Below are 71,795 nucleotides of genomic sequence, written 5' to 3' on the forward strand. Positions count from 1 at the left end.
TGAGAGAAATAAGCTTTTTGTGCATATGGAATTTTCTGGGATATTTTATTTCAGCTCATGAAACATGGGACCAACACTTTACATGGTGCGTTTTATATATTTTTGCTCAGTACAGATAGAAAGCATGCAAAAATTATAATGGACCTATATTTTAAAATAACTGCAATTTTTCTGGCCCGTAATGCTTTTGACGAAACAAATTGGCCCCCAAAAAATATCTGAGGGCATCCACTGAATTTTGAAATCGCGATGTGGCCCTCAAGACAAAATGATTGCCCACCCCTGGGCTAGAGAGACAGAGAAAGAGAGGACTCACCATGAATGAGAGAGTGAGGTCAGGCATGCCTGTCAGTTTCACACAGGCATCAATCACCCCTTGGATCTCTGCTGTGATAGTGGAGCCTAACAGTGTGTGAGAAAAACAGAGAGAGATGGAGAAAGAGAACGAGTCAATCAGAAAGTCAAATTCTGTGTTTGTTACATTTATTGGGTCAGGATAGATTTACAGGAGAGCATGATGGGGCAGTATGCCTACCATACCTGATTTATCAATTATGGCATCAATCTCCTCCACTACATCAAAGTAGGCCTCGTTGTTGGTGTACTTCACTCCAGTGCGTCGCCATGGCACCACAGACAACTGGCCAGTAGGGAGCTGCTCCCCTACATTGGTGCTGCCTACAAACAGAACAGTCAAATATAAATGACACACAAACAGGATGTACACATTCAGATAGTTGTGTACAGTGACATGCTTCTAGATGCAAAGTTCAAAAAACATATCATAGCCAACACCCACTGCCAATAATCTGTAAATAAATATAACTATTGATGAACACATATGTCATGACTAGGGGCCTGAGTTTTTCCTGGTTGTTTTTCCAAGTTGCGTTGTGTAATACTAGGGTGTTGAGGTTGTTATGGTCAGGATAAAAGTGATGACATAGTGACTGTGCAGAGGCAAACTTGGTCATATTCAGGTACCTGTGATGGTGTTGACCACTGTACGCAGGATGGTGGGCGGCTTGATGAGCTCTTTGAGGATGTTGGACTCTGTGGCCAGGGGGAAGCCATTGTCCAGCATCTCCTCTAGTAGCTCATATACTACCACCACATTGTCCTTGATCGCTGCCTCCGTGCACACCCCAAAGTAGTCCTGACAACAGGGAGGGAGGGGCCAGGGGAGGGAGGGATCAGGGGAGGGAGGGATCAGGGGAGGGAGGGATCAGTTGAGGGAATGGAGAGTGAGAAGAGATTTTTAACAAAATGACTTACAACATTTAAAAAAGTAACACTTGGTAACTTAACAATAAGACAATCAGTAACTCAAAGAAACAGAGATTACATTGCAAGGTAGACTTAGGGTGCATTTGTAAATTCCCTCTGACCATCTACTCCAATTTCAAAAGCACTCGTTTGAGTGTGCCAGAGCGCAGAATAACTGATGCATTTACGAACGCTCAACACCCGTTGAATATATGGCCGGTGTCAGTAAACGTTGGCAAAAAGCGTAATTAAATTGTTGCCAGCAGCACAGTTTGTCACCAAAGCTCTGGATAACATGAAAACAGCCTAACCAGCTCTGCTAGGGTGAGAGAATTGGTCAGAGTGAGGTGTTCTCTCATTTATGTCTGGAAGTAGCTAGCTAACTTTAGTCAGTAAACCTCTACAGGATTGGTGTCCCTAACCCGGGACAGTTGTTGCTCAATTTGCGATAATGTACTTACATTCCTGCTCTGATTTGTCATCCTGAGGGTCCCAGAGATAAAATAAAACAGTTTTGCTTGATAAAATTGATTTTTATATTTAAATGTAGGAACTGGGTTCTACAGTTTGACCCCACTGCTTGGTTCTACAGTTTGACCCCCCCCCCCCCAAAAAAAAAAAAACTTTCCGCACACACTGCTGCCATCTTGTGGACAACATCGAAATTACACCTAGAATCCTATCCCAATGTATGGCCTTTCTCTTGCATTTCAAAGATGATTAACAAAAACAAAAAAAAATTTGTTTGTATTATCTTTTACCAGATCTAATGTGTTATATTCTACTACATTAATTTCACATTTCCACAAGTGTTTCCTTTCAAATGGTATCAAGAATATGCATATCCTTGCTTCAGGTCCTGAGCTACAGGCAGATTTGGGAATGTCATTTTAGGCGAAAATTGAAAAAAAGTGTCAAGAGCAAAAGGCTCTGAATTTACAAACAGACAATCTGACAACTCTCTGAATTTATAAACGCCCAGAGCACATAGAGCGCTCTTGGCACTCCAGAGTGAATTTAGGAACGCACCACGGTGATTAACAACCTGAACATGTGAAAGTGAATGGACGAAAAGTAAGTATGTCAAGTACAAACCTGGAATGTATCAACCACCCTGTGTAAGAACTCAATGACAAAGAGCGGTGGCACCTCGCTCTGGATAACTGCCACAAAGTAAATGCGGTGCCTTAGCACACTGATTAGGTAGTGGTGGGGGGTCGGGATGACTGGGGGCACGTTCTCCGGCTCGCTGGCGCGCTCTTGCGCCTCGAAAAAGTAGTCGCACACAGAGCGGCTCACAACGCTCTTCCAGTGCTTCTCCAGGAAAATGTCCCCCGAGGAGTTCACGAGGAACAGGCTGTGGATCATTCTGGCTGGAGGGTGAGAAAGAAAAATAACAAATATTTAGCTAGCGACTCTAAAACGATTTTAGCTAAACCATCCATGCAGTTGGAATACAATATAAATCCGAGTTACACAGCGCTTGTGGTACTCTCAATATATGATGAGTGACAATGTAACTTGTGGAGAAAGGGATAGGACAGGCGACACCATTTCATTAAATATTCGGCTGGGCTATCAGGTTCCGCTGTGGGCGGCCGTAATATCAGTAGGCATGCACACGAACCCGTGAAATAATATGACTACAGATTATGGTAATATATGGTATTTTACTGGAAGATAGGCCTGCCTCTGTATTCTTACAACATCCCCTTCTCACCGTTGTCTTGTGACAGCAGGCGAGCGCCGGCATACAGCGATGATGAAAACGGAATTATTCATGGCTTGCGCTCAATATTTTAGTGCTATTCATTATATTTATAACGTGTAATTACTTACCGGTGTCAATCTATTGGTGTTTTCGTCTCGCCTTCGCGTTTTTTCAACGAAAGATTAGAGAAGGCCGTCGCTTGTTCTCACTTAGCTGGCTTGAATCACGAGAAATCTGACACCAGACAGGACCAATCGGAGACGAAAAAAAGCAAGAATGCCCTCCTCTCCCAAATAGTGATTGGTCCATAGTGCGGAGGTTCGTGCCTGTCAGTACTACTCGGAACTCAATTGTAATTGGACAACACCCAATAAACACAGGCTGAACATGCACCTTGATTGGCTAAACGGCACAGTCGTGTCTGACATTTTGTGTCAAGACATCGTCCACGGATCATATCAGATTTCATTTTGTGGATACATTTTGTGGATACAAAATAGATATATTTCCAATGAATAGAATGTAATGGAAAATCATTTACCTGGTTACATTGAAACCACCATGTATCAAATCTATCAACACCATAGACCCTGGGAGGGGTAAAATATATATATTTTTAAAGTGTAGGCTATCTGAATATACACGTATATATAATTTCCATAATTGGCACTTACATACTGTATGTGAAATGGAGATAAATAGGCCTACTGTTAAATCAGAATATAATTGGTCCCTTTGATAGTGTTTCCATATGTGAGTCTGTAAATATGATTAATTGGATAATGGACTCACTCATATTGAAGATGTCTTATCAAGTAGATAGCTGTTTATGGGGGTGATTGGCAATTTTCTTCAAATGGATCCCTTAAATGTAAGCCAAATATGTATTTGCAATCAGTCTGACCTTTTGCAGTCACGGACTAGCTTATGATCCACTCTTATACTGAACAAAAATATAAACGCAACTTTTTTTATTTAACTAGGCAAGTCAGTTAAGAACAAATTCTTATTTACAATGACGGCCTACCCCCGCCAAACTCGGATGACGCTGGGCCAATTGTGTGCCGCCCTATGGGACTCCCAATCACGGCCGCCCGGATGTGATGCAGCCTGGATTCAAACCTGGTACTGCAGTGATGCCTCTTGCACTGAGATGCAGTGTCTTAGATCACTGCACCACTCGGGAGCCTAACATGTAAAGTGTTGGTCCCATGTTACATGAGCTGAAATAAAAGATCCCAGAAATGTTTCATATACACAAAAAAAGCTTCTTTCTCAAATGTTGTGCATAAATTCATTTACATCCCTGTTAGTGAGCATTTCTCCTTTGCCAAGATAATCCATCCACCTGACAGGTGTGGCTTCTTCTTCGGTGGTGTTTATCGCCTATGGGACTCCCAACCACGGCCAGTTATGATACAGCCTGGATATGAACCGGGGTGTCTGTAGTGACGCCTCTAGCACTGAGATGCAGTGCCTTACACCACTGTGCCACTAAATCCTACCTGCCAGCCCTGTTGCTCTTAAAAAAGATAACAAAATATTTGAGACTATGTCTAATGATGTTCTACTCAATATACTCTTTATACTAATTTCCTGTATCTCCTTCTCCCTCATACTAGATCTCAGCCTCTCTCTTTCCCTCTGATACTGCCCACACTGTAGCAATACATGCTCCAAGGTCTTATTCCTGGCAATAATCAAACTTTCCTATTGGATGATTTCCTATCACATTTAAGGACTTATTCAACTGGCTGTGTCCCACCCTTAATCTTATAAAATAACCTCCCCAACTTCCCTCTGTACTTGAAATAAATGCATGCTCTTAGTATCTCTATTCCACTGCTCCTGCCATCTCTGCAACATCACTGTCCATATCAGGCTTTTTGCCTCTGCATTGCTCATTGAAACTACAACATCAACATCGCCGCTTCTAAGTGCTTGTTTAGCCAGTACATCAACTGCCTCGTTCCCCTCCACCCCCACATGGGCTGGGACCCAAGTAAATCTGATCTGTATAGCCATCTGTCTAATCCTGCCATGTGCTTGTAGCACCTCACGAAGCAGGTCTTGTCTGCCACGTGACCTAAAGGACTGGAGACTCATTAACACTGCACATGAATCAGAGCAAATAACTACTGGCTGGACTTCCTCCACCCACTGCAAAGCCAACAGTGTGGCCATCAGCTCCACTGTATATACAGCCAGATGATCTATACTACATGTCCTGACTTCCACCCCACATTCCTGCACTACAAATGCTGACCCAGTACTTCCTGTCCTTGGATCTTTTGAACCATCTGTGTAAATGGCCACAAAATCCTGATACACAGTATCCAGATGTCTCTTAAACAAACCAGATGGATCAACACGGTCGCTATCTTTCTGTAGTCTCTCCAAGACAGGTGTGGCATATCAGGAAGCTGATTAAACAGCATGATCATTACACAGCTGCACGTTGTGCTGGGGACAATTAAAGACCACTCTAAAATGTGCAGTTTTTTCACACAACCCAATACCACAGATGTCAAGTTTTGAAGGAGAGTGCAATTGGCAAGCTGACTGCAGCAATGTCCACCAGAGCTGTTGCTAGAGAATTGAACGATAATTTCTCTACCATAAACAGGGTTGGGTAGGTTACTTTCTAAATGTAATCCGTTAGTTACTAGTTAGCTGTCCAAAATTGTAATCAGTAACTCAACTTTTTGATTACCCAAACTCAGTAACGTAATCTGATTACATTCAGTTACTTTTAGATTACTTTCCCCTTAAGAGGCATTAGAAGAAGACAAAAATGTATGTTACCAATTGAACGTCATGTATTGCAGGATAAATCAGTGTTAAAGTTTACATAGCTGGACATATATTGATGTTAAATGTTACTTTATGGTTTGGTTATGTAGGCTTCTTCTAACCCATCACTTTGCATTTCACTGAATGTCCACTGGTTTCAAAAACAATGATTGATAGGCAGCTTAAACTTCTTGAATTCAACCATTATTGGGTTCAAATACACATTTAGATTTGTGAACAGCCATCCACAACCACAATCCGTAAGGCGCAAATAGCTAAATGAGAGCAGCAGTGTGATTCACATCAATGCGCTATGTAGATATCAATAATAAGTGATATCCGTATCGTCGTAGACTAGTTGGGGCCAAAAGTTTTGAATGACACATTAATTTCCACAAAGTTTGCTGTTTCAGTGTCTTTAGATATTTTTGTTAGATGTTACTATGGAATACTGAAGTATAATTACAAGCATTTCATAAGTGTCAAAGGCTTTTATTGACAATTACATGAAGTTGATGCAAAGAGTCAATATTTGCAGTGTTGACCCTTCTTTTTCAAGACCTCTTGCAATCTGCCCTGGCATGCTGTCAATTAACTTCTGGGCCACATCCTGACTGATGGCAGCCCATTCTTGCACAATCAATGCTTGGAGTTTGTCAGAATTTGTGGGTTTTTGTTTGTCCACCCGCCTCTTGAGGATTGACCACAAGTTCTCAATGGGATTAAGGTCTGGGGAGTTTCCTGGCCATGGATCCAAAATATTGATGTTTTGTTCCCCGAGCCACTCATCACTTTTGCCTTATGGCAAGGTGCTCCATTATGCTGGAAAAGGCATTGTTCGTCACCAAACTGTTCTTGGATGGTTGGGAGAAGTTGCTCTCGGAGGATGTGTTGGTACCATTCTTTATTCATGGCTGTGTTCTTTGGCAAAATTGTGAGTGAGCCCACTACCTTGGCTGAGAAGCAACCCCACACATGAATGGTCTCAGGATGCTTTACTGTTGGCATGACACAGGACTGATGGTAGCGCTCACCTTGTCTTCTCCGGACAAGCTTATTTCCGGATGCCCCAAACAATCGGAAAGGGGATTTATCAGAGAAAATGACTTTACCCCAGTCCTCAGCAGTCCAATCCTTGTACCTTCTGCAGAATATCAATCTGTCCCTGATGTTTTTCCTGGAGAGAAGTGGCTTCTTTGCTGCCCTTCTTGACACCAGGCCATCCTCCAAGTCTTCGCCTCACTGTGCATGCAGATGCACTCACATCTGCCTGCTGCCATTCCTGAGCAAGCTCTGTACTGGTGGTGCCCCGATCCCGCAGCTGAATCAACTTTAGGAGACGGTCCTGGCGCTTGCTGGACTTTCTTGGGCGCCCTGATCAAATAAATGTTTTTTTTTTAGGAGCAATCTTACTGGCAGCAATATCCTTGCCTGTGAAGCCCTTTTTGTGCAAAGCAATGATGACAGCACGTGTTTCCTTGCTGGTAATCATGGTCGACAGAGGAAGAACAATGATTCCAAGCACCACCCTCCTTTTGAAGCTTCCAGTCTGTTATTCGAACTCAATCAGAATGACAGAGTGATTTCCAGCCTTGTCCTCGTCAACACTCACACCTGTGTTAACGAGAGAATCACTGACATGATGTCAGCTGGTCCTTTTGTGGCAGGGCTGAAATGCAGTGGAAATGTTTTTGGGGGATTCAGTTCATTTGCATGGCAAAGAGGGACTTTGCAATTAATTGCAATTCATCTGATCACTCTTCATAACATTCTTGAGTATATGCAAATTGCCATCATACAAACTGAGGCAGCAGACTTTGAAAATTAATATTTGTGTCATTCTCAAAACATTTGGCCACGACTGTACACCACTGCTATCATCCTTACCTCCAAGCGTTTATTCAAATTGGATAATCTTTGGATGCTGACAGCAGTCGCACCATTGGAAGACATAGCTTGGATTGTAGTCTTCAAATCAAATTTATTGGTCACATACACATGGTTAGCAGGTGTTAATGCAAGTGGAGCGAAATGCTTGTGCTTCTAGTTCCGACCATGCAGTAATATCTAACAAGTAATATAACCTAACAATTCAACAACAACTACCTTATACACACAAGTGTAAAGGAATGAATAAGAATATGTACATAAAAATATATGAGTGATGGCCGAACGACATAGGCAAGATGCAGTAGATGGTATAGAGTACAGTATATACATATGAGATGAGCAATGCAGGGTATGAAAACATATGAAGCGACATTGTTTAGTGGCTAGTGATACATTACATCAAGATGGCAAGATGCAGTAGATGGTATAGCATACAGTATATACATATGAGATGAGCAATGTAGGTTATGAGAACATTATATAAAGTGTCTAGTGATACATTTAATTACATCAGATGGCAAGATGCAGTAGATGGTATAGCGCACAGTATATACATAAGAGATGAGTAATGTAGGGTAAGTAAACAGTATATAAAGTCTATTCCTGCTCTTTTCCCACGATCCATCAAACACATTTGGTGTGTCATCATAGTGGTCAGGCTTGCTCAGGTGGAACTTCAACTTTTTTTTTTGCTGGTAAAGTAACGGATCAGTTACCGTTTATTTGTAATCCGTTACTTCCCAACCCTGACAATAAACCAACTCCAACGTCATTTTAGAGAATTTGGAAGTACGTCCGACCGGCCTCACAACTGCAGACCACACGTAACCACGCCAGCCCAGGACTTCCACATCCGGCTTCTTCACCTGCAGGATTGTCTGAGACCAGCCAACTGGACATTTGGAGTATTTCCGTCTGTAATAAATCCCTTTTGTGGGGAAAAACTCATTCTGATTGGCCCAGTCATGTGAAATTCATAGATTAGGGCCTAATTGACTTATTTCCTTATATGAACTGTAACTCATTGAAATTGTTGTATGTTGCATTTATGTTTTTGTTCAGTATGAGCCAGCTTCACATAGCAATGTTTACAGGCTTTCTATTAGCAAAGAAGCACAAATAAGAATTTCTGGTTAAAGTGAGAAAATATCACTGCCAAGGAGCAGCAATTATTAAAAGTCCAAACAATAGATCAAGAAATAACATGACAACATACATGGCTCAACATAATTTATTTTTGTTTTATGTTAAAATGTACAGAGTTCTTTGAAAGTACTTGCTAAGAAAGAAAAACAAACAAAGAAATGGAAATACATACAGGGACAAAGTAGAGAGAGACCCAGCCAGCCCCACCTCTCTCTATCTTGTACTCTCTTAGCTCACAATGCACCATGTACAATTACAAAGGATACAAAAAGGGAAGCGATATAAACAGACAAAGATACTGAGCTCATTTTTACATGCCTCTTAAAACGCAAGGAAGTCGTCCTATACACACATACAAAAAAAAAAAATCGAAACTAAAGAACGGCTAAGTGGCCTTCAGATATGTTTTTTCCTTTTGTTTTAAAATAGCATTAATATACTACACAAAGATAGAAAACTCTAGAGATGAGATGGAATGGAGAGGTTAAAAGGCATCTTAAATTCACTAAAAGTGAGTGTTAATTTTTTTTGTTTTGAATTTCTTAATAATATTACCTCAAGAGTCGAGCTAAAAAATGTATAGTTTTTTTTCCTGAAACAGAATTGAAAAAAATGACAGTACCAATATCAATGTCAGAATTGTTCTTTTTTATATTATAGAAAAAACATTCTCTACAATAGGTTTTCTAAAGTCAAAAAGAGTCAGCTTGTGTCATAAAAGAAAGCTGCCCAGTCTGATAAAATTCAGAGAAAATAAAAAAGAGAAAAAAAACAACAAAAAAAACAAACACAAATAATATATGAAAACGTCAGGTCTGTAAGAAAAGTATCCTCATTTTGACTTTGAATACTGGAACATTGAGACAACTGGGTCAATTCCTCCACCACCCTTCCCATCCTAACACAGTGACCATCCAGATGTCTGTGTGGGGGGGGGGGGGGGGCAAGGCGTACACAATGCACAGTATTTGGCATTGGCCACCTCTCCGTATGCCGATGGTCCATAGAGCCCAGACATCTCTACTAGTCAATGGAAGTGCACTGCAGACTTGCACAGATGAACTCGTTTTAACAGAAAACAGTGTTTAGAGAGGATGCCTTGACCTCTGTTTGTGGGTTACTAACACTTAATGAAGTGGCTCAGCCAGCTGGTTTTCCTTAAAGCAGTGAGTTACTCCACCTGGCAGACCTCATCTCTCGTTCCCTGGAAGGTAAACTGCATGGGGATGACAGACATACACCATCAACTGGGTAAAAAGGCCTAATAATAGCCTTCTGTAGAGTGTGACCCCCAAAAATATGTAAGTGCTGCAATTTCTTCTGTCTGCCACTGAGGGGAGACTAGCTGGCTCACTGACTGACAATGCTGGACTGTGAATCGACAGGAAGTAGCAGAATATTTACAATCTAAACATTCCAGAACAAACAGCTACAGCATCCTGGGTGGTGCCGAGAACACTACTGGTTTACTGATTTCCCTCTCCTGATACACACCCTCCTACCAGGAAGACAGACTCCTGACACTACGCTGTGACACTGAGGACCCGTGTATCTCAACTCTGAGACTGAAGTGCCCCGGCTCACCAAGTGGCAATGGAGAGGTTTGCGCGCGTGTGTGTGTGTGTGTGCGTCGGAGCTAGAGGGTGTACCACCATTTCAGTATGCCATACTTCAAGACCAAAGCATAGAGAGGTTGGACTGCACACGAGTTGTTTTCAACGGTTGTCAAAATAAAAACAACGAAAGTATTCAAATATATTGAAAGAAAAGTTCATCTACAATTATAATCAGTCTCTTCTTTCCAAGTTAAGGCTTCCTATGTCAATTACAATATTGTGTGCATGGTTTAATATATTTAGTTTCTCAGTTTTGACAATGTAAGGTCCTCCAAAGTCCATGTTTCAGCCCATCTTCTTCCTTCTCCCCCTCCACTTTCCTCCCAGTAAACAGTGGAGGGGAGCCTTCCGTTAGCGTAGAAACTGTGCCAGAGAGGAGCGTGTCGTGTAGGTCTGACTAGACTAGCGCAGTCTGCCATACAGTACCAGAGGTTTAGTTACACGTTATGTATCGCGCCAGCGTACTCCCTACACAGCCAGCTTGGGGGATGAATCCAACTGAATGGAACAAAATTACACATACAAAACATTGAAAATAGTCTCCCCTCACTCTCCCTTTATGCTCGCTCTGGCTTTGGGGAGGGTGGATTCAACACCAAGTAATACAGTAGAGAGGCAACAGCAGAGTCCCTCCCTACATCAGAGTGCCAGGTCTGGGGAGCGGCGGCGTTGCTGTGGGGTTCTCTACTCATCTGCTCATGTAAGGCGACTGTTTGGGGACACCGGCGTAGCTGTGGTGGGTGGGGCCCGTGTACATCATGTTGCCGTGGTGATTGGGCTGCATAGGCTGCTGCGGGTACCCCTGCCCCCCCATCATGCCCATCTGCATCTGCATGGGGTACTGGGCTGGCTGGTTCATGTAAGGGGGGTTCCCGTGGTAACCGCTGTTCATCATAGGCTGTGGCATGCGGTAGCCGGCCGACATGGCGTTCAGCTGGTTCATGTTCATGGTGTTGTAACCGGCCGGCGTGGGCATGAGGTTGGGCATCATGCTGCGCTGCACGGCCAAAGTACGGGGCGAGCCCTGCATGGCCACGGACCCAGAGCTGCGGCCGTACAGCTGCTGCTGGTGCGGGGAGGGAGCAGGGGCCAGCTGGGCCTTGGAGCGGATGGCGATGTGGCCCTTCACTGTGGCCATCTGGCCCTGCAGCCTCTGGGTGTGGGGCGGGGGAGGCAGGCCGATGTTGCCGGTGGGCATGTTGCACTGCAGCTGCAGGGAGCCCAGGTTCATGGAGCCAGAGCTCATTTGGGGAGGGGGGCTCATGGTGGCCTGGCCCTGGGTTAAGGGAGGGTGTGGGGAGGGGGAGAGCTGGGCCAGACCGGGGTTAGACAGAGAAACACTGGTGGCGTATGACGTGACAGAGGCCGAGTGCGAGTAGGGCATGGCGTGGGGGTCCATGATGGTGTTGGTGAGCTGCTGCAGCTTAGCCAGGCTGAATGTGGCCGAGGGCTGGGGGTAACCCCCTGCACCAAAGTCCTGGCCCATCCGTTCGTACAGGCTGCGGCCCCCACCCTGGGAGGCACTCTCAGGGATCTCCATGATCATTGGTGTGGAGCCAAAGCCGTTCCCCATACTGCACTGGGACAGGGGCTGCTGCTGCTGGGGCGGGTGGGGGTTTGGAGGGGCCGAGGGCTGGGGGTTGGGAGCCTGCTGCTGCTGAGGGGGCTGCTGCACCTTTTTCTGGGACTGCTGGCTGGCGCTGGGCGGCCTCTCGTTCACAAAGCTCTGAGGGGACTTGATGCCTTGGTGGGTGTTGGCAGACGGCGGACGGGGTGGCAGCGGAGGCTGGGACACACTGTTGTTGCCACCCATGTTGGCTCCCGGACCATTATTAGGCCCTGGCCCGGTCTGTTGGATGAGGCTGCAGCTGCCCATGGCGAGCTGTGACGTCACGGCGCCGCTGGGAGACGTGAGGCCGGGCGCCGGGACAAAGGAGCAGCTGTTGCCCTGTGAGGAGGGCGTGGCCGAGTTAGAGGAAGAGCCCGCCGACGACGAGGAAGAGGCCGAGGTGACCGCATGGTTACCGCTGTTGTTTCCTCCCCCGCTGCCCATGGTGGAATCGTAGCTGCTGGGATTGTCATAGTTCTCCGTGGTGCTCTCGATGCTACCCAGGTCACTGAATCCACTGTCCACCACCTGCTGGGAGTGGTCCGACACCGACGGCACGTCCATCATGGGACTGGTCTCCATGTTCTGCTGGGACGGGGCTGACAGGGAGCTGGGGTGCTCAGGGGTGATCTGGGTGTACACCCCTCCCCCTGTTCCCCCAGTAGGGCCTGGCGTGCCCTCTCTCTGCTGCCCCAGCCCAGACTCCATCACCCCTCCTGGGGTCACGCCTGCTGGGCTGTTGACGGAGCGGACCGACTGGCTGGGTAAGGGGGTTATGGGGGGGTTGGTATGGGGCAGGGGGCTGCTGTGTTGGGAGGATCCACACTCCTCCACCAGGGCCAGGTGGGTAGCCTCCTCCTCGGCCTCCCCGGCGTGGCTGTAGCTCTGCAGGGTGCGGCAGGCTGCCAGCGTCTCTTCACAGTCCTGGTAGGCTCCGTGGGAGACCCCGTGGCTCTCTGGCTCCTCGTCCTGGGCCTCTCCCTGGGTCAGAGACTGGACCGCCTGCACCGTCTCCAGGTCCAGCTCGTTGTTGTGGTGGTGCTGGCCGTGATGGGACCCATGGTGGTGGCGCAGCTCCTCCTTGAAGGAGTCGGGGTGCTGGTGGGGGTGTGGGTGCTGGTGGGGGTGTGGGGGCTCCATCAGCACCGTGACAGCCTTGTCCTCGGGGTGCAGCGGCTGCAGCTCTAGGGGCTCGGAGGGGACTGAGATGGTTGTCACGGTCTCCACCGCCGCAGCTGCCGCTGCTGACTCCTCCGCCTCTCGCTGCCGCCTCCTCTCGTCCTGTGCTGCGTCCAGTGGCCGACACTTCACCTCCTGCAGCTCCTCCTCCGCCTCTTCGTCGTCCTCCTCCTCTTGCTTGCTGACATAGGAGTCTCTGGCCTGCACGCTTCCCTGCATGTCTAAAAAACCTTCCCCGCCCTGGGGTTCCTCTTTGACGGGCGGAGAGCAGGCGGGGGAGGCAGGCTCTTCCTCCGCCTCAGAGTCCTGGCTCTTCCTCTTCTTGCTGTTGCTCTTGTCCTCCAGGTGTCCGTCTCCTTCGTCGTCTGCATCATGGTCGTCGCTGCGTCTGCTCCCCGAGCCTGGCATTGCCACTGTCGTCCTGCTGCCCAGGCTCGCACACTCCTCATCCTCCCTCTCCTCGTCTTCCTCATCCTCCCTGTCAGCCATGTCTCTGTTTTTGTCTGGCCTGCTGGGCTGGGGGGCACTGGGGCCTCCGGTAGAAGACGGGGAGAGCAGGGAGCAGGTCGGTGGATGGCTGGGTTTGTCCTCTACCCAGCCCCTCTCTGTCTCCTCCTCCTCCTCCTCCTCCTCCGAGACAGGGAGCGGCTTAAGGACGGGTTGTTGTAGCAGAGATGGGTTTTTGGGTGGTCGCCCCCGCCTCTTGGGGATCTTCTGCTCCACGGGCTTGGGAGGGTAGTCGTCCTCTTCATCAGAGTCTTTGCGTTTGTCGTTGTCGGTAGCTGCGGCTCTGGAGGACCTCTTGCAGGCTCGGTCCTCTAGCTGCTGGGGGGGCTTGTCTAGCTGCTGCCCCCCTCCCAGACCCAGCCTCGGTCTCTCTGCCTCCTGCCTCTTGGCCTCCTCCTGGGCCCGCTGTAGGTACCAGCTCCGGGGCTTGCGGCCCGGCTTCATCTTGATCTTGGGGGGAGGAGGGTCCCCCGAGGTGGTCAGACTGGTGTCCCCCGCGTTCTGGTTGGCCCAGCTGCCAGGTGGTCTGCCCGGCCATTTCCTCAAGTGCAGGGGCTTGCGGGGCTTGCCCTTGGGCCAGCCTTTTTTCTTCTTGACGGGGGACTCTGGGTTGGCCGCCGGGGTGTCTGCGGAGGCCGTGGGCTCTGGGTTCCGTAGGGAGGCAACTGACTTCAGAACAGGAGTGGGTTCTATACGAGAACAGAGGGGGAGAGATATCCATTGTTACACATACAGATCTACTCAAGCAAGTACTGTATATCAATGCCTAGCTACCGTACACATATATCTTGCTACATAAATAACTGCTCTGTTAGCCCTGTGGACTCACCGTCGTCCTCAGACTCTGTGAGGTTGGCTCGTCGGCCCCGCTTGGCCGTAGGGTCCGTGTGTCGGAGGGCGGAGCGGCCCGGGGGGTAGCGCCTCAGGGGGGTCTCCTCCTCCAGCCGGGGCATTGGCCTCTCAGAGTCAGAGTCCACGAAGGGCTCATCTAGCACCTCGGTGGTCTCGGAGATGGTCTCGGTCACCACGCTGCTGTGGGCGTGGCTGTGGCTGCGCTGACGCATGCGCCTCTTCCTCAACGGTTTCTGGGGAGACATGGAAAGGCTATTGAAATATAAACACAGTAAAACGTTGCAAGCAGAAAGTGTACATTTCTTATTTCGGATGAGGTCAACACATATCACTAATGTTTCTTTCGAGGTTACAACGTCATTTGGAGTGACCTATATCAAGCAGTTCAGCAGATCCACAGTCTTTCTATTCACCTTGCATTTGAGACCCAGGGGGGGTTTTGTGAGGATGGGGGGGGAGTGAGCCCCCGTCTCCACATCATCATCATCGCCATCCTCTTCCTCGCTGCTTTCACTGAAGCAGCTCCGTCTGACCGGTGACGGGTCACTGAGCCTGGGGGACAGGGGCAACTGGGGCAAGGCCTCCCCGGGTCCCTCACTCAGCCTGCGCTTGGGGCCCCTCTTCTTCCTGGGAGGTCGCCCTCTGCTGCGTGGGGGTGGGACAACAGATTGCCTGCCAAGCATCTCTAGGGGCCTGATGGTGCCTGTAGAATCCACCTGCTGCCTGTCTGAGGAGAAGAGGGAGGGTGGGCTGCTGCCGAAGGTGGGGCTGGCTTTAGTGCCCTCAGTCCTGTCCTCCTCTTCCTCCTCTTCATCATCATCATCATCATCCTGCACTTCCACCCGGATCTTTGGGGGTCGTCCCGGGCCCGGCCGCCTCTCGGCCCGCGGCCCATCCTTCACCTTGCCCCAGGGCCAGTTCTTGGGCGGGCGGCCCCTGCCCCGGCGCTCTCCGTTGGCGGGGGGAGGGGGGCGGTGGTCGGGGATGGGCAAAGGGCAGCGGACTGGGGAGGAGGCCGGAGAGCTTTGGCTGGCGGGGAACCCCGGGAAGCACTTTCTCTCCTCTTCTTCCTCTCCTCCTCGGATGAGCCAGGAGAACGGAGACACCTTGTGGCTAGGCTTGATCTGTTTCAAAATATTATCAAATCAACTCCAGAATTTACCACCCTAATCCATACAAGTCATTGTTGTAATGTATTTCATCAAAACATTTTTTAGAATCTGAAGCATCATTATCCTCACCTCCTTGCAGGTGTCCTCCTCCTCCCCCTCTTCCTCCTCCTCTCCCTCCGACACCACAGTGTTGGTGACGATGACGGGGGTCCAGCGGAGAGAGTCAGGGTCCACATCTAGCAGCCGGGGCCTGGCGGTGAGACGAACCATGTGGGTGGACACCAGCTTCTCCTTACGCACCAGGACTAGCCTACAGGACAGGGGGACAGAGACAGGGGAGGTCAAAGTCATGTTCAGACAGATGGGTGAAACCCCACAAGGAGGGAAGAACCACTCTGAGCAAATAACTCCCAAACAGACACGTGTTCCATGCTGTATAATAGTCTCATCAGCTTTTAAATGGCCTTGGTAAGTCAGCATGTCGTTGAATTTGTGACGGCATCGTGGTTACGCCACTGGCGGCGCGCGCCCGTTGTCTCACCGCTCCCCTCTCTGCTCCAGCATGTTGAGGTGGTGCAGCGTGGCGGTGATGTCCTGGGGGCAGATGCCCGTGATCTTGCTGAGGCGTCGGATGGTGAGCTGGCGGTCGCGGACCTCGTGGAGACACTCCAGCACCACGCTGCGCCAGTAGGCCGTGTAGGACAGCCGTCCCAGGTCTGACAGGGGCTTCTCTGGGGAGCCGGGCTGGCCCTCCCGCTTGGACAGCAGGTAACCTGGAGGGGAGAGACGGGAGCGGGCAGAGAACAAGGTTCATTTAAAAAAAATCAGTCGGCAGGCACGAGGCGCATTTACATTTGACGGACAATTCAGTCTATGACTATTGGTGTATACGATCCAGTCCGACCGTGTGAAATAAATTCACGCTACCTTTTCTACCACTACTTGCCCTGTTACTACATGATAGTGGACCAGCTTTTTCTCAGAATAACCACCACCTTCTAAACCTTCAACCAGCTAAGCAGAGTAGGAAGGGGCCAATGCAGGTTTCGATTATTCAGCTCAACAAGGAATTGGACCGGACGTTATTCATTACGGGCACTTTGAGTCAGATTCCAACATGTTGCTAGTTCAATTCAATGGGATTGACCAAGAACTCTACAGCAGCTTAGAACCACTGGTTCAGCATCAGAGAGGTCTGGGGAGCGGAGGTAAAAGCCAAGCTGAGAGCCTGAGCGGAGCTCCTTACTGAAGTCGATGAGGAAGCGGCCGTAGCCCTTGCGCTGGTACTGGGGAAGAATCATGATGCAGGACACGTTGTACTTCTGTTGACAGTGTTTCTCCTGGAGAGGAGGGAGAGAGAGAGAGAGACTGAGAGTAGGCATGGAAACACACTCAGAGCAAGCCTGTGCTATTACATACAGCAGGAGTCTTGTGTGTGAGTGTGGTAAGATAATTGCTGTGTTGTGGCCGATTCCAGGAGCACCTGCATCCGTACAGACAGACAGAGGGGTGAGACAGCATCAAAGCAGCGGTGGTTTCTCTGCATACAGAGGGATTCACCGGAGTAGAAGGAAGGTGCGTCTAGACCAGGGCTCGCCAACCCCGTTCCCCGGAGAGCTACCGTCCAATTGGTTATCACTAATCTAGCACAGCTGATTCTAATAATTAGCTGGTTGATAAACTGAAAAAAAAAATCAGGTCAGTTACATTGGGTTGGAGCAAAAAACCTACAGGAGGGTAGCTCTCCAGGAACAGGGCTGGAGAGCGCTGGTGTAGACACCGACCTAAAGACACATTGTCGTTGAATTTGTGAGGGCATCATGATTTTAACTGTGTGCGTGTTTCACCGCTCCCCTCTCTGCTCCAGTATGAGGTGGTGCAGCGTGGCGGTGATGTCCTGGGAGCAGCGCAAGAGTGTGTGTGTGCAGTAAGATAATTGCTGTGTTTTGGCAGGCAGTCTATGTTAATAAGAGCCCCTGCATCCATCCAGACACGGGGGAGGCAGAAGGCGTCAAAGCAGCCGTGGTCGTTGCTCTGCACACTGAGGGACTCACCTAGACAGTGATCTACAGACAGTTTTGGCTTTTCCACTCGGAACGGTTAAGGTTAGGATTTTGGGATGGTAAGCTGGTCCTAGATCTGTACCTAAAGAAGCTTGTGGGTTCACCTTGTTGTGTTTCCTAATGTACATCGATCCCTCTGAGCTGCGTACACGGACGTGCACTTCCTCCAGGACTGCCGCGCAGAGACGCAAGAGATTGAGTTCGCCCCATTAGTTTGCGCTACATAAATCAATGTTTTTTTTCTGTGATCAAATCAACATTGTATATCAGCCCCTTTTCAACGCAGGAAAATGAAGTTGGATTTTGTTTTAGGCAGAGCCAGAGCGCACGGAGTAGAATTCTATTGACGGGGGCTGAGAGGTCTTTCAAGCACCCACAAGCACCCACTATTGACGGGGGCTAGTCCACGAGAGGTCTTTCAAGCACCCACAAGTGAATACGCTTTTCAGATCAGAGCAGCGCGAGTGCACAATTGTTGCTATTCTTTGCAAGTCAGCGCGTTATAAAGCCCAGTTATAGATAAGTATAGGTCAGTAATGGGGAGTTACTGCTTCCTACAAGAGCACATAACGTGTAAGCCACATTTCAAGCCGTCTATGAAAAGCCAGTCAGGCCAACAACAAAAAAAGGTTGTGTCTTAATTAAAGGGACAGTGTTGTATTTTGAGACAGGCTTGAATATGCAAATAAGCCAATAGGCAAAGGGTAGCTTACATTGTCTAATTCTCCGTATGGTAACAATTACATTTTGTAAAATGGTTTCTTGTGTCATTCAATAAAATGCAATTTACAGTCACCTATTTGGCCCATGGTGTTACAGACCAAGAAGAAAAAAATTAAAATCTATGTCAAGCCCTTCATAATATAAAAACTTTTTTAAAAAGTCCCATGCAATGTAGGCCTGCATTGAACACCACCTATAGGCTACATGGATGAAATCAATAGCTACAGTATTTCCCTGTGAAAATGTTATGGGATTTGCTCCATTGGTTTTATTGGTAGGCCACTCAAATAGCCACTGTATCCTATTGGCTACTGTCTAAAACTGTAAGGGTACAGCCTCAGTGTTCCCTGTAAACGCTCGCCGGGAAGTTACACAAAAACGTTTCCGCTCACAAGACCTAAAATTTGCTCTGTGCCCCCAAAACATTGACGGAACGTTGCTTATATATATATATATATATATATATATATGCATGTATGTATATATATATATGCATGTATGCATGTATGTATGTATGTATGCATGTATGTGTGTGTGTGTATGTATGTATATATGTGGTTAGACGTACCTTGGAGAAATAGCCCACCAGGTGGCAGCCCTTGCTGTCGTTCTGTGTGAGAACGTAGAAGAGGAAGGGCTCCACGTCGTAGTAAAGCGTCTTGTGGTCCAGGAACAACTTGGCCAACAGACACAGGTTCTGACAGTAGATTGTGCTCATGTTCCCATCCACCTGAGACCACACACACACACACAACATGAATGAAATTAAAACCTATATTTGATTTGCACATCATGAGCACAGACAGCAACCACCAATCTGACAAAGACAATTATTCACATTTGACTACAATGACCCAAGTTCAAAAGGGCAGTCTTGACTGCACCATTCAGCCCCTTTCCGAACCGCAACGGCAGTAACTATGAGACAGACACTCGTGGGATACGGGAGGGGAGTCGATTGCTTTTATAGCCTCAGACAATGATGCCAACGATGTGAGCCATGGCATCTCTGGTGTCCCAGGCTGGGCGCGAGGGGCTCCCTGGCAGGCAGCCAGACGTCCCAGCTATTCTACTCTGCTGCTGAGTGAGGACAGGAGGGGACGAGGCGGGCTGGAGAGGCAGCGAAACTGCAGACGCTACCCTACAAGACAGACGGACGACCATAGACTGACTGGCCCTCAATTAGAGGCCTGCAGTATGTACTGGTACAGCGGTTCTCAACCTTCTGCACATTGGATGTGGCTGATCAGTAACTCAGACGGACTAGCTGACACCAGGGTAGTTGGTTCTGAAGTGATCCCGGCTCCAGGTACAACAAAAACAAACAAGTTGTACTAGACAACAATCTAGGTACGTTAGCTTCACATAGATGCACTGTGTTGTGGGTCAATATTATAACGGGGTGGTTTTGGAAACGGTTGACGCCTCAGTGGGGGAACGAGAGTCTTTGACAAATGCCTGTGTGACACTGCCACTCTTGGCAGAGGACGTAGGAGGAGCAGGGTGGTTTTGTGGCGGGGGAAGTGACCTCTGTCTCCTCTCTCCTCTCCCCCCCCCCCCCATCTTTCTGTCTCACCTCGAACACAGAGACGTTGTCCTTCCTGTAGATCTCGTCGGCTGGAGGGTGGAACCAGGCGCACTTCCTCATGTGCTGGAAGAGGATGCTGCGACTCTTGACGTAACGCAGGCAAAACTCACACAGGTAGAGCTTAGGCAGCCTGGGCCAGGCAGAGGAGGGAGAAGATTGAGGGGGAAAGGGTGAGACATCCCGTTACACGAGCGCCAAACTAACAGTGGACTGACTCAGAGTGGAGCGTGTGTGGGAAAAGCAGCGTGGGTCGTATTGTTCGTTACCTGCTGTACTCCTGTGGGTACGGAGAGGAGTACCAAGTCTGGATCTCAAACTTGCCAAACTCGATGACAGACGGGCAACGCATTTGGGGATCTGGAGGGCCTGTCACCCCAACTTTCTGCAAAGGAAAAAAAATATAGACCAAAGAAGAAAAAAGACAGACACACACGAAGCGAGAGAAAGAGAGGAGGGTTCAGTTTTAGAACTACAGCATCAAGCGAAGGCCAGGTTTTCCAACAGGGGATTAAGAAGAGCATGGAGCAGACAGAGATTACACACCAGGGATTACTGGGCTTTCTGACTGCCCCCTGCCTAACCCAGCACAGCGTGTGGTTGTGTTTGCCTTGACACTCACCGGCACTCAAACACAAGCACACACTTAGTGACAGGAAGACGCATACACACACGCTAAAAACAGGCACACCCACACGGGTACAGTAAAACAGAAACAAACTGGTCTCCTGTGCTGCTCGTAGGATTATTATTAGCTCTCTGGTCTGTCTCGAGTGGAAACTCTAGGCATCTGCCACTGGGTTCTGTTGCCACGCTGGTAACCACACGCTTCCACACACACAGAGAGGCCCCTCACCCATACCTACAGTGTCAGGTCTCTTCCACTGACTGCCATGACAGGGGAGAGGATCCACTCTAAGACAAAAGCGAGCAGTACCAGAATGCGTCTAGTCTACACTATTTGTAAACAAACCACAACACAAAAAGGGAAGCCATCAATTATAAAATCGCTGAGCGTGCACCTCCACCTTTCACCTGCCTTTCCTATTCTCCTACCGACCAAGACTAGAGGAAAGTCTGACAGGAGGAGAATAAAACAACGCTGGCATTGAGTTTGTCCTGTGATGTATCGCAATGCTCTGAAGCTCTGCGGCGTCTGTGCCAGTGAAGAATCGCAACGGAATAGACACTGATAGAGACATATGGAGGGCAGCTGATCTCTCGCTCTCACACACACAGAGAGAGAGACACAGAGAGAGAGAGAGAGAGAGACAGAGAGAGAGGGAGAGAGAGAGAGAGAGAGACACACACAGAGCAAGAGAGAGACACAGAGAGCGAGAGAGAGAGAGAGACACAGAGACAGACAGAGCGAGAGACAGACACACAGAGCGAGAGCGACAGACAGAGACACACAGAGCAACAGAGACACACACACAGAGCGAGAGAGAGAGACGGCGAGAGAGACAGACACACAGAGAGACAGAGACACAGAGCGACAGAGAGACAGACAGAGCAAGAGAGAGACAGACAGAGAGAGAGACAGACAGACAGACAGAGAGACACACACAGAGACACAGAGCGACAGACAGACACACACACAGAGACAGAGACACAGACAGAAAGAGAGAGACAAAGAGAGAGGGAGACAGACGAGACAGAGAGACACAGACAAGACACAGACAAAGAGACACAAACAGACAAAGAGAGAAAGAGTGAGAGAGAGAGAGAGAGACAGTCAAAGACATACAGAGAGAGAGACAGACAAAGAGAGAGAGAGAGAGACAGACAAAGAGAGAGAGAGAGAGACAGACAAAGAGAGAGAGAGAGAGACAGACAAAGAGAGAGAGAGAGAGAGACAGGCAAAGAGAGAGACAGACAAAGAGAGAGAGAGAGAGACAGACAAAGAGAGAGAGAGAGAGACAGACAAAGAGAGAGAGAGACAGACAGAGACAGACACAGACAAAGAGAGAGAGAGACAGAGAGAGAGACAGACAGACAGAGAGACAGAGAGAGAGACAGAGAGAGAGACAGACAGAGAGACAGACAGACAGACAGAGAGACACAGACAGAGAGACAGAGACAGAGAGACAGACAGACAGACAGACAGACAGACAGACAGACAGACAGACAGACAGACAGACAGACAGACAGACAGACAGACAGAGACACACTTTCTTTCCTTCTCCATCTGTGGTTACCTGTAGTGCCAGCTCCTGGATGCGTCTGAAGAGTTCCACGTCTTTCTCGGTCAGGTTCTCATGTCCCGGCAGCTTGTCCTCATCCTCGCGCCAGTCACTACTGTCCTGATTGTCTGTGGAGGAAAGAAACAGTCGGCGGGACACTTACAGAAAGGAAACAGAACAGTCATCTTTTAAGGTTCTGACAGACACAAAGTGCTGGAACTTGTAAATGGTATTTGGGATTGTATTAGGATCCCGATTAGCTGTTGTGAAAGCAGCAGCTACTCTTCCTGGGGTCCACACCAAGCACGACGTAATACAGAACATTAATAGACAAGAACAGCTCAAGGACAGAACTACGTCAATTTTAAAAAATGGCACACGTAGCCTACATATATCAGGAGACACACAAACCATCTAGGTCAAACAGGGGGAGAGGCGTTGGGCCGTGAGGTGTGTGGACAGACGTCTGGACAGTAAACAAGTTCTGCAGGTGTTGAGTCTGACTGAGGAACATCGTATGAAGCGCGGCGTTTGACTGACACAAATAAAGCCCCTACAGCCTCTCCTTCACCCTCAGTATTCAATGCATTATTCCAGCCTACCCTCCTCACCTGTCCTGTCGTCGCCCTCTCCCTTACGTATGGCCTTCTTACGGATGCGGTACTGCTGGGAGTAGTCCACCTCGTGCCGGGCCTTGCGTCCGTCTGGCGAGGGCGTGAAGAACTTGGTGAGGGCATCAATCAGGCCCTTGGTCTTCCTGTTGAAGCGCAGGCCGCCCTGCTCCGACGAGTCCTCTCGCAGGGAGAACAGCAGCCGATCGTCGCCAGGGTAACCCTCGCAGGACGAGCTGGACGACGAGCGCGGGGAGGAGCACTGCGAGCGACGGTCCCCCTTCCGCCGGCCACGCCCACCTGGCCCACGCAGCTTCTTGAATGGCCGGCCTGGTCTGCAACGGGAGACAGGATTGGTCAGAGACCCAGCAGGAAAAAGCAACACACTATACAAACTAAGGCCTGGTCATTTGGAAGCGACAAGAGTCACTGAACACAGCCAAAACGTAACACCTAAACTAATGATCGTTTGTACAGATCGGCATTCATGTTTCCAATGATCAAATAGCGTCAACAAATGAGTAAGGCTCGGTCCTCCACTCCCGACACTAAAATGTTGATCGGTGAGTTTCATATTTAGATTCTTATGCTCCGACAAAGCTTAATTTCCAGCATGAAACACAGCAGACGTTTTTTGTAGCCATTAGGCCCCGTCATTAAAAACAGTTTGTGGTCATGGGAAATGGTCTGCTCCGGCCAGTGAAACTGTTGCGGCGCCGATCTGAAGTGGCCTGCCTGTGTTTCACAGGTCCAGCGACGCGCCGTGCCCGAGCTGCTAGCTCCCGGACGGTGCTGCCGAGCAGCCGCCCTCTCCGTCACGTTACCAACCTGTTCTTGGGTCGTCCCAGCGGTGCGTTGTAGCGCCGTTTGATTTGTGCCGCCTTTTCATGCAAGAGCTTTCTGCCCTTTTTCCTGGGCTGACACATCTGACAGATCCACATGCCTGGTGGGAGAGCAGAGCAGAACGGATCAGAACATTGTGTATTAGCTTAGCTGGCATTAAACCTCTTCGGTACTACTACTCTTCTATGACATGCACCGGCCACACAGTACTAGCAGCATTAGAACAGCAACAACAAAAAATATGTTTCATTACACTGCCGGAAAATGGGTTTGCGGTCCTTCTGAGCTTTGTCATTCGTTACCAATTACCTCGTGGTCATAGTCGTTCAGATGTACAGCGGATCCATTTACTGCAGAGAGGCGCAGGTCTTTCCAGGGACGGTGTATGTTTAAGTGGGTTTTATTGGGTACGTTAGACGGGTCAGGGGTGGGAGAGAGGAGGGGGTTTACCTTTTGGCATCCGCATCAGTGGGGGGTCACAGCACTCCATGTGGAAGCCCCGGTCACAGGAGTCACAGAACAACATGTTCTCCTACACACACACAGTAAATATTTGGTCACTCCCTTGCACATCATGTTTACGCTGAACTTACATTTCCACCATTTGCCTTCAACCAGTCCTGCACTTGGACGTTCAGAAGAGAGCGAACCATCTGTAACCGGCGTTTAAAGTAGTTCTCAGTTGAAAAACGCAAAAGGATCCGAGTACCGACGTACTGAGCCGAAGCACAACCAGGCACACAAGCACTCACCGCGTTTTTGCCTTGATCCTGACAGTTGCTGCAGGTCTTGCATTCGATGCACTGCCACCACAGAGCTTTGACTCGCACCGTGAGCTCCGGTGAGAACTTCAGACAGGACGGGTGGCCTAGGGGACACAGATCAACAACGTCGAAACACTCACAAGCCTGACAACCACACAAGATCAAAACACCCCTCCAAAAGCCCTATAGATCCAGAGCAACCACGACGACAAACTGAAAGATTCCGACATCTAACAGAACAGCCTGTCAAATCAGATGTTTAGCCTAGTTTGACGAATCAAAAACGACATCTGACCTAGTATTCAAATGAAACCCGAGACATAAATCCAAGGTGCAGGCGGGGGGAGGAGCAGGCAGCGCTTCATTGATGTCCCAGCATATAGAAACCGTGCTGCCACAGTGCTACTCACCGCTGTTGCCACAGTCTGCACAGGAGATGAGCTCCTCTGGCTTCTTGTCGCGGTTCGACTCCTTGGTCCCCAGGCAGAAGCTGCAGATAGGGATGGGCTCTGCCACAGGCTGAGAGAGAGAGACGGACAGAGAGTGAGATATATAGATAAACGGGATTCAGATGGCGGTGGGGGGGGGGCAGGAGAGGGACACAGAAAGAGTCACAAAACAGCTCCATTCAACTGCTTCATTGTACCAGACAGGAGGGGGAGGGGGGGCAGTAATCACTGTGTCCACATTCAGATCACTGTCAATGTGCCACAGAGACAGCAGTTACAGTTCACTCAGACAGCAAATGAATGCAGAATTTGTCAGTCAGATTAAGTGAATGGCAGAGGCAGCAGACTCTTCCCTGGTGATGACGTTGTGACCTAACAGATGACCATTAAAGGCGATGATGATGATGAAAACCTGCCTATACTCTCAGGGTATAACTGACAGTTTTTCCTTTTAGATTAGAATGATTGTACGCGGGGACCTGATCCTAGATCAGCACGCCAACTGAGACGCATGACACATACGAGCCCAGAGGTGACAGTTACTACACTACCCAGAAGTCTTTGTTCTGCTCAACTGGATTCCCAAGGCAAAGGCCCTGTTCTGTTCCGATGCTTATTCTGTAGCACGCCATCTTGACATTCGCTTCTGGGGCACCATAAATCTTTTAGCATGGAGGAGAGGAGAGCCACCCATGAACCTGTTTCTGAGACACACACACAAACATACATAGACAGATACACACAAACTCTCCCTCTCGCAGGGCAGCTACACAGAGCCCAGGGTAGCCAGTGGTGGAGGGAGGCAGATGACCAGGCCTGGAATTTTGTGATTTTAGGCCATTTGACCTTCAAGGAGGAGCCCAATCTGCTAGGGCACCAAGGCCACTAAGCAAAATAGCCAATTAAATTGATTTGAAAACCCCGAAACAGTAGCTATTCTGTTAAGAAAAACACAAGTGTATGTAAATGTACATAAAGAATGAGCCTAAATGTCGAAGTGTAGGTGATAGCCTTTGGCTACTGCCTGTCACGTACAGACCAATGCGGACGTGAGGGAGGCGCCTGAAAATGTTAAAATAACCCATTCTTGAAAAAATTGTATCGGCAAGAGCGAAGCCTTACCTCATGGTATATTTGAGCAATAATGACACTTTTAATTACACATACTTTTGTATATAATGTGTATGTATGTGGACACCGCTTCAAATTAGTAGAGTCGGCAATTTCAGGCACACCTGTTGCTGACAACTGTTGCTTACTGAAGAGCTCAGTGACTTTCAACATGGCACCGTCATAGGACACCACCTCAGTTTGTCAAATATCTTCCCTGCCAGAGCTGCTCCGGTCAACTGTAAGGGCTGTTGTTGTGAAGTGGAAACAACGGCTCTGCTGCAAAGTGGTAGGCCACACAGGGTCAAAAAACGGGACCGCCGCGTGCTGAAGTGCGTAGCATGTAAAAATCGTCTGTCCTCGGTTGCAACACTCACTACCAAGTTCCAAACGGCCTCTGGAAGCAACGTCAGCACAATAACTGTTCATTGGGAGCTTTATGAAAGCGGGTTTCCACGGCTGAGCAGCCGCACACAGGCCTAAGATCACCATGCGCAATGCCAATTGTCAGTTGGAGCGGTGTAAAGATTGCTGCCATTGAGTAGTGGAAACGAGTTCTCTGGAGTGATGAATCACACTTCACCACCTGGCAGTCTGACAGACATATCTGGGTTAGGTGGATGCCAGGAGAACGCTACATGCCCGAATGCATAGCACCAACTGTAAAGTTTGGTGGAGGAAGAATAAGTCTGGGTGCTGTTTTTCATGGCTCGGGCTATGCCCCTTAATGCTACAAAATACAGTAGTATGACAGTCTAAGCAATTCTGTGCTTCCAACTTTGTGGCAACAGTTTGGGGAAGGCCCTTTCCTGTTTCAGCATGACAATGCCCCCGTGCACAAAGCGAGGTCCATACAGAAATGGTTTGTTGAGATCGGTGTGGAAGAACTTGACTGGCCTGCACAGAACCCTAACCTCAACCCCACCGAACACCTTTGGGGTGAATTGGAACGCCGACTGCGAGCCAGGCCTAATTGCCCAACCTCACTAACGCTCGTGGCTGAATGGAAGTCCCCAAAGCAATGTTCCAACTAGAGGTCGACCGATTAATCGGAATGGCCGATTAATTAGGGCCGATTTCAAGTTTTCATAACAATCGGTAATCGGTATTTTTGGGCACCGATTTGCCGATTAAATTTTTTTTTTTTAAACGTATATAAATATTTTTTAACTAGGCAAGTCAGTTAAGAACACATTGTTATTTTCAATGACGGCCTAGAACGACAGATTTTTACCTTGTCAGCTTGGGGATGCAACCTTAAGGTTAATTAGTCCAACGCTCTAACCACCTGCTTTACATTGCACTCCACGAGGAGCCTGCCTGTTACGCGAATGCAGTAAGAAGCCAAGGTAAGTTGCTAGCTAGCATTAAACTTATCTTATAAAAACAAGCAATCATAATCACTAGTTAACTACACATGGTTGATGATATTACTAGTTTATCTAGCCTGTCCTGCGTTGCATATAATCAATGCGGTGCGCATTCGCGAAAAAGGTCTGTCGTTGCTCCAACTTGTACCTAACCATAAACATCAATGTCTTTCTTAAAATCAATACACAAGTATATATTTTTAAACCTGCATCTTTAGTTAATATTGCCTGCTAACATGAATTTCTTTTAACTAGGGAAAATATGTGTCACCTCTGCAACAGAGTCAGGGTATATGAAGCAGTTTGGGCCGCCTGGCTCGTTGCGAACTGTGAAGACTATTTCTTCCTAACAAAGACAGCCGACTTCGCCAAACGGGGGATGATTTAACAAAAGCGCAATTGCGGGGAAAAAAAGCACAGTCGTTGCACGACTGTACCTAACCATAAACATCAATACACAGAAGTATATATTTTTAAACCTGCATATTTAGCTAAAAGAAATCCAGGTTAGCAGGCAATGTTAACCAGGTGAAATTGTGTCACTTCTCTTCCGTTCATTGCACGCAGAGTCAGGGTATATGCAACAGTTTGGGCCGCCTGGCTCGTTGCGAACTAATTTGCCAGAATTTTACGTAATTATGACATAATATTGAAGGTTGTGCAATGTAACAGGAACATTTAGACTTATGGATGCCACCCGTTAGATAAAATACGGAACGGTTCCGTATTTCACTGAAAGAATAAACTTGATAGTTTCCGGATTCGACCATATTAATGACCTAAGGCTCGTGTTTCTGTGTGTTATTATGTTATAATTAAGTCTATGATTTGATAGAGCAGTCTGACTGAGCGATGGTAGGCAGCAGCAGGCTCATAAGCATTCATTCAAAATAGCAATTTCGTGCATTTTGCCAGAAGCCCTTCGCAATGCATTGCGCTGTTTATGACTTCAAGCCTGTCAACTCCCAAGATTAGGCTGGTGTAACCGATGTGAAATGGCTAGCTAGTTAGCCGGGTGCGCGCTAATAGCGTTTCAAACGTCACTCACTGAGACTTGGAGTAGTTGTTTCCCTTGCTCTACATGGGTAACTCTGCTTCGAGGGTGGCTGTTGTCGATGTGTTTCTGGTTCGAGCCCAGGTAGGAGCGAGGAGAGGGACGGAAGCTATACTGTTACACTGGCAATACTAAAGTGCCTATAAGAACATCCAATAGTCAAAGGTATATGAAATACAAATCGTATAGAGAGAAATAGTCCTATAATTCCTATAATAACTACAACCTAAAACTTCTTACCTGGGAATATTGAAGACTCATGTTAAAACCTGTTGGGGCTAAGGGGCAGTATTGAGAATTTTGAAAAAAAATTGCCCATTTTTAACTGCCTCCTACACCAACTCAGAAGCTAGAATATGCATATTATTGTTCAGGTTTGGATAGAAAACACTCTGAATTTTCTAAAACTGTTTGAATGGTGTCTGTAAGTATAACAGAACTCATATGGCAGTCAAAACCCTGAGACAAATTCTGACAGGAAGTGGATACCTGATGTGTTGAATTACCTTTAAGCCTATGCCATTGAAACACACAGGGGCTTATTAATCGTTGAGCACTTCCTATGGCTTCCACTAGATGTCACCAGTCTTTACAAAGTGGTTTGAATCTTCTTCTGTGAGATCTGACCGAACAAGAGCCTTGGAACGGTGGTGGCCGATAAGACTCTGGCGCGCGAGTTCATGTTGGGTACTCTCGTTCCCATACGTTTTAAAAGAGAATGCAATCGTCCACCTTGAATATTATTCATGTTCTGGTTAAAAAAAGGCACTAATGATTTATGCTATACAACGTTTGACATGTTTGAACGAACGTAAATATTTTTTCCCCCCTCGTTCATGAAGTGAAGTCCGGCGGGCATAGATCATGTGCTAACAACACGGAGCTTTTTGGACATAAATTATGAGCTTTTTCTAACAAAACTACATTCGTTATGGACCTGGGATTCCTGGAAGTGACATCTGATGAAGAGAATCAAAGGTAATGGATTATTTACATAGTATTTTCGATGTGCGCACTGCTACGTTTATAAATGTGAACAAATAGCCTAATAGTTTAACAACATTTTAAGCTAAAAGTTCTGATCTGTTGCATCAGCCACAATGCTTTTAAAATGTTTTATTTTTTTATGTACAGTGGTTGTATTAATTTGGGATCTAACGCATCCCACAACTGTCCCAGTGTATGTTTGGAATATTTATTTCTCGCACAGAAGGACAAGCTGACCAATAGAATAGCTCAACTTTTGTACTATGGGGGATAGGAGATTGACATAGGCTAGTGTTTTTACTGTTTGTTATTGGCTAAAGAAAAGTAAACATGAACAGTTCTATCATCTTCAACATGCGCCTCGAAATTCAATAAGGATGTGCACCGTTCCATCCCCAATGTGTCTGGCTTCACTTGTAGCCTACTTCGGAGCTGCAATGCCTGTGAGAAGGACCCGATCACGTGATGGGTACTAGCTAATAAGAATTGAGAAATCTGAGAGAGCCATGCAAGTGAGAGGTGCTTCAGAGTAGGCTACGGCGATTGGCAGCTGGGAGAAGGGAATTATGAACGGCCGCAAGGCATGATTTTTTTTGGGGGGGGGGTGGGGGGGCGGGGCATTACGGCCACACAAGGCGGCATTGATGGTCATGGGCGCCGTGAAATTTGAGCCCTGCTGATGACTAAAGGGGGCTGGGAGGTAGGGGGCCTGGACTGGAGTTAGGCTATAGGGCTGGCGCTAGGGTACGGGGTTGTGGGGTAGAGTGGGAGGGGCTCGGTGGGCTGGGGCAGGTGCAAAGATATTCCTGGCTGGCTGCACATAGCTCAACACAGGGAGGGAAGAGGGAAGGAGCAAGTCCAGGCAGGGAGTGAGGAAAGACGGGCTGAAGAGCTTGATTTATTAAGTTCATTTCCCTCGGACTCAGGCTCCCGCTTTCCATACAGGGACGCCTCTCATCACACCACAGACACACTGAGAGACACAGAGAAAGAGAGCGAGAGGAAGAGAGAAAATAAGGCAGCAGTCCTTTGTGCAGCCTCCCAATCATTCCTGCCAGTTCAGCGGGAGGGAAGGGGTTGACCTGTGTCTGTGCGCTCTCACTCACACACACACTCTCGTTTGCTTTCTCCACAAGTAACTAGCGCAGGCAGAGCTCAGGCATCGTGTTTCATACAAAGATTACAGTGCAGGGTTTCATTTATGACATGACTCAATTACTGTCTGACTGTGACTAAAATAATCCCAAAGACACAAAAGAGCTAATCGTTTTCCAAGATATGTGTGGGAGAAATGGAATAGGCCTACATTTCCTTTAAATCCTCATGAGGCTTGCGTTCTTTATTTCAAAAGCCAACATTTATTGTCACGTTAGTCTTGGGTTGCCCTCTTTTTTACTTTACTAGCACCGGACTGCTCCTGGGCATATTTTTAAACCTGTGTGTGTGTGTGTGTGTGTGTGTGTGTGTGTGTGTGTGTGTGTGTGTGTGTGTGTGTGTGTGTGTGTGTGTGACCTGTATGCTACTTTGCACACTAGATAAGAGAGATGATTTCAACAGGAAACACTAGTTAGTCACAACACAGACACGCCTATAACGTCTCACCATGCCAACAGAGTAATCTACCCGCTCGACTTGAACAACAACTACAGACAGAGGCCAAAACACGTCCTTCAGGTTAGAGTGAGGGCTCAGGTCCTTTATACTGAGACGGGCAGGGAGAGTCTCCGTCTCCATCCTGACACGTCTAACCCTCTGTATCACCAAGGGCCTACACTTGAGCAAAAACAAAGCCTAGCTGATAGGAAAGGTTTGTGATATAGGACTACCTTTTCCACAGATTAGATGTGACAGATACACTGGCCCACGCTACGGAGGCAGATGTGCAGGGTGTACAATACACTAGCTGAGAGATGTACTGTGAGAGTGGCCTGGTTTCTCCTTGTCCATTTGCAGTGGCACTGGGTGTACTAGAGGTGGAGGGAAATAATGAAAGAGAGAGCAATGAAGAGAGGACGGGAGGATAAGGATGAAGGGGGGAGGAGGGGACTAGGATGAGAGTGCGCAACAGAGAGAGGGGGGGGGGGAGAACGAATGGGAAAACTGTCCTGTTGTCCTTGTCTCCTCTCAAGTCAAGGTTCTCATTAACATGTGAAACCCATCTCAATGTCCAACCAGGTGGTGCCGGGCAGCCCCCTCCCCAATACAGACCCAGACCTCTTACCACAACCTCATTGATCACTGTTACACACCGCTCGCTTGCACACACTCACGTCACGAGAAACACACACACGAGAAACACATGCCCACTTGGCCATAGCAGGAATATGGAATGTAGAGGGGCTACTTAACATACAGTTGAAGTCGGAAGTTTACATACACCTTACCCAAATACATTTAAACTCAGTTTCACAATTCTTGACATTTAATCCTAGTAAAAATTCCCCGTCTTAGGTCAGTTAGGATCACCACTTTATTTTAAGAATATGAAATGTCAGAATAATAGTAGAGATAATTATTTATTTCAGCTTTTATTTCCACATTCCTAGTGGGTCAGAAGTTTACATACACTCAAATAGTATTTAGTAGCATTGCCTTTAAATTGTTTAACTTGAGTCAAATGTTTCAGGTAGCCTTCCACAAGATTCCCACAATAAGTTGGGTGAATTTTGGCCCATTCCTCCTGACAGAGCTGGTGTAACGGAGTCAGGTTTGTAGGCCTCCTTGCTCGCCCACGCTTTTTCAGTTCTGCCCACAAATTGTCTATAGGATTGAGGTCAGGGCTTTGTGATGGCCACTCCAATACCTTGACTTTGTTGTCCTTAAGCCATTCTGCCACAACTTTGGAAGTATGCTCGGGGTCATTGTCTGTTTGGAAGACCCATTTGCGACCAAGCTTTAACTTCCTGACTGATGTCTTGAGATGTTGCTTCAATATATCCACATAATTTCCCTCCTCATGATGCCATCTATACTGCTTAAAATAAAGGGAACACTTAAACAACACATCCTAGATCTGAATGAAAGAAATAATCTTATTAAATACTTTTTTCTTTACATAGTTGAATGTGCTGACAACAAAATCACACAACAATAATCAATGGAAATCCAATTTATCAACCCATGGAGGTCTGGATTTGGAGTCACACAAAATTAAAGTGGAAAACCACACTACAGGCTGATCCAACTTTGATGTAATGTCCTTAAAACAAGTCAAAATGAGGCTCAGTAGTGTGTGTGGCCTTCACGTGCCTGTATGACCTCCATACAACACCTGGGCATGCTCCTGGACTAAAGCATCCACCAACTCCTGGACAGTCTGTGGTGCAACGTGGTGTTGGTGGATGGAGCGAGACATGATGTCCCAGATGTGCTCAATTGGATTCAGGTCTGGGGAACGGGCGGGCCAGTCCATAGCATCAATGCCTTCCTCTTGCAGGAACTGCTGACACACTCCAGCCACATGAGGTCTAGCATTGTCTTGCATTAGGAGGAACCCAGGGCCAACCGCACCAGCATATGGTCTCACAAGGGGTCTGAGGATCTGATCTCGGTACCTAATGGCAGTCAGGCTACCACTGGCGAGCACATGGAGGGCTGTGCGGCCCCCCAAAGAAATGCCACCCCACACCATGACTGACCCACCACCAAACCGGTCATGCTGGAGGATGTTGCAGGCAGCAGAGCGTTCTCCACGGCGTCTCCAGACTCTGTCACGTCTGTCACGTGCTCAGTGTGAACCTGCTTTCATCTGTGAAGAGCACAGGGCGCCAGTGGCGAATGTGCCAATCTTGGTGTTCTCTGGCAAATGCCAAACGTCCTGCACGGTGTTGGGCTGTAAGCACAACCCCCACCTGTGGACGTCGGGCCCTCATACCACCCTTACGGAGTCTGTTTCTGACCGTTTGAGCAGACACATGCACATTTGTGGCCTGCTGGAGGTCATTTTGCTGGGCTCTGGCAGTGCTTGCACAAAGGCGGAGGTAGCGGTCCTGCTGCTGGGTTGTTGCCCTCCTACGGCCTCCTCCACGTCTCCTGATGTACTGGCCTGTCTCCTGGTAGCGCCTCCATGCTCTGGACACTACACTGACAGACACAGCAAACCTTCTTGCCACAGCTGGCATTGATGTGCCATCCTGGATGAGCTGCACTACCTGAGCCACTTGTGTGGGTTGTAGACTCCGTCTCATGCTACCATTAGAGTGAAAGCACCGCCAGCATTCAAAAGTGACCAAAACATCAACCAGGAAGCATAGGAACTGAGAAGTGGTCTGTGGTCCCCACCTGCAGAACCACTCCTTTATTGGAGGTGTCTTGCTAATTGCCTATAATTTCCAACTGTTGTCTATTCCATTTGCACAACAGCATGTGAAATTTATTGTCAATCAGTGTTGCTTCCTAAGTTGACAGTTTGATTTCAGAGAAGTGTGATTGACTTGGAGTTACATTGTGTTGTTTAAGTGTTCCCTTTATTTTTTTGAGCAGTGTATTTTGTGAAGTGCACCAGTCCCTCCTGCAGCAAAGCATCCCCACAACATGATGCTGCCACCCCCGTGCTTCACGGTTGGATGGAGTTCTTTGGCTTGCAAGCCTCCTCCTTTTTCCTCCAAACATAATGATGGTCATTACGGCCAAACAGTTCTATTTTTGTTTCATCAGACCAGAGGACATTTCTCCAAAAAGTACGATCTTTGTCCCCATGTGCAGTTGCAAACCGTAGTCTGGCTTTTTTTTAATGGTGGTTTGGAGCAGTGGCTTCTTCCTTGCTGAGCGGCCTTTCAGGTTATTTCGATATAAGACTCGTTTTACTGTGGATATAGATACTTTTGTACCGGTTTCCTCCAGCATCTTCACAAGGTCCTTTACTGTTGTTCTGGGATTGATTTGCACTTTTCGCACCAAAGTACGTTCATCTCTAGGAGACAGAATGTCTGTTTATACTTGCGTACTATTGTTTGTACAGATGAACGTGGTACCGTCAGGCGTTTGAAAATTGCTCCCAAGGATGAAACAGACTTGTGGAGGTCTACAATTTTTTTTCCTGAGGTCTTGGCTGATTACTTTTGATTTTCCCATGATGTCAAGCAAAGAGGCACTGAGTTTGAAGGTAGGCCTTGAAATCCATCCACAGGCACGCCTCCAATTGACTCAAATTATGTCAATTAGCCTATCAGAAGCTTCTAGAGCCATGACATCATTTTCTGGAATTTTCCAAGCTGTTTAAAGGCACAGTCAACTTAGTGTATGTAAACTTCTGACCCACTAGACTTGGGATACAGTGAATTATAAGTGAAATAATCTGTAAACAATTGTTGGAAAAATGACTTGTGTCATGCACAAAGTAGATGTCCTAACCGACTTGCCAAAATTATAGTTTGTTAACAAGAAATTTGTGGAGTGGTTGAAAAACGAGTTTTAATGACTCCAACCTAAGTGTATGTAAACTTCCGACTTCAACTGTATATACTGAACAGAAATATAAACGCATCATGTAAAGTGTTGGTCCCATGTTTCATGAGCTGAAATAAAAGATCTCACAAATTGTAAACTTCCGACTTCAACTGACGGTGGAGTAATAAAAAACATGGTCCGACGGCTGAGCTGGTTGAGTGGAGAATGCTGTTAGGAACACCCGAGTAGTGGGTTTGACTTCTGCACGGACCAGTGGACCACATTCTGAACAGCTGTAATACTGACTAAATCCATTTGGATGAACTAAATGACCATATTATTACACATGTTGGGGTTTCAGTTGAAATAGACATGCTTCCTGCCAGTCTAGCTGTTGGAAGCAGTGAAGAACCTTACAGTAGTGAGATTAACGAGGTAACAAGAGTAAATCCCTGTATCAAAAAAGGTACAAGTTGGCCAGAACACATTGACCCCATTTGCTGGATTAGAGTTCCAGTCATTCTCACAGCAACAAACATTCTCATCACTCTCTCCCTTCCTAGCCACTTTATCTTCAGTCAGACTGATAATGGCACTCCACCAGACTACTGTCCAGATGATGATGTGTCTGGGTGTTGATTTCAGCACCTCTGGTGTGAATGTGGAAAGTGGGAACACCTAGCCAGTGAAATATGAGCTCTGTTAGATTATGTTAGCGACACACCGTCACTAACAACCTGTTCATAATACACTCCTACTTAAAGGCCAAGCATAGGCTGAATACGTCCATAAGGAAATATCATTGCCCGAGTGAAGTATAGGTCAATGGACGTGGACCGAGCACAGAGTAGAAGGATATTCAAATTACGGCTCAGGGCGGGGCGCCCAAGCAATATTGTTAGCAAGTAAAGAGAGCTCTACATTACTATTCTGAAATTAATTATATGGAGGCTGTGCTGTTGCTGTGTGTATAAGCAGGTGTGTGTGTGTTTGTTAGACAACTCAAATTCAAACTTTTCCAATGGGGGAGTCTCAAAAAAAAAATGTTTTACTGGGAGTAATATCTTTCCTGCTAAAATAAAATATTGCACAAAAAAAAAATTATGTCTACTATCTAAGGACACCAGGTGATGCGTTGGTTAAAAAGGGAAACAACAGCTGTCTCCAAAGTAAATCAACCTAAACTTCCCTAGACTCCATACACCTCCCTATAAGATGGTTTCGTCCACTAACAAATATCAGCCCTGTATTGGCTGTGAATGCTTTCCTCAACCCTACTTGTTCCATTGGTTTAGTAGTCTGCTAATATATCTGCTCTATTGTCAACCAATACCCAAAAGGCTTCAAAGACATTGCCATCACGGCCCTGAAAGATGGCCCTCTCTCTTGACCCCAGTGGTGTCCACTACTAAGAGAAATGGCTTTGTTCTTAACTGACTTGCCTTGTTAAATAAAAGGTTGAATGAAATACTCTGCCCGGTCACCTCTCTGACCTGGCCGGCGCCTCTCTACGGCCACACACACACACACACACACACACACAGAGAGACAATGACGTAGTGGTGGGGAAACTGCACTGACCCAGGGCACATAATCAATGTTTACTGGTATTTTGTATTCATGTCCTGTGTAGCACTCTTCCTTCACCTTGAGCAGAAAGAAAACACTAGATGGTTGTAATGTTCGCTAAAATAGCGAAGGACAGCTAACATCTATGCGAGAGGTTTCAGTAATTAGCCTAACCTACACAGGGCGAGCAGTACATGCGTATGCCATTACGTTTTGAAAGTGACTGGGATAAAGATCAAATTAGGCTCCAATTAGGCCTAACTACAGTACAGCTCATTCATTAGGTACACAGCCACCATGCTAGCTGACAGAACAAAGCCCACGAGGTCCCAGAACACCATGACCCCGGTCAGTGTCGTTTCAGTTGTCATCCCTCCCGCGACACGGCAACCTCAGTGAGGAGAATTCTGCTTCACCTGGGTCCAGCTGCTGTGAAAAGGGCAAGCACAGTGCCATGATCGCTCTTCCCGACAACAGACTCAGGCCCATCCACTAGCCTCCTAATGGCCCACTAGACTCATAACTACGGCCAGCTACGGGTGGCTCATCTCAGGAAAAGCAGAGGTTTCCCATGTATATATCCGTGACCCTTGGATGACTCCACACACCCCTCGCCTCCCCCAATCTGGCCCGCCAGTGACCCCCTAATAGGGGGAGAGAGGGAGAGTGAGTGGGTCTGCGATCCTGTTTGAATGGAGCTGGGCGACACAGTCATTCGGGTGTCGAGTACACAAATCTCCCCTGCAATGGGGTCAAAGCCGGGGCTTATCCATTTGTTTTGCTTTATTTCCCCTCCTTTCCTCCTCTCCCCTCCCCTCCCTTTCTAAATCACAACCCATAGCAATCACGCAGGCAATATGGCACTGATGAGACTTCGAGAGAGAGGAGAGAGAGGAGAGAGAGGAAAGAGGAAAGAGAGAGAGAGAGAGAGACAGTGGGGCTAGCTAGAGGACAGGAGGCGGAGAGAGAGAGGCTCTATAGCTGAGATATGGAGAGACGGCTACTTGAATACTGCAAATAGCAGCATAAGAGGAACAGAGCTGTCTGGAGTGGAGGTTGTGTGAATGCCAAAGAGAAACATTCAAATAACTCCCAGCCAGACTGGCAGCTGTTGTAGTAGCAGTACACCCACGGTTCACCATGCAACACCTCCAAGCAACACACGAACACTACAACGAAAGAGCCCGTCAACTCACTATGAAAGTCATTGAACTAAGTCAAAGAGGGATCACAGTCTTCAGCGGAGGCCCGTCTGGGCCAGAGGGTCGGTAGTGCGTAAGCCTACACAGCCCTCGAGCCAGCAAGCCAGCCGATCAGTCAGCCAGGCATATGACTCCTGGCTGCCCCCGCCACTTTAATCCCAGGGTGTGTCCCAAATGGGTACTAGTTTTGACCGAGGCCCTTAGGGCTCTGATCAAAAGCAGTGCACTGTGTAGGGGATAGGGTGCCGTCGGGACTCAACCCTGCAGAATGAACCCGAAGCCCACACGAGACAAGCCACCTTGCACAGCAGAGTAGAGCAGAGATTTACAACACCCCCAGTCACAACAAAGTCTGTCTGGAGGGGCAAGGGCAGGACCTTTCAAATCACTATACACTACATCCTGGGTGGGACATGAACACCAAACACATCCTGGTAGATTGTCTATTCCTCCCAGACACACTGACAGGTGGTCACACAGAGCAGTTGGGCGCAGTTCTTTTATCATTTTCTTATTATGCAAAGCCCACATGTAAAAAAATTGTTTTAAAACAGTGTGTGTGTGTGTGTCAGTTCTGGATGAGAGAATCTCAAATGGTTCAGTGGTGAAAGCGGGGTGGGGGTACAGCTGCAGCATAGGTTCAATATTTGGTTCAAACAACAGAGAGAGAAAGATGGTGATCTTGCCCACTGAAATGGGTCAATAACACACACTGATATCCACTTCTGTCTGTCACCTTCTGGGTTTTCCTTTGAAATCACTTTCAATCAATTTAAAAAACATTCATTAATTGTTGTTTTAACGTTACAAAACATGTGGGTGCGTTTTCTGAGACTTAGCTTCATCATTTATTCACTTGCAGAAGAAAGAAAATGTGAGTGGCTTGTAACATTTGGTCTTCTACCAGCCACTGCGGCAGCTGGACCAAAAAGTTACATTTCCACCCTTCCACAATTCCATCTGATGGCTGATAAGTGTGTGTACTGTATGCGTTTGTGTAGGGGTGCAAGTGTGTGTACAGTATGTCAGCTTGCACGCACTTGTGTTTGTTCACAGTGCATGCCATACGTTTATATGTGTGCATGAACGCATGCAATGGGTGTTATGCATGTTAGCTACGTGCGGTCCTGCCCCCGGGTAGTAGGAGAGGTTAGTGCCCATCCGGCTGCGGTCTGTCAGGTTACCCTTTGGGTGTGTCTTTTGGCACCGTCCTGGCCTGCGTGTCTGCTCCTCTGCCACTGTCTGTCTGTCTCTTTTCTCTCTCCCTCCCTCTCGCTCCCTCTTCGTGACTGGGTAAGGTGGCCCAGAGCATGCGTCAGCCAGGCCTCTTTCTCCGCTCTTCCTGTTTTTTCCTCTCTCTCCCACACACACACACACACTCTTCCTCTCATCTCCTGACAGCTCCTGACAGGGAGCAGCCCTGCAGCTGGTCGCCAGTCACTCTCGCCCCAGCAGGACGCTCGCTATGGCGCCACGTGAATCTTCCCTGACCTCCTCCTCCCCTCTCTTTCTCCTCTTGCTGCATGCCTGAGACAGAAGGTTGGAGAGCAGCCCTCGCCCCTGGCAGCCGACCACAGAGCACTAAGCTCATCCGCCTCGCACGGCGCTCCACTCACTCCTGCTGCCTCCTGGAGCACGCGGCACGCCACCACTACGCCCAGACCCAGGGCTGGCCCCCTGAAAGAGACACTGAAAGCCCTGGTACTCCGTGCCCAAGCCAGGGCTCCGAATACACACAGGTCGAATCGACCCACTGACTACCACAGCGATGATACGCTTGTCGTCTCCCCCCCCCCATGGAGCTACATGTAGACCGACCTCTTGTACGCTCACATAGGGATTAAAACAGACTGCTGTCTAAGGTCTCTCTTTCACAGCTCTCCGACCGGCATCCAGGTCAAGCGTCTCAAAATTGGGAGTCAATTTACCAACAGTGTGTGGCTTTAGGGTCATGTTAATCACACAGAGACATGCAACATACAGACACATGCAACACACAGAGACATGCAACACACAGAGACATGCAACACACAGAGACATGCAACACACAGAGACATGCAACACACAGAGACATGCAACACACAGAGACATGCAACACATCTCGTCTCTTCCATTGCCTATATTCACGCTCCCATCTAGGAAAATGATTCAACCGTTTGCCACCAGTGACCACTCACTCCAGCAACGACATTATCAGTCAACCCACGACGTGCAAACATATTGATCACGCAATCTGTAAGTTATTGCCCTAAAAAGGAGCGAGGGATTTTGTGAGAGTACAGTGCACCGACTGGGTAAAAATGAAACTAAGTTCCAGGCTCGGCATTGTGGGTTGCCAAACTCGACTGCCTAGCTGCCTGACCTGGCTACTAATTGCATGTGATAAAGTAACATTATAGGCGTTACGTCTTCCCTGACAGCCTTACCACGACATGGAATCTACTATTCAGAATAAAGGTTGAGTCCTGCTAAGATTGATCGTGTGGTGTGTGTGTTCTGCCTTCAGCCTTGATTGTTAACTTCTTCCCACTGCCACAAAGGACAAATAAATTACCAATTGCTCTTTTAACAATTAACCTTTTACACTTACACTGCATGTTTACATAGAGACATTACATTGTGTTAATATTTGAGGAAGAGAATGTAGATGTATGGGACGGTGTGTGGCTTACCTTGTCCTTCTCGTGTGGCAGGAGGCGGACGGGCGGCAGGGAGTCCAGCACCACAGTACCCGTCCCATCTGACTGGGAGCTGCGGCTGATGAGGCGGAATAGCAGCCCATTCTTGGCCACTCTACCGTGGGCACACGCCCGCTTCAGCGCAACCCTCAGCTGCTGGTGGAACAGGCCGGGCCCCATGGAGCCGCTGCCGGACAGGTAGGCCGCCACGTCACCCTGGCACTTGAGGAAGCGCTCAACACTCTTTAGGGTGGAGCCCCCTGGCTCATGAAGCCCCTCTAGGGAACGCTTGATCAGCTTGTTCCAGTCCAGTCCTGGCTTCTTCCCAGAGTGATGGTGGCTCCCCCCATGACCCTCATCCCTATGATGACCATCCTCTCCACCTCCACCTCCACCTCCTTCCCCTTCACCGCTGCCCAGGCAGGGCTTGGGGAAGGCCAAGCGGCCGGGGTTCTCTGGGTCCTTGTAGGAGTTGAGCCCCTTGTTAGACACTTTGAGGATAGTTCCATCCTTGACGCTGAGCTCCAGCTGTTCCAGTACAGTCTTGCGGTCCAGCCCGTGGGACATGGACACAGCGTTGCATATCCTTTCCTCCGACGGCCGCTGCTTCTGCTTCTTCACCTTCTTGATGGCCTCCAGGATCCAGGTGGTGTACATCGGGTTGGCCAGCTTCACCATGGCTGTGGCTGGAGGTCACGATGACGACACACACGCTAACACCCGTGGCGGGCAAAAGGTAAGAGTCCTGCGGCCTAAGCCGCCGCCTCCTCCTCCTCCTCCTCGCCCCTCTGCCCAAGGACTATCCTTTGTCCCGGGCCTGCACAGAGTCCCTCAGAGCCTGAGCACGAGCAGCACGGCAGGGAGCAGCTCACCATAGCATAACCCCCCCTCCCACCCCCCCCCCAAAATAAAACCTGGTTACCCACTACCCTCTCCCGGTAGGGTCAGTTAGCCTGAATGAGAGCAGTGTCGTGGAGCACCAGATACTAGACTAACTCTGGAGCTGTGGAGGACTGACTCGCACACTACGGGGGCTTTCACAATAACACTTAGGTATCTCCAACTACTGCCTGTTGCAAAAGTACAGAGGGACAAACATAGAAACCTGTTGATTCAGTCTCCAATCAATGTAAATAACAGGCTCTCAATGTGATGTTGAAACCGTGACCGTCATCTTGAGCTGAAGATCAGTTGTAGTGTTTGGGAAGTCCAGGAGGACTTAAATGTCTTTCAGCCACGCGGCTCCAGTCGTTCTCTTTTCCTCTCTCCCTAGCGGTATCCACCTGTTCTAAGGTCTGGAAGGGAACAGATATCACACCCCATGGAGCAGCGAGGGCTAATCACCTTCATGCCAATTGCGCTTCAACAGGAAACGCACTCTGCAGAAAAAAAGGACACACACATATGGCAGGGTCAGAGAAACAATGTGCAAGAGGGACAGCAACAACACTGGGTCACAATCGGTAGACAAAAATTGTCATTTAAAAAAAAAAAAAGTGTCTTAAAATTAGTTTTATATTGGAGCCGTTTCAAAACATTTGCTTCCTTTAGTTTTTACTGAATGCAACCCCTCAGAACACATGTACAAACACACTCCTCAAAACAGCAGCAGCACGTAAACAAAGTAATGCTTGGCCACTAAACACAACACCATTAACCCACATGCTGCCTGAAGTCTAGATCAACATTACAGGACATGCGCAAAGTTAAAAGCTAAAAGATTAAGGTTAAAGATTTGAGATACAAAACACATTTAGGTGGGGAAAAGAAACCCCTGAGCAAAGAGAGCATAAACCCAGATCTAAACATTGTCTTCCTTCACCAGTAGCTCAGGACAGTCCCAGACTAGTGTCTGTGAGTAGGTAAACATCAACTGTGATAATGGATGTAACTTCACAAAGTCTGGCTCACTATGTTTCTGTCTAATCCCCAAAACCACAGCAACTTTCATATCTGTGATGATAGTAACATAAACACTAGTAGAGAAGGCCACACCACATTTACATGCTATATAACTAGTATAGTATCTTCATATACTTTTCACAATATCATGAATTGGGTCAGAAAACAGAGATTGATCACAGGTAATAACACAACAGCCCAGATTATGGGAAAACTAGCCACATGTGAGGAACACTTGTTATTATGATTTTGCCAAGCAACATGGTTGTCACTTTGCATAGCAGAACAAATCAACTGAAATAGCAACAACAAAAAAACACAGAACGCCAGCAAGCCACTTCTCATGGCTAGCTAGCTAACGTTAGTTGTGTTCAGTGCCTTATATCAGCAAGCATGCAAACGTTAGCTAGCTAGCTTTCTATTCCATGCACAACATAAACACGATCATTGATTACATATGTATAGTAGTCAGTAACTGATGAAGATACATCGTTTTAAAACTATGATGTGACCTAGTAGCTGTGATCTGGCTGACATTGAACATGTGTCTAGTTAGTTAGCTTACGTTAGCCATGTCGGTCAAAACAAATCGGTAGTTAACGTTACCATAGCTAGTTACAGAAACGTTAGCGATCCAAGAAACAGCCCCACGTGCCTATCTTCCTCAACATTTACTGCTCTGGCTCTTTACTTCACTCTAGTACTGATATGAATTGTCAGGCAATTATGTGGTTACAAACCTTCCCGCGAACTGAAGTTATTTGCTTGGGTGTAGTGACGAAATAGCTCAAAATAGTAACAACGTGTAGTGTCGGTGAAGGAAAACTGTGTTTTGACACAATCAACAATGACAGATTCCTACAACGCCCGAGGCTTCAAACAATAACACGCAGCCATCACAAGGAATAATCCCATTTAGAATGTCATGGATGATATTCACGGTGAGATCACGGCCTAAAATGCCAAGGCACAATGTAAATTACAAACGACCATAACCGCTATCGGGCAAGTGCAAAAATGAAGATCTCAAAGTGCTGGAGAATGTTCCATTAACATTACATGTTCTATGGCCGCTCGGCCTCCGCCTCGGCTCTGGGTGAAAATATTTCCCCGCAAGACGCGTCCCTACACACCGCTAGATAACCCTCACCTCTCCCTGCTTCCTTCCTCCATCACCCACCCTCCCACCTAGTGCCTGCGGTGAAGACAAGGCCGTTGGAGCGAAGTAGGCCTCGGCTCGCTCGCTCACTCACTCGCCCCCTCCTTCCTTCCTTCCTTCCTTCCTTCCAACCAACCAACCAACCAACCACGGCCCCCCCTCGCGATCTTCATCTCCCGTACCCCTTTCCCTCTACCTCTCGCGGTTCCCAGAAAGCTAGGACGGGTCCAGTTCGGGTTTTAAAGGGAAGCTCGGAGAACTTGTAATATCCTCTCCCCCACTAGCCACTACTCACCGTAATTTCGTGTCGAGTTGTCGAGTATAATGTGCCAAAAATCCTTCGAATCAGAGACAACAACAAGCCCAAAAATGCAGCCAGAGACCAGAGGCTCTAAAGCTGACGCCATCTTTGAGTGGAACAGGAGCTCAGCTAGTGGGGGAGGGGGGAACAGTCGGGGTAAGGGACCGTCTGCATCGTTCAAACGCAAACCCGAGTGGACCGGACAGGGAAATACACTGCAAGGGGAGAGGGGGACAACGGAGTTGTAGCTGTGAGGGGTGGATATTGGTTGAACACATGAAATGGAAGAAAGGGACAGATGGTGAAGGGATAGGTGTTCTTGCTTTCTCCACTGGGGCGCGCGCACACTGATATTGGCGTTTAGGGGAACGTCTGAATTGATGCCTTACAGCTGGCTCGTAAGAGAAATCAAAGCAACTGAGTGTGGTTTTAATGTTAGAGGGTATTCAAAGATCAAACAAGAGCCCTCCACACAGCCAGGTAGGTTCTGCAATCTATTGTAGCAGCTCTGTTATTTATTAGAGTAGGAGAATGAACCAGCAACTATACAGTGCTCGAAAGAGGCCTAAATGTTGAGGGCTTGTTACTATGTATCCGACCATGCTAGTAGGCTATCACTTGACAAAGCCGATCTGTTTATGTTGAGCGCTTATTCCCCGCCAGTCAGATTATGATACGTGGGCAGCTATTATCCTCCCACAAAAAACGATTATGTAAATTGCCCGCAGTGCCAAGCAACAGTAAACCACACCACAATAATAAGATTTTGGATTTCAACCTTCAATAGCTCTTACACAAAGCTTTCCATGACTATGGCAATTATATATTCTGAATCAGGGTAGGGTGGGCAAAAATCCACAGCTTTGATTTTGTTAGAATTTCATTTTTTTTCTTCTTTTTTTAAAACTTTCAATCATCAATAGCTCTTACACAAAGTGTGAAATGACTATGAAATTATATATTCTGAGTCAGGGGAGGATGGACAAAAATATAAATATTCTACATGTTTTTCTTCGGGCTTTCAATCTTGAATATTTCTTACACAAATGGCAAGCTTTTTAATTTATTTTATTTTCCCCAGTGGGTTTTTGTCCATCCTCCCCTGACTCAGAATATATACTTTCATAGTCATTGCACACTTTGTGTAAGAGCTATTGATGATTGAAAGTAAAATAAAAAAATGAAATTTTTCTAAAACATGTTTTACTTTCACCAACAACAAAAAAGCAGTGGATTTTTGTCCATCCTCCCCTGATTCAGAATATATCATTATCAGATTCATGAAATGCTTTGTATAAGAGCTATTGAAGATTGAAATCCAAAATCGATTATAAAAACATCTTTCTAGGTGTGGATTATTCTCCATCCACCCGATTCAGAATATACCTTCTTCATAGTCATCGCATGCGTGGTTCAAAAGCTGTTGACAAAATGTCCAATATAAAACTACTTTCACCTCGGTACCTAATCAACACCACCTATGAATTTTCTGCATTTCAGAAAGGGGGCTGCTTTCAACCCTGCTTGAAACAATATCATATTTTTTATTTGCATATTATTCTGAAAGGTAAGTCATTTAGCCATACCAAGAAGCTGATTAAACAGCATGATCATTACACAGGTGCACCTTGTGTTGGGGACAATAAAAGCCCACTAAAATGTGCAGTTTTGTCACACAACAATGCCACAGATGTCTCAAGTTTTGAGGGAGCGTGCACTTGGTATGCTGACTAAAAGAATGTCCACCAGAGCTGTTGCCAGATAATTTAATGTTAATTTATCTACCATAAGCCGCCTCCAAAGTCATTTTAGAGAATTTGGCAATATGGCCAACCGGCCTCACAACCGCAGACCATGTGTATTCACACCAGCCTAGGACCTCCACATCCGGCTTCTTCACCTGCAAGGGGGTCTGAGATGAGCCACTCGGACAGCTGATGAAAGTGTGGGTTTGCACAAACTGTCAGAAATCGTCTCAGGGAAGCTCATCTGCATGCTCATCTTCCTCACGAGGATCTTGACCAGACTGCAGTTCTGCATTGTAACTGACTTCAGTGGGCAAATGCTCACCTTCGATGGCCACTGGCAGTCTGGAGAAGCATGCTCTTTACTGGTGAATCCCGGTATCAACTGTACCGGGCAGATGGCAGACAGTATGTATGGCGTTGTGTGGGTGAGCGGTTTGCTGATGTCAACGTTGTGAACAGACTGCCCCATGGTGGCGGTGGGGTTATGGTATGGGCAGGCATAAGCTACAGACAACGAACACATCTGCATTTTATCAATAACAATTTGATGATTGTGGACTACAGAAAAAGGATGATTGTGGACTACAGGAAAAGGAGGACCGAGCACACCCCCATTCTCATTGGTGGGGCTGATGTGGAGCAGGTTGAGAGCTTCAAGTTCCTTGGTGTCCACATCACCAATAAACTAACATGGTCGAAGCACACCAAGACAGTCGTGCCTCTCTCTGTTATTATCTATGCATAGTCATTTTAATAACTCTACCTACATGTACATATTACCTCAATTACCTCGACTAACCGGTGCCCCCGCACATTGACTCTGTACTGGTACTTCCTGTATATAGGCTCGCTATTGTTATTGTACTTCTGCTATTTAATTATTTGTTACTTTTATTTCTTAACTTTTTAAAAATATTTTCTTAAAACTGCATTGTTGGTTAAGGGCTTATATGTAAGCATTTCACTATAAGGTCTACACCTGTTGCATTCGGCGCATGTCAAATCAAATAACATTTGATTTGATTTTTGATTTGAATGCACAGAGATACCGTGACAAGATTCTGAGGCCCATTGCCGTTCGATTCATACATTTTAATATTTTTTTGTTTAACCTTTATTTAACTAGGCAAGTCAGTTAAGAACAAATTTTGCGGGTATGGCTGGTGGCATTGTCATGCTGGAGGGTCATGTCAGGATGAGCCTGCAGGAAGGGTACCACGAGGGAGGAGGATGTCTTTCCTGTAACGCACATCGTTAAGATTGCCTGCAATGACAACAAGCTCAGTCCGATGACGCTGTGACACACCGCCCCAGACCATGACGGACCCTCCACCTACAAATCAATCCCGCTCCAGAGTACAGGCCTCGGTGTAACGCTCATTCCTTCGACGATAAACACAAATCCGACCATCACCCCTGGTGAGACAAAACCGCGACTCGTCAGTGAAGAGCATTTTTTGCCAGTCCTGTCTTGTTCAGCGACGGTGGGTTTGTGCCCATAGGCAACATAGTTGCCTGTGATGTCTGGTGAGGACCTGCCTTACAACAGGCCTACAAGCCTTCAGTCCAGCCTCTCTCAGCCTATTGCGGACAGTCTGAGCGCTTATGGAGGGATTGTGGTGTCCTGGTGTAACTCGGGCAGTTGTTGTTGTCATTCTGTACCTGTCCCGCAGGTGTGATGTTCAGATGTCCCGACCCTGTGGAGGTGTTGTTACACGTGGTTTGCCACTGCGAGGACGATCAGCTGTCCGTCCTGTCTCCCTGTAGCGCTGTCTTAGGCGTCTCACAGTACGGACATTGCAATTTATTGCCCTGGCCACATCTGCAGTCCTCATGTCTCCTTGCAGCATGCCTAAGGCACGTTCACGCAGATGAGCAGGGACCCTGGGCATCTTTCTTTCAGTGTTTTTCAGAGTCAGTAGACAGGCCTCTTTAGTGTCCTAAGTATTCATAACTGTGACCTTAATTGCCTACCGTCTGTAAGCTGTTCGTGTCTTAACGACCGTTCCACAGATGCATGTTCATTAATTGTTTAATGGGAAAGAGTGTTTAAACACTTTACAATGAAGATCTGTGAAGTTATTTGGATTTGTACGAATTATCTTTGAAAGACAGGGTCCTGAAAAAGGGACGCTTCTTTTTTTCGGAAGTTTACATACAACTAGCCAAATACATTTAAACTCAGTTTTTCACAATTACTGATGTTTAATCCTCGTAAAAATTCCCTGTCTTAGGTCAATTAGGATCACCACTTTATTTTAAGAATGTGAAATGTCAGAATAATAGTATAGAGAATGATTGATTTATTTCAGCATTTATTTCTTTCATCACATTCCCAGTGGGTCAGAAGTTTACATACACTCAATTAGTATTTGGTAGCATTGCCTTTAAATTCTTCCTTGCTGAGTGGTCTTTCTGGTTATGTCGGTATAGGACTCATTTTACTGTGGATATAGATACTTTTGTACCTGTTTCCTCCAGCATCTTCACAAGGTCCTTTGCTGTTGTTCTGGGATTGATTTGCACTTTTCGCACCAAAGTATGTCCATCTCTAGGAGTCAGAACGCTTCTCCTTCCTGAGCGGTCTTGGCTGATTACTTTTGATTTTCCCATGATGTCAAGCAAAGATGCACTGAGTTTGAAGGTAGGCCTTGAAATACATCCAAAGGTACACCTCCAATTGACTCAAATGATGTCAGAAGCTTCTAAAGCCATGACATAATTTTCCGGCAATTTTCCACGCTATTTAAAGGCACAGTCAATTTAGTGTATGTAAACTTCTGACCCACTGGAATTGTGATACAGTGAATTATACGTGAAATAATCTGTCTGTAAACAATTGTTGGAAAAATGACTTGTGTCATGCACAAAGTAGATGTCCAAACTGACTTGCCAAAACTATAGTTTGTTAACAAGAAATTTGTGGAGTGGTTGAAAAACAAGTTTTGTGTAAACTTCCGACTTCAACTGTATATATAGAGGAATGGGGGATTCTTAGTCAGTTGTCCAACTGAATGTATTCAACTGAAATGTGTCTTCCGCATTTAATCCAACCCCTCTGAATCAGAGAGGTGCAGGGGGCTGCCTTAATCGACATCCATGTCTTCGGCGCCCGGGGAACAGTGCCTTAACTGCCTTGCTCAGGGGCAGAACAACAGATTTTTAACTTGTCAGCTCGGGGATTTGATCCAGCAACCTTCTGGTTACTGGCCCAACGCTCTAACCACTAAGCTACCTGCCGCTGTATATACTGTATATATACAGTACCAGTCAAAAGTTTGGATACACCTACTCATTCTAGGGTTTTTCTTTATTTTTACTATTTTCTACATTGTAGAATAATAGTGAAGACATCAAAATTATGAAATAACACATATGGAATCATGTAATAAGCATAATATAAAATCTATGTAATAAGCATAATATAAAATCTATTTTATATTTGAGATTCTTCAAAGTAGCCACCCTTTGCCTTGATGACAGCTTTTCAGACTTTTATTGCAGACTTTTACTTTTTCTTAGAAAGTAATACTAAGTTTATGTTGTGTTGTAAGCTGTTAGTAGGCCATGTGCCTCACCCTAATAATTTTGGTCCCTTTCCCCCTCTTAACTTAGCCTACTGTTCTGACTTGGTGGTGCACATGTAGCCTGTAGCCTGTTTTATAGAAATTGTATCATTGAACATTGTAAGAGCTTTGATTGTCTGCTTAAATGCCCCTTTTATTTATCCTACGGTTCTGACTGGGTGTACAGGGAGAATACTGTAAGAGCGGTCCATGTTCTGAATTCTGTCGCTGTACATTTCAAAAGTGCTGAACAAATAGTTATATTGATTACGTCCGTCCTAGCTCATTAATGTCTTAATCAAAATTACGGATTGCCTCTTATGCGCTCGTCGTTCCCTTATGCTATAGTTTGTACATCTCAATTGTCAGTAGAAACCATGTTTGTTTAAGCAAGTCAGCCATATCAGTTATGTTTTTTTTTAAAGGCACTAAATGAGGCTGAATTAACTGTTTCGCTGCCAGACAAGGCTCCGCTGAGAGCCAGGTATAGCAGTGGTAAGGATTCACTCCATGGTGCTGAAAAGAAAGCTCTGCTGTTGAGACAGCTTTGTGTAGGCCCTAACACCTCAATCACACCGACAGCGTCATTGCATTTTGGTACACCAGAAGTACATTCATTTCCAATGGAAAACTGTGTTTGCCTTGCAGCATTGCATTGCAGAGGCAGTGCGTTCTGTGTGGTACATACGTTGGATTTATCGAACGTATGCATAACTGTATGTGTAGACTGCTTGACAGAAATGGTAGCAGAAGGTGAATTTTGAACTTTGGTTCCACACATATCCAGATGATGCTGTGTACTATTTTGCCCAAAAACACTGTCGGTGTGATCAAGGCATAACAGTTAGTGGGCACCGTTTGTCACCGTTTTATAGTGCAATTAATGTATTGTTTAGTGTTGTGTAGTGGCTTTGCTGGCATGCATCTAAAACATTTTTTTTGAGTTTGCTCCACCTAGATTTACATGATAAAATCGCCACTGTGCATAAGTGCATTGTCTCTTCGGGCTACATCTAGCCTATTCATTGTCTCTTCGGGCTACATCTAGCCCATTCATTGTCTCTTCGGGCTACATCTAGTCTATTCATTGTCTCTTCGGGCTACATCTAGCCCATTCATTGTCTTTTCGCGCTACATCTAGCCTATTCATTGTCTCTTCGGGCTACATCTAGCCTATTCAATGTCTCTTCGGGCTACATCTAGCCCATTCATTGTCTCTTCGGGCTACATCTAGCCTATTCAATGTCTCTTCGGGCTACATCTAGCCCATTCATTGTCTCTTCGGGCTACATCTAGCCTATTCAATGTCTCTTCGGGCTACATCTAGCCTATTCAATGTCTCTTCGGGCTACATCTAGCCTATTCATTGTCTCTTCGGGCTACATCTAGTCTATTCATTGTCTCTTCGGGCTACATCTAGTCTATTCATTGTCTCTTCGGGCTACATCTAGTCTATTCATTGTCTCTTCGGGCTACATCTAGCCTATTCATTGTCTCTTCGGGCTACATCTAGCCCATTCATTGTCTCTTCGGGCTACATCTAGCCTATTCAATGTCTCTTCGGGCTACATCTAGCCCATTCATTGTCTCTTCGGGCTACATCTAGCCTATTCAATGTCTCTTCGGGCTACATCTAGCCTATTCAATGTCTCTTCGGGCTACATCTAGCCTATTCATTGTCTCTTCGGGCTACATCTAGTCTATTCATTGTCTCTTCGGGCTACATCTAGTCTATTCATTGTCTCTTCGGGCTACATCTAGCCCATTCATTGACGCTAACTACCTTTAGCGTCTATTCATGAAGTTATCTTCTGACTGGGGGAGATAAGAGCCCCAGCGCTCTTTCTGAACGTTAACATGCATCACTTGCGGTACGGTTTTGGAAACATAAGGAACATATCTTTCATATCAGATAGAAATAAAAACAAATGAAGGTTCAATTATTACACACCTTTTATAGGGTTCGGGTTAGTGTTCCCACATGGTCATATCTCTTATGTTACAGCACTTGTTTATGGAAGACAGATCACTGTAATGTAGAAATATGGCCCTGTATTTTTTTTATTTTAAAGATTATATTTCGCTGGTATGAAAGATAATTTCATGTTTTGGCAAGCAATGATTATTTACGTTTCTAAAAGTGAAAACAGAGCATCGGGATTGTAGTTCACATGGTCCCACCTGTAAGCGGTGTTTATAGCTGAAAACCCTTGGGATAAGGCAGAATGCCTTGTCAATGCCTTGGGTTCTCCAGAGCGAGGCTACATTATGGGTCCATGCTATCCGGAATCCTTGGGGAGTACCTACCCTATTGAAGTTGACATTTTAAATGGTTAAGGTTAGGGTTTAAGGTAAGGAAGTCCCACGGATCCCGGATTGCACTGACCCTACATCATGCATGGATCAGTTTAGTGTCACATTAGTGAATGACCCTATTGCTACATTTACACAGGCAGCCCAATTCTGATCTTTTGCCAATAATTGATATTTTGACTGATCAGATTATATCTTTTGCTAACAATTGGGAAAAATATTAGAATTGGTCTGTTAGTGTAATTTCTATCGACAATGTAGCCTATAATGCATTTAAATCTGTCAACCACATGGATTTTAAAATGTCCTTAATTCTTTAGTATCCTCTTTGCTGAATAGAAATGAAGAACACCTGCCTGTCTATCAACCAGGCAAAGACCAGCCCTCCTTATTAGAACTCCCTATTCATGGATGCAAAATGTAATTATCTGAAGCTTTGTTTAAAATGATTAGCCCCCTGCAGTCCTCGGAGTGGGATTATCAAGTCATAAAAGGAGCAATTAGATCAGAAGAGGTTTCCCTGTTTACAAAAAACATATGAGACAAAACATATCACATATGCACATTGAAGTAGCTACCTGTAGGCAAGGTAGGTACATAGGTAGGTAGGCACGTAGGTACAGTCGGTAGGCAGGTAGACATGCAGGCTGTGTCACCTGTAGTAGATTTTGACAGAAGAGAAATATCAAATATGTGTGCAACAAAATATTATTAGCATACATGAAACCATCATCACAAGCATACGTCTCAAAATATTTAAAAATGGCATCTTTCAAATATTTCAGTACTATAGTGATCATAAATTTAAACTGAACACGAAATAGAAAGCACAGATAGAAGATGGGGAATGCTCATGGCATCCCCCTTGACTCAGATCTACCATCGCAATCAACATCAATTAATAATGTCATGCACTATCTATTACAGAGATCATATAAATTGATGCAAAAGTCTGGTTTAACAAAAAGAGTGGGAACACCCTCCTGGGTATGGGAGTACTCACTGAACATACAGTGCATTCGGAAAGTATTCAGACCCCTTGACTTTTTCCACATTTTGTAACGTTACAGCCTTATTCTAAAATTGATTCAATTGTATTTTTTCCACTCATCAATCTACACACAATACCCCAGAATTATAATGCAAAAACTGGTCTTTGAAATTTCTGCAAATGTATTTAAAAAAAAACTGATATCACATTTACATAAGTATTCAGACCTTTTACTCAGTACTTTATTGAAGCACCTTTGGCAGCGATTACCGCCTTGATTCTTATTGGGTATGACACTACAAGCTTGGCACACCTGTATTTGGAAAGTTTCTCCCATTCTCTGCAGATCCTCTCAAGCTCTGTCAGGTTGGATGGGGAGCATCGCTGCACAGCTATTTTCAGGTCTCCCCAGAGATGTTTGATCGGGTTCAAGTCCGGGCTCTGACTAGGCAACTCAAGGACACTCAGAGACTTGTCCCGAAGCCACTCCTGCATTGTCTTGGCTGTGTACTTAGGGTCGTTGTCTTGTTGAAAGGTGAACCTTCGCCCCAGTCTGAGGTCCTGAGCACTCTGGAGCAGGTTTTCATCAAGGATCTCTCTGTACTTTGCTCCGTTCATCTTTCCCTAGATCCTGATTAGTCTCCCAGTCCCTGCCACTGAATAATATCCCTACAGCATGATGCTGCCACCACCATACTTCACCATAGGGATGGTGCCAGGTTTCCTCCAGACGTGACGCTTAGCATTCAGGCTAAAGAGTTCAATCTTGGTTTCATCAGACGAGAGAATCTTGTTTCTCATGGTCTGAGAGTCCTTTAGGTGCCTTTTGGCAAACTCCAAACGAGCTGTCATGTACCTTTTGCTGATGAGTGGCTTACGTCTGGCCACTACCATAAAGGCCTGATTGGTGGAGTGCTGCAGAGATGGTTGTTCTTCTGGAAGGTTCTCCCATCTCCACAGAGGAACTCTGGACCTCTGTCAGAGTGACACCTCCCTGACCAAGGCACTTCTCCCCCGATTGCTCAGTTTGATCGGCGGCCAGCTCTAGGAAGAGTCTTAGTGGTTCCAATCTCTTCCATTTAAGAATGATGGAGGCCACTGTGTTCTTGGGGAACTTCAATGCTGCAGAAATGTTTTGGTACCCTTCCCCAGATCTGTGCCTCGACACAATTCTGTCTCTTAGCTCTACAGACAATTCCTTCGACCTCATGGCTTGGTTTTTGCTCTGACATGCACTGTCAGTTGTGGGACCTTAAATAGACAGGTGTGTGCCTTTCCAAATCATGTCCAATCAGTTGAATTTACCACAGGGTGGACCCCAATAAAGTTGTAGAAACATCTCAAGGATGATCAATGGAAACAGGATGTGCCTGAGCTCAAATGTGAGTCTCATAGCAAACGGTCTGAAATAAGGCATTTCTGTTTTTTATTTTTAATACATTTGCAAAGAAAATCTAAAAACTCTCTTTTTGCTTTGTCATTATTCTACACATTATTGTGTGTAGAATACATCTGTAACGTAACAAAATGTGAAAAAGGGGAAGGGGTCTGAATAATGCACTGTATATGACCCTGGATGTTGGTAAAGCGGATGTGTGGTTTTCTATCCAGACTGATCAACAGTAGGAGCAGATTACTTTTTGTATTTGTCCTTGCTGCTGTTTACACACTGGCCCATTGAGGGGTCCTGATAGGACATTTTACCACCAGGCAGAGTGCAGACAGAAGGAGAGGCAATATCATAATTTTCACAATTTCACAGTATTATTCCAATCTTATAGTGTGGAAATAAATATATATATATATATATATATATATATATATATATATATATATATATATATATTTATAAAACACACTTAACCTATTTAATCCCATCAGTCACAATAGTGACCGTAAAAAAACTTTTCCAGTTATAAGGCTCTAAACATTTTACTGAATGATATATCAATGCATTTCCAGCAAATATTTAAATAATAAAGGGTCTCAATGAAATGTGTGCAGTGTCACATGTTTATTGTAAATTGTCACATGACCAGAGCTGTTTACTTCCTGGTTGCACCATGAGAAGAGGATGGCTGCATCAAAGCTCCCAAACAAAAGGTTAGTAAAGTATATTAACATTAAGATGGGACAAAGATTTTTGGTACACATCTTTAAGGTGTCTAGTATTGATATATGCATTTGCAATTACTCAACCCTGTTCAGTGTCGTCATAGAATGAGTAAACATGTTGACGGCAACAATAGTGACCGGCGGGATAACACAGTGCATCTAGGTATACACATACATAGCTCTTGTTCTACCTAACTTTCTACTCTGCTCTAGCTCCCTGGTATACAGAAAATACACGAGCTCTGAAGCAAGCTTCCAGAAAATTGGAACGGAAATGGCGCCACACCAAACTGGAAGTCTTCCGACTAGCTTGGAAAGACAGTACCGTGCAGTATCGAAGAGCCCTCACTGCTGCTCGAGCATCCTATTTTTCCAACTTAATTGAGGAAAATAAGAACAATCCGAAATTTCTTTTTGATACTGTCGCAAAGCTAACTTCACTTCAGCAGTAATAAATGTATGAACTTCTTTGAGGAAAAGCTCATGATCATTAGAAAGCAAATTACGGACTCCTCTTTAAATCTGGGTATTCCTCCAAAGCTCCATTGTCCTGAGTCTGCACAACTCTGCCAGGACCTAGGATCAAGGGAGATACTAAAGTGTTTTAGTACTATATCTCTTGACACAATTATGAAAATAATCATGGCCTCCAAACCCTCAAGCTGCATACTGGACCCTATTCCAACTAAACTACTGAAAGAGCTGCTTCCTGTGCTTGGCCCTCCTATGTTGAACATAATAAATGGCTCTCTATCCACCGGATGTGTACCAAGCTCACTAAAAGTGGCAGTAATAAAGCCTCTCTTGAAAAAGCCGAATCTTGACCCAGAAATTATAAAAAACTATCGGCCTATATCGAATCTTCCATTCCTCTCAAAAATTTTAGAAAAAGCTGTTGCACAGCAACTCACTGCCTTCCTGAAGACAAACAATGTATACGAAACGCTTCAGTCTGGTTTTAGACCCCATCATAGCACTGAGACTGCACTTGTGAAGGTGGTAAATGACCTTTTAATGACGTCAGACCGAGGCTCTGCATCTGTCCTCGTGCTCCTAGATCTTAGTGCCGCTTTTGATACCATCGATCACCACATTCTTTTGGAGAGATTGGAAACCCAAATTGGTCTACATGGACAAGTTCTGGCCTGGTTTAGATCTTATCTGTCAGAAAGATATCAGTTTGTCTCTGTGAATGGTTTGTCCTCTGACAAATCAATTGTAAATTTCAGTGTTCCTCAAGGTTCCGTTTTAGGACCACTATTGTTTTCACTATATATTTTACCTCTTGGGGATGTCATTCGAAAACATAATGTTAAATTTCACTGCTATGCGGACGACACACAGCTGTACATTTCAATGAAACGGTGAAGCCCCAAAAATTGCCCTCGCTAGTGGATGGCTGCAAACTTTCTACTTTTAAACTCGGACAAAACAGAGATGCTTGTTCTAGGTCCCAAGAAACAAAGAGATCTTCTGTTGAATCTGACAATTAATCTGGATGGTTGTACAGTCGTCTCAAATAAAACTGTGAAGGACCTCGGCGTTACTCTGGACCCTGATCTCTCTTTTGAAGAACATATCAAGACTGTTTCAAGGACAGCTTTTTTCCATCTACGTAACATTGCAAAAATCAGAAACTTTCTGTCCAAAAATGACACAGAAAAATTAATCCATGCTTTTGTTACTTCTAGGCTGGACTACTGCAATGCTCTACTTTCCGGCTACCCGGATAAAGCACTAAACAAACTTCAGTTAGTGCTAAATACGGCTACTAGAATCCTGACTAGAACCAAAAAATTTGATCATATTACTCCAGTGCTAGCCTCCCTACACTGGCTTCCTGTTAAGGCAAGGGCTGATTTCAAGGTTTTACTGCTAACCTACAAAGCATTACATGGGCTTGCTCCTACCTATCTTTCCTATTTGTTCTTGCCGTACATACCTAGACGTACGCTATGGTCACAAGACGCAGGCCTCCTAATTGTCCCTAGAATTTCTAAGCAAACGGCTGGAGGTAGGGCTTTCTCCTATAGAGCTCCATTTTTATGGAATGGTCTGCCTACCCATGTGAGAGACGCAGACTCAGTCTCAACCTTTAAGTCTTCACTGAAGACTTATCTCTTCAGTAGGTCCTATGATTAAGTATAGTCTGGCCCAGGAGTGTGAAGGTGAACGGAAAGGCTGGAGCAACGAACCGCCCTTGCTGTCTCTGCCTTGCCGGTTCCCCTCTTTCCACTGGGATTCTCTGCCTCTAACCCTATTATAGGGGCTGAGTCACTGACTTACTGGTGTTCTTCCATGCCGTCCATGGGAGGGGTGCGTCACTTGAGTGGGTTGAGTCACTGACGTGGTCTTCCTGTCTGGGTTGGCGCCCCCCCTTGGGTTGTGCCATGGCGGAGATCTTTGTGGGCTATACTCGGCCTTGTCTTCGGACGGTAAGTTGGTGGTTGTAGACATCCCTCTAGTGGTGTGGGGGCTGTGATTTGGCAAAGTGGGTGGGGTTATATCCTGCCTGTTTGGCCCTTTCCGGGGGTATCTTCGGATGGGGCCACAGTGTCTTCTGATCCCTCCTGTCTCAGCCTCCAGTATTTATGCTGCAGTAGTTTATGTGTCGGGGGGCTAGGGTCAGTCTGTTACATCTGGAGTATTCTCTTGTCTTATCCGGTGTCCTGTGTGAATTTAAATATGCTCTCTCTAATTCTCTCTTTCTCTCTTTCTTTCTCTCGGAGGACCTGAGCCCTAGGACCATGCCTCGGGACTACCTGGCATGATGACTCCTTGCTGTCCCCAGTCCACCTGGCCATGCTGCTGCTCCAGTTTCAACTGTTCTGCCTGCGGCTACGGAACCCTGACCTGTTCACCGGACGTGCTTGTTGCACCCTCGACAACTACTATGATTATTATTATTTGACCATGCTGGTCATTTATGAACATTTTAACATCTTGACCATGTTCTGTTATAATATCCACCCGGCACAGCCAGAAGAGGACTGGCCACCCCTCATAGCCTGGTTCCTCTCTAGGTTTCTTCCTAGGTTTTTGGCCTTTCTAGGCAGTTTTTCCTAGGGAGTTTTTCCTAGCCACCGTGCTTCTTTCACATGCATTGCTTGCTGTTTGGGGTTTTAGGCTGGGTTTCTGTACAGCACTTTGAGATTTCAGCTGATATACGAAGGGCTATATAAATAAATTTGATTTGATTTTAGTTTCACTTTGAGTCAAGTTCTGGATATGTTGGATCTAGGTGACTGCTCAGACAAGGCGTGCAACATTGCAGTTATCCCTCAGAGATTGTAATAGCGATGGGTCAGATATGGACTATGAGGTGGAGACAGGCCATTTGCCAGCCAGGCTTTTGAATGTACACTGCTCAAAAAAATAAAGGGAACACTAAAATAACACATCCTAGATCTGAATGAATGAAATAATCTTATTAAATACTTTTTTCTTTACATAGTTGAATGTGCTGACAACAAAATCACACAAAAATAATCAATGGAAATCCAATTTATCAACCCATGGAGGTCTGGATTTGGAGTCACACTCAAAATTAAAGTGGAAAACCACACTACAGGCTGATCCAACTTTGATGTAATGTCCTTAAAACAAGTCAAAATTAGGCTCAGTAGTGTGTGTGGCCTCCACGTGCCTGTATGACCTCCCTACAACGCCTGGGCATGCTCCTGATGAGGTGGCGGATGGTCTCCTGAGGGATCTCCTCCCAGACCTGGATTAAAGCATCCGCCAACTCCTGGACAGTCTGTGGTGCAACGTGGCGTTGGTGGATGGAGCGAGACATGATGTCCCAGATGTGCTCAATTGGATTCAGGTCTGCGGAACGGGCGTGCCAGTCCATAGCATCAATGCCTTCCTCTTGCAGGAACTGCTGACACACTCCAGCCACATGAGGTCTAGCATTGTCTTGCATTAGGAGGAACCCAGGGCCAACCGCACCAGCATATGGTCTCACAAGGGGTCTGAGGATCTCATCTCGGTACCTAATGGCAGTCAGGCTACCTCTGGCGAGCACATGGAGGGCTGTGCGGCCCCCCAAAGAAATGCCACCCCACACCATGACTGACCCACCGCCAAACCGGTCATGCTGGAGGATGTTGCAGGCAGCAGAGCGTTCTCCACGGCATCTCCAGACTCTGTCACGTCTGTCACATGTGCTCCGTGTGAACCTGCTTTCATCTATGAAGAGCACAGGGCGCCAGTGGCGAATTTGCCAATATTGGTGTTCTCTGGCAAATGCCAAACGTCCTGCACGGTGTTGGGCTGTAAGCAAAACCCCACCTGTGGACGTCGGGCCCTCATACCACCCTCATGGAGTCTGTTTCTGACCGTTTGAACAGACACATGCACATTTGTGGCCTGCTGGAGGTCATTTTGCAGTGCTCTGGCAGTGCTCCTCCTTGCACAAAGGCGGAGGTAGCGGTCCTGCTGCTGGGTTGTTGCCCTCCTACGGCCTCCTCCACATCTCCTGATGTACTGGCCTGTCTCCTGGTAGCGCCTCCATGCTCTGGACACTACGCTGACAGACACAGCAAACCTTCTTGCCACAGCTCGCAATGATGTGCCATCCTGGATGAGCTGCACTACCTGAGCCACTTGTGTGGGTTGTAGACTCCGTCTCATGCTACCACTAGAGTGAAAGCACCGCCAGCATTCAAAAGTGACCAAAACATCAGCCAGGAAGCATAGGAACTGAGAAGTGGTCTGTGGTCCCCACCTGCAGAACCACTCCTTTATTAGGGGTGTCTTTCTAATTGCCTATAACTTCCACCTGTTGTCTATTCCATTTGCACAACAACATGTGAAATTTGTCAATCAGTGTTGCTTCCTAAGTGGACAGTTTGATTTCACAGAAGTGTGATTGACTTGGAGTTACATTATGTTGTTTAAGTGTTCCCTTTATTTTTTTGAGCAGTGTATATGCTGAACCTATGCAAACTGATCATGACAGGAACAAAGTTATCAGTGGTGATGACCTACTTACTCCTCACCATCCCACACTCTCCTTCCTGAGACTGGGTTGGGTCATGGACCCAGTGTCGTTCTTGGTGTTGCAGAGCAATCTCAGGTGCCTCAAGGTTGCAAGTTCCTTCATGACAACCTCTTCACTTCGCTTGCACTCCTCGATGAAATGACAAAAAGAGGATATGGGAGCTCTGGAACGATGAGGAAAATTAGTCTGTTTGATGTCCCATTCAAGCCACAGAAGGACTTCGTGAAGTTACCCTGGGGAACCTCTGAGGTTCTGACCCAAGGAGACACGTTACTGGTCCGTTATTAAGACAATAACATTGTCACAGTGGCAACAAACATGGAGGAGAAATACAGTGAGACCTCTGTCAAGAGATGGAACAAAGAGCGACGCGCCTTTTGACAAAGTCCCACAACCAAAATGCATCAACCGATACAGTGAGCACATGGGTGGTGTTGAACTTCACAACCTACTGGTTTCAAGATACCAAATCTCCATCAGGTCTAAGAAGTGGTGGTGGCCCATCTCTGCATGGTCTCTCAACAATGCACTTGCAAACAGCCATTTATTTCACAGAGATGTTATGGGAGGAACCATCAACCTGCTCACCTTCTCATGGATAGTGGCACAGTCTCATGCAAAAGTTTGGCACGAAACCACTGAGCCACAGAAGGAGATCTCTACTGGCTGCTACTGTTGAAGATCAGTCAAGATATGACAGAGCTTCTTACTGGCCAATCAACACGATGCACCGGTTTCAGAGATGTCGTCATTGTGACGAACGCACTACCTATGCATGTGAGAAACGCAAAGCGCCACTGCACATTGAGTGCTTGAAGATATACCACGGACAGTAGAAAAGGAGATGAGAGTGAATGAAAAAGGGTGAGGAGAAGCAGTACAACGGACTCTAGGAAGAAAATAAAAGTTGACGAAAAAGGGAAAAAGGCAATCAAAATGACTGAAATATTTCTGGAAAAGAGGATCATTTGATTGAAGACATACTGTATGACAGTAGGTTTGACTGATCGTAGTTCAAAATAGTGATGCACAAACTAATCGTGCACTTGGTTTTGAAGCCTACCTCTATAATATGTATGTATGTATGTATGTATGTATGTGTGTGTGTATACTATATATATATATATATATATATATATATATATATATTTAAAAAATAATAATAATTGTTCAGTGTAGGCCTCTACTTGAATGCCTGTTCTACAGGCTACCTCTATCCTAAATGTTACCTTTATGTTCAATGTGAAGGACTATACAGTTATACAGTTGTTAGTAAATGTTGCACTAAAATGTCACAATGACAATGTTACAATGAATATTGCACTAAAGTACAAGTTCAAATGTTACAATAAAGTTACAATATTAATGTTTCAATACATGTTGCACTAAAGTAACAATGTTACAATGTATGTTACAATAAAGTAACAATGTTGAAATATGTTGATGGTTGTTGTTTTTTAGTTTTTGATCTCAGTATTCATATCGGTGTTGTATAAGGGTTTTTAATATGTAAAATAGTCCCACTAGAATGTGATGGGGCATTCCAGTAGCAATGCTGGGGACTGCCAGTGACAGAGTTTTAAATGTGTTAATAACTGGGCTGGGATATATAAGCATTTTCATGACTGCATAGGAGAAATATGTTAATTCAGTATACATCACATTATCCCAATGGTGACTGACCATAAAACACACTTTTTCACCTACTTTTCCATGAAAATGTAAAAAAAAATGATGATTGATTATTTCAAAGGCTTACTAATGACACAAGATTTGGATGTTTTCATGTCTGGGAAAAATGTGGGATTAAATGGGTTAAATCACGTTTTTGACTGCACTGGGCCTTTAAAATACAGACAACTGGATTTTGAGCAGTAGAGAAAGATAACAAATGAAAACATAAATGGAACATAATGGAACTTGAAATGAACATTTCCACAATGAAGACAAACACTGCTGATATTACATATATACTAGAGTGTTGAAGAGTCAGTGTAGCTGTGAGTGAGTGACTGCAGTCAATCTTTGCAGTGGTGTAGCCAGACTCATATAACTGTGCAGAGTTCCTGTTTTGTGAAGGCTGTTGAGTCCTGCACAGATAGCTAGGCAGCGGCCAGGACTGCTTTTGTCTGTGTGAACTAGAAAGCTTCCTGCTGTGGCTGGCTCCTAGCCAAGTTCCGAAACCCCAACCCCACAGCTCACACCCCTCCCATCCTGGAATGGGCTGTTGAAACACACAACGGAAATTTCCAGGCCTGTCCGCCCAAGAACATGCCCCCACTGCATCCCCACCCACATGGCCCCTATTCCCTCCCCTCCCTCAATCCAAAGGGGACAGAGAGCAGTTGGAAGGTGAAGTGCATCGTGTTGGAAACACAGAGCAGGGCCCTCCCTGACTGGACACACACTCCAGGAATTGAGGATGGAACTTAAAGTCAAGCCAGACACCTCTCACACACTCACAAAGTGGTGGAGAACTCTTTCCACGCTTTCCTTTTTTTCTGAAATCCCCTGAAAACACAAACTCCTCCACTAGTACCCTAAAGTACCTTGAAGTACACTTCTCTGTCAAAGACAGTGCCCAATTGAAAGACAAAGGAGAGGAGGTTGTGTGGACAACTCTGAGGTTTGACAAATTAATTGTCTTGCTGTCTGTACCTTGCAATCCTTTTAGCGTGAGTACATTTACAGCTGTGTTGCTGACAAGGTAATTAACATGAACAACTAGTTCTGACTCTAATATAATTAATCCTACGTGGAGGAGTTCTATATTCAGTAACGATGACAGAAATGTACCTCCTCTGCAATGGAGCTACTGACATACTGTAACAAATCCGTAGGTCCATGAAGGAACCTGTTGGTTCAAAGCGTGAATTTTACTCTGTCATAATATGAGGCATTACTTTGAGATACCATTCGCTAATTGCTATACGGGCAATTTGGGTACTTCTGATACCATAGCTAAACCCTGTTGGAGAGAATCAATTGGCCAAGGCACCATTCCAAACCAATGCCAGTTTGCCATTCCTCCAAAACCACGATTCTCAGACAAGTCTTACTGCGGGATGCATGTCATAATGTAGTGCCTCCTATTTTCTGTGTTAAGAGAGGAACATCATTGGTGTTAAAACTCAATTGATGGTTTAACTCTGGCTTAGATCCATTTCTGCCATAGGCATCTTCCTAGGCGGGTCAACAGCCCCCAGTCTATTCAGTGTGTTGTTGGACGCCCTTTGTCTATCCCAGACACAAGCTTGGTTAGGGCTAGGACCCTCCCCTGGGGCTATAGTCACTGATACACAGTGGTATCACAAGCCCCTCTGCCTGAGAGGGCTCCGTCAAGGGATATCAATGCCCCAAGTTGTCTTTATCCAGAAGGTTCTGCATACAGAGAAGAATGCTTCAATATCCTGGATGATCAGTGTTTCTGTGCTCATTTACATATCCATATAGATTATTTCAGAAGACAAACCAAACATTACACGCATAGAAGTTGAAAGATTGTGAAGATACCATGTGATTTATGTCTTCTACAGTAGCCTTGTTCCTAAAGAAAGAAGCGTGAGTATTTCCACAGACTAGTCAGTCCATAGACCTTGAGTTGTAATGTGTAGTGTAATATTTACAGAGCAGGATGCACCTCAGACAACAATGCCCCCTCCAAGAGCCTTTCACATTCCTGTGGGCCCTATTGGCGGGCTGGGGACTTAACCTCTGGAGCTCAACACTCATTGTCTGCACTGCCCCCCCCCCGCTGTCTCTGCAGACTCCCATAGTATACCCCCATTTTCTCATTCCCGCAACATTTACTTTCTCAATAATCTCCTTCTCATTAACTAGTATTACTGCTTCTGCTTTAGTAGCTTCATAATGAGTCAGGATACATGACTACTGGGGCATGTGGGTTTGTCTATGAATTAATATATAGGTAGTGGAGAGTTCTTTAATATCTTAAGTGTTCTGTGGATATGCCTTTGTCCTTGAGTATTCCCTGTTAATATATCATTGATACATATTCAAGACCCATATGAAATTTAGACAAGTCTGGGTTCTTTTTAAGTTTTATGCCCTTATGTCATAAATTGCATTAAACACCTAATGTAAATCCTTGGTAAGTATTGTATCATCCTCATTATTCAGTCATCCATTCAAGATAGCACATAATTAAGATCAGGTTTGTGTAAAGATCTGTATGTTTGTCTCCCCCCTGTGCCGACCAGGGGAAACTAGAAAGATGTGGGAGAAATACAGTAGGTTTGCAGTGGAGGCTGCTGAGGGGAGGACGGCTCATAATAATGGCTGGAACGGAGCAAATGGAATGGCATCAACCACAATGGAAACCGTGTTTGATGTATTTGATACCATTCCATTCAATCCGCTCCAGACATTACCACTAGCTGTTCTCCCCATTTAAGGTGCCACCAACATCCTGTGATGTTTATAGCATACCTTTCCCATGAAATGCATTAACGTCTTCCATAATGCTACTACAATCATGTCATAGATAGTATAATTGTACAAATAAACATGAAATTGGCATGTCACAGCTAATCTACAGGCCCTCTGTCCACTGCCAGACGGCCAAAGAAGACCAGTGGGGAGAGGCTAGAAGGCAGACCCGTCGTCTGCATGAACCAGTTGGAGGGCATTTGATTTCCATAGGCGCCGTTTTTTTTACGGGACCTCCTATGTGTGCACGTGCTTGCACGCGTTTTTTTTTAAATGGGTGTAATAGTAAAGACCATAGGCAGCTCATGGGTTTCAAGTTTGGGGAAGATTATAATTTATCCTGCCATTTCTACCGATCTGCATGCCATTTATGAATAGCCTTGTCCAGTGTCATATGGTTCTGAACCATGATTATGTTCACTTCTTGTTTCTCCACATCTAAAACTACATCCTTTAATGCAGGGGTCGGCAACAGGCGGCCCGCAGGACAAAACCAGACCGCAAGCGATATTTTTTAGGGGTGCCAAAAGTTAATAAGAAATAAATCACATAAAAAAATGTTTTTAAATACTGTCAAATCACCAGGAATTCAGCAAAAAAAAAAATAATTTAGGAAATCATATGAAATTATTGTTATTTTCAAATGCTCTCTCTTTTTGGCCTTAGTTGTGGTCAATTTGCATTTTACAAATTATTATAATTATGTTCCGGCCCCCAGACAATACATTCAAACAAAAATTGTCCCACAGCTGAATCTAGATGTCAATCCCTGCTTTAATGGCTCCACTGGGCAGATTGTCTCTCTCAGGGTGACTGGAATGAGCTTCCCTCAGAAACACAGACACACAGGGGTACTGTGTTCCTCAGCATATCCCAAAGACACACCTTAACAGATTGTGTCTCATCTAGTCCAGACATGCCCAGGAAGAAACTATCTTTCCTTATACAGTTGAAGTCGGAAGTTTACATACACTTAGGTTGGAGTCATTAAAACTCGTTTTTCAACCACTCCACAAATTTCTTGTTAACAAACTATAGTTTTGGCAAGTCGGTTAGGACATCTACTTGTGCATGACACAAGTAATTTTGTTTGCAGACAGATTAGTTCACGTATAATTCACTGTATCACAATTCCAGTGGGTCAGAAGTTTACATACACTAAGTTGATTGTGCCTTTAAACAGTTTGGAAAATTCCAGAAAATGATGCCATGGTTTAGAAGCTTCTGACAGGCTTATTGACATCATTTGAGTCAATTGGAGGTGTACCTGTGGATGTATTTCAAGGCCTACCTTCAAACTCAGTGCATCTTTGCTTGACATCATGGGAAAATCAAAAGAAATCAGCCAAGACCTCAGAAAATAAAAAATTGAGACCTCCACAAGTCTGGTTCATCCTTGGGAGCAATTTACAAACGCCTGAAGGTACCACGTTCATCTGTACAAACAATAGTACGCAAGTATAAACACCATGGGACCACGCAGCCGTCATACCGCTCAGGAAGGAGACGTGTTCTGTCTCCTAGAGATGAACGTACTTTGGTGCGAAAAGTGCAAATCAATCCCAGAACAACAGCAAAGGACCTTGTGAAGATGCTGGAGGAAACAGGTACAAAAGTATCTATATCCACAGTAAAATAAGTCCTATATCGAAATAACCTGAAAGGCCGCTCAGCAAGGAAGAACCCACTGCTCCAAAACCGCCATAAAAAGCCAGACTTCGGTTTGCAACTGCACCTGGGGACAAAGATCATACTTTTTGGAGAAATGTCCTCTGGTCTGATGAAACAAAAATAGAACTGTTTGGCCATAATGACCATCGTTATGTTTGGAGGAAAAAGGGGGAGGCTTGCAAGCCAAAGAACACCATCCCAACCGTGAAGCACGGGGGTGGCAGCATCATGTTGTGGGGGTGCTTTGCTGCAGGAGGGACTGGTGCACTTCACAAAATAGATGGCATCATGAGGGAGGAAAATTATGTGGATATATTGAAGCAACATCTCAAGACATCAATCAGGAAGTTAAAGCTTGGTCGCAAATGGGTCTTCCAAATGGACAATGACCACAAGCATACTTCCAAAGTTGTGGCAAAATGGCTTAAGGACAACAAAGTCAAGGTATTGGAGTGGCCATCACAAAGCCCTGACTGCAATCCTTTTGAAAATGTGTGGGCAGAACTGAGAACGCGTGTGCGAGCAAGGAGGCCTACAAACCTGACTCAGTTACACCAGCTCTGTCAGGAGGAATGGGCCAAAATTCACCCAACTTATTGTGGGAAGCATGTGGAGGGCTACCCGAAACATTTGACCCAAGTTAAACAATTTAAAGCAATGATTCCAAATACTAATTGAGTGTATGTAAACTTCTGACCCACTGGGAATGTGATGAAAGAAATAAAAGCTGAAATAAATCATTCTCTCTACTATTATTCTGACATTTCACATTCTTAAAATAAAGTGGTGATCCTAACTGACCCAAAACAGGGAATTTTTACTAGGATTAAGTGTCAGGAATTGTGAAAAACTGAGTTTAAATGTATTTGGCTAAAGCGTAAGTAAACTTCCGACTTCAACTGTAGGAGTGTTACTGCTACTGGCAATACTGTTCTTCAGTTTGTTTGTCCCTCACTTAGAACATGTTGCATGTTAGTTGGCTTGTTATCATACCTCAAGTCACTTGTCAATCAAGTGACCAGAACAGCTCTATCCCACTTAACCTTCTATTCAAATTAGGCTTGTATTTATCTACTCATATTAGAGCCCTGGGACAAGTCACCTGTCAAAGGAAAAGAGGTAGCAACCAGCTAACACCGTTACAGACATAGCAGCTGGACAGATCAGGAGAAAAACACTAATAGATTAGAGGCTGGGGCCCTAGGAGCCCTTGGTGCTGCAGTAGTCCATTCCACTCTTTGTTGCTCTCATCCTCCTGCTGTCCTTAGCTCTATAGGAAACCCATGCAGAGCTGAGGGAGAGTGACACCACAGAGCATGAATAATAGAGAGCTCAGATCCTCATCCTACAACACTAAGGTCCTGAGGAGCATATAGAAACAAAACTGTCATCCCCATTGACCTTCGAAGAGAAGGGATGTGTATAATGTATGTAACGTTATATAAATCAAGTGTGACCTTGTTATTAAGGAACGGTTTTCTTTTGTTGGAGTAGCTTTTTGCAGAACGTGTAAAAACAGATTTACTGTAAGATCTTGTAAATCACTCAAAGTATCAATGACCCCATCTGTGAATAAATGTCATTATTCCATGAACAGGAAGTACCATTTGCGTGATTTATCACTTGGTGTCACACTCACTTTATTTATCGGTAGGGCAGCCAGGCCTACATAGTATATCAAAACCGGAGATAGGTCACAAAGTGGAGCCACATGCATTTCCATTGCAACAGCTGGAAAGTGCAGTGTAACATATAGACCTCCTGCACACAGAGTGATGATTGAGAGAGGAAATGGTGGAGGAAAGGTTCAAGACTACATTTTTGTAACTCTCCCTCTCCAGCTGTCAGCCCGTTCGCTATCCCATGGGGGGAGGGGGTTGCCACGGTGACAGGAGGCCACATCTTGGGGGCGTCGTTTTGGTCAAAGGACTCCATTGTTCTTGTGTTAAGCCGTCTTCTCTATGCCTGTCTGCCAGGCTCAGGGGCTTCACACCCCGACACACACTGGCCCAATGAACCCATTAAGTAGTAGGAGGCGGCACGTTCAGACAAACACTGCAATTACAACACAAATCACCTTTATAGACAGCGAGGAGGAACGAAGGCATATACATTAGTCCAACTACAAGGACGGAACAAAGACAAATTGGTAAATGAATCAGATTCTATTAACGAGTTCATGTAAGAAAGACAAACTGAACAGAATGTATGTTGTAGTATTTCTTGTCTTTAAAAAAAATAAAGACTATTCCACATAATAGTACTATGGCACAACATCCAATGATGGGATTGAATATCAAGTGGTTGATTAGGTCTGATAAATTGTTTGATATGCGTATTGTCCTATTGCCTTCCCGAGATGGCAACATGTCCCCACCTGTCCAGTACGCTTATCAGCTCAACCATCCATCTTCTACAGAGAAAAAACAAGAGGGATCTTGAAATGAAATAAGACAAATCACTGCTTTACCCTTAGTTTACACTCGGTCCTGTATTGGATGCGTTAGGTATAGTCAGTTCCATCCTACTAAATTGTATTCTCTTACCATATTGTGAAAAGATATATTATAAAACCTTTGGCGAAATCTATTAGTCCTATGATTGGTCTAGGTCTTGGGTTGTGTCTTTTTGTGCTGCTGTACAGTCTTAGGGCCTTAGTTCAGAGGGGAGAGTGACCTCTACTGGTCAACTACCAGCACCCAGAATGAAATGGCCTATCAAGGTACATGATCCTTGCAGATTGTTTTTATGGCATACATTAGTCCCCTGCCATTTTATTTATTTCTGCATTTACCAGAACATGTATCCATATGTAGCGCAGGTTGTTTTTTCCTTTCCATTGGCTAAAACATCCACTTCACGTCTAGAAAATAGGGAGGAAGCATGGTTCAGCTCAGACTGTAATGGTCAAAAGAGCCAAGGAGAGACATCCTGCTCGAAAGGGAAATGTAGAACTGTATGACTTACTACAATGGTGACATATATGCACTCTGATTACCAGTAGATAATTGTGCTCCTCTCTGAGTATACATACACATATATATATACATACATACATACATACATACATACATACATACACACACACATACATACAGTGGGGGGAAAAACTATTTCATTCCCTGCTGATTTTGTACTATTGCCCACTGACAAAGAAATCAGTCTATAATTTTAATGGTAGGTTTATATGAACAGTGAGAGACAGAATAACAAACAAAAATATCCAGAAAAACACATGTCAAAAATGTTATAAATTGATTTGCATTTTAATGAGGGAAATAAGTATTTGACCCCCTCTCAATCAGAAAGATTTCTGGCTCCCAGGTATCTTTTATACAGGTAACAAGCTGAGATTAGGAGCACACTCTTAAAAAGGGAGTGCTCCTAACCGCAGCTTGTTACCTGTAAAAAAGACACCTGTCCACAGAAGCAATCAATCAGATTCCAAACTCTCCACCATGGCCAAGACCAAAGAGCTCTCCAAGGATGTCAGGGACAAGATTGTAGAGGCTGGAATGGGCTACAAGACCATCGCCAAGCAGCTTGGTGAGAAGGTGACAACATTTGGTACGATTATTCACAAATGGAAGAAACACAAAATAACTGTCAATATCCCTCGGCCTGGGGATCATGAGAACGGTGAGGAATCAGCCCAGAACTACACGGAAGGATCTTGTCAATGATCTCAAGGCAGCTGGGACCATAGTCACCAAGAAAACAATTGGTAACACACTACGCCGTGAAGGACTGAAATCCTGCAGCGCCCGCAAGGTCCCCCTTCTCAAGAAAGCACATATACATGCCCGTCTGAAGTCTGCTAATGAACATCTGAATGACTCAGAGGACAACTGGTGAAAGTGTTGTGGTCAGATGAGACCAAAATGGAGCTCTTTGACATCAACTCAACTCGCCGTGTTTGGAGAAGGAATGCTGCCTATGACCCCAAGAACACCATCTCCACCGTCAAACATGGAGGTGGAAACATTATGCTTTGGGGGTGTTTTTTTGCTAAGGGGACAGGACAACTTCACCGCATCAAAGGGACGATGGACGGGCATGTACCGTCAAATCTTGGGTGAAAACCTCCTTCCCTCAGCCAGGGCATTGAAAATGGGTCGTGGATGGGTATTCCAGCATGACAATGACCCAAAACACACGGCCAAGGCAACAAAGGAGTGGCTCAAGAAGAAGCACATTGAGGTCCTGGAGTGGCCTAGCCAGTCTCCAGACCTTAATCCCATAGAAAATCTGTGGAGGGAGTTGAAGGTTCGAGTTGCCAAACGTCAGCCTCGAAACCTTAATGACTTGGAGAAGATCTGCAAAGAGGAGTGGGACAAAATCCCTCCTGAGATGTGTGCAAACCTGGTGGCCAACTACAAGAAACGTCTGACCTCTGTGATTGCCAACAAGGGTTTTGCCACCAAGTACTAAGTCATGTTTTGCAGAGGGGTCAAATACTTATTTCCCTCATTAAAATGCAAATCATTTTATAACATTTTTGACATGCGATTTTCTGGATTTCTTTGTTGTTATTCTGTCTCTCACTGTTCAAGTAAACCTACCGTTAAAATTATAGAGTGATCATTTCTTTGTAAGTGGGCAAACGTACAAAATCAGCAGGGGATGAAATACGTTTTTCCCCCACTGTATGTATGTATGTATGTATGTATGTATATAGACAAGCTTGGTTCATGAAACCAGATACAGATCAGTACAGTCTGATCTATTGTACGAAATAACCATTATTGTTTTTACTAGAACATATAGTTGTCACAGGAGACTGCTGAGGGGAGGACAGCTCATAAATGTCTGTAACGGAGCAAATGGAATGGCATCAAACTCATGAAAACCATGTGTTTGATACCATTCCACCAATTACTTCCAGCCATTACCACGAGCCTGTCCTCCCAATTAAGTTGCCACCAACTTCCTATGATATACTGTATATTTTAAACTTTAGGCATGTTTTTATCAATGTGTATTTCAAGAGAGGCCTGTACAATGTTCAGACGATGAATGGTTTGGAAGATACCCATTTTATTTAATGGATACAGGAGGTAAACATAAAAAAAAGGACTAAATAACTGCCAGACAGCTCAAGGACATTAAAGACCTTATTCTATTTAGACAACTAGTTAACGACTAAAAACAAAAAAGGTTTATAAAACTCCCAACAAACAATTAACTCAGAGAACCACATCCCATTTAGCTTCTCTAACAGTGTCAAAAAGGCAGGTGTGCATCAAATGCTACCCTATTCACTATAATATGCACTACATAGTGAATAGGGCGCCATTTCAGACACAGTCAGTGTCCAGTAGCCGACAGGCTAGGAGCAGCATGAGCGGCTCAACGGTCCATGTGGTTCACTTACTCCAGGGGAGGGGGCAGTAGAGCCTGGATTGAGCTGCGGCGGCCCCTGGTCTTCCTGCGGATAGCCCTGATGGAGTCTGGGGAGGTTTGGGGCAGCCAGGCCAGGCCGGAGCCGCTGGCCTCAAGGGTGCTGCTCTGACTCTGGTTCCTCAGGCTGCGGCGGACAGACCGATGCCCCCTGCTGGGAAGACGCCGCAGCACATCATCGATGCTGAACTCTTCCTGTGCCCAGGGGGGAAGGAGGGAGTCTCGGAAGGAGGCCTGTTCTGTAATGCTACCCTGCTCCATCTCTGACCTGTGGCTGTCATTCTCCAACTCCTGCCCGCTCTCCTCCACTGCCTCTGGACCGTTTGACTGGGGTGCCTGCGCCTCCTCCCTCTCCTCTACGACTGATCTGGTGTGTATAGAGCTCCTTCTACCCCTGGAGCGGCCCGGGCCCCGAGCTTCTCTCTGCTTGCCTTTGTTTGGTCTCGGTTCTACATGGCTCACTGCCTCCTGCTCTAATGAAGCCACTGTGGCGCTAATCTCGTGTGTAGGGGGGCAGGGTGTAGTGTCTACCCTAACTGGACTGTCACCACTCCTACCTGCATCTGGTAGTGTGCAAGTGCATTGATCTGTATCTACAGGGTCTGAGGTACACTGAGCATTAGGTTCACCCTCTCGGTCACCAGGTACAGTGTGCTTGGCTGGGCTGGAGTCTGAAACCTCTGCCTGGTTTGTTTCTGTTGGGTCTTGCTCAGCATCAGTGTTCTCTACCTGCTCTTCACTGAGACAGTCATCAACAGGAACACTCACCTTCCTGCCTTTCCTTCTCCCTCCTCTAATAACACTCGGTTCTTTCTGCTCTTTGGTTCTGAAGGTATTTGTTGGACCTGACCGTCGTCTCCCGGCCCGTGCTGCTCTCCCAGTCCCAGAGTGGCCTGTGGTAAAGCCTACAGGGGC

At 45.9% G+C, this 71,795-nt stretch overlaps 3 protein-coding genes and 2 long non-coding RNA genes across 11 annotated transcripts in view; 1 reads left to right on the forward strand and 4 right to left on the reverse strand.

Moving 5' to 3' along the window:
• The window catches only part of LOC115164299 (AP-3 complex subunit mu-2), a 12,453-nt gene extending 9,226 nt beyond the window's left edge, over positions 1-3,227 (reverse strand). Inside the window, exons 1-5 of the mRNA XM_029716627.1 lie at positions 3,106-3,227; positions 2,362-2,639; positions 985-1,156; positions 541-678; positions 317-402 (exon numbers count right to left, since the gene is read on the reverse strand). Coding sequence (XP_029572487.1) covers positions 317-402; positions 541-678; positions 985-1,156; positions 2,362-2,634 — 669 coding nt within the window. The 5' untranslated portion in view covers positions 2,635-2,639; positions 3,106-3,227. The remainder of the gene's footprint in view (positions 1-316; positions 403-540; positions 679-984; positions 1,157-2,361; positions 2,640-3,105) is intronic.
• A 5,648-nt stretch (positions 3,228-8,875) lies between these two features.
• LOC115164300 (histone acetyltransferase KAT6A) lies at positions 8,876-41,142 on the reverse strand. Its single transcript, XM_029716628.1, has 16 exons — positions 40,255-41,142; positions 24,864-24,972; positions 24,442-24,557; positions 24,140-24,221; positions 23,675-23,789; positions 22,847-23,181; positions 22,251-22,363; positions 20,322-20,437; positions 20,044-20,185; positions 19,036-19,197; positions 16,928-17,021; positions 16,223-16,454; positions 15,811-15,991; positions 14,983-15,693; positions 14,547-14,802; positions 8,876-14,406 (listed from the first exon to the last, which is right to left on the reverse strand). The coding sequence occupies exons 1-16, from the start codon at positions 40,936-40,938 to the stop codon at positions 11,111-11,113; spliced, it is 6,744 nt and encodes a 2,247-aa protein (XP_029572488.1). The 5' UTR covers positions 40,939-41,142; the 3' UTR covers positions 8,876-11,110.
• Positions 41,143-41,459: 317 nt separating this feature from the next.
• On the reverse strand, positions 41,460-43,822 carry LOC115164301 (uncharacterized). Its single transcript, XR_003869899.1, has 2 exons — positions 43,617-43,822; positions 41,460-41,639 (listed from the first exon to the last, which is right to left on the reverse strand). It is a non-coding gene; the product is annotated as an uncharacterized LOC115164301 (long non-coding RNA).
• Positions 43,823-54,106: 10,284 nt separating this feature from the next.
• LOC115165172 (uncharacterized) lies at positions 54,107-57,753 on the forward strand. The gene is made up of 2 exons (XR_003870089.1): positions 54,107-54,343; positions 57,559-57,753. It is a non-coding gene; the product is annotated as an uncharacterized LOC115165172 (long non-coding RNA).
• Positions 57,754-70,495: 12,742 nt separating this feature from the next.
• LOC115164302 (cell division cycle-associated protein 2) overlaps positions 70,496-71,795 on the reverse strand; it is a 13,815-nt gene continuing 12,515 nt past the window's right edge. For all 7 annotated transcript variants that reach the window (XM_029716634.1, XM_029716635.1, XM_029716630.1 and 4 more), the window contains one exon: positions 70,496-71,795. This exon is cut by the window's right edge and continues 173 nt beyond it. In XM_029716634.1, coding sequence (XP_029572494.1) covers positions 70,851-71,795 — 945 coding nt within the window. In that variant the 3' untranslated portion in view covers positions 70,496-70,850.

Source organism: Salmo trutta, chromosome 27 (assembly GCF_901001165.1).
Source record: "Salmo trutta chromosome 27, fSalTru1.1, whole genome shotgun sequence".
In the NCBI taxonomy this organism is placed as follows: Eukaryota; Metazoa; Chordata; class Actinopteri; order Salmoniformes; family Salmonidae; genus Salmo; species Salmo trutta.

Coding starts and splice junctions, on each gene's coding strand:
- LOC115164300 (XM_029716628.1), bottom strand. CDS start 40,938: ATGGTGAAGCTGGCCAACCCGATGTACACCACCTGGATCCTGGAGGCC. Junction 22,364..22,846: donor AGAGGGCGACGACAGGACAG/GTGAGGAGGGTA, acceptor TTTCCTCCACAG/ACAATCAGGACAGTAGTGAC. Junction 20,186..20,321: donor TACCCACAGGAGTACAGCAG/GTAACGAACAAT, acceptor TGCCTGGCCCAG/GCTGCCTAAGCTCTACCTGT.